Source organism: Musca vetustissima, unplaced genomic scaffold, assembly GCF_032173495.1.
Source record: "Musca vetustissima isolate MV318-11 ecotype Yass unplaced genomic scaffold, APGP_CSIRO_Mvet_v1 utg51308, whole genome shotgun sequence".
NCBI lineage: Eukaryota > Metazoa > Arthropoda > Insecta > Diptera > Muscidae > Musca > Musca vetustissima.
Genome location: NW_026884307.1, coordinates 6,312 through 78,400, shown reverse-complemented (window position 1 = coordinate 78,400; position 72,089 = coordinate 6,312). Strand labels below are relative to the sequence as shown.

Here is a 72,089-nt window from a genome sequence, read left to right as displayed (position 1 = left end):
AGGTCCTCAATTCAGCTGAAGGCAATTTTTTCTACAGAAAATATATCAATAGGGTAAATATGGGCATGCGATTAAAAAGTAATTAAATGTTTTTTTGTTTACATTTTAGTTTAGATAATTACCGAAAGGGGCTCTGTTGTGTGTTTGTATAGCGTAGACACAAACCATGGAATATGCCGACAGGGTGACAATTATCGATGTTCCATGATAAATAAAATATTGTTTTCCATAAAAAGTCAGTAACATCAAATAACTACGGATATTTCCTTTAGAAAAAAACTGGCTCCGACAATTTGTGTATTCTTTTCTGTAGGTCAAAATCGATTGTATTATTTTAAGGAAAACTACGACTTAGTATTGTTGAACTACGACTTAGTATTTTTTTTAAATAAAAAATAAATTCATTAGCTTTTTTTATAGAAAATACCGATAAAGGATTATGTTTTATAGAGAAGCCGGCTGAGCATTTTTTTCAATTGTAACAATCGAGGACTGTAATTCAGCTTATGTCGATTTTTTTCTACAGAAAATATATTAGTAGGATAAATAGGGGCACTTGATCAACAAGAAATTAAATGCGTCGTATTATATCGTAGACACAAACCGTGTAATATCGGCCACAGGATAACAATTGTATATGTTAAATGGTTTGTTTCTATGCTACACACAACTTTGGTAATATGCCTGAACTAAGATGTATTATGACTCTTTTTAATTGTTTTTTGGGAACGCGTGACCATATTAACCTACTTATATCACAAACCTCAGTACAGTGGTGATTCCTTATCTACTATAGGAAAAAATCACAGATCCCAGTTCAATTCAAGTCTAACTTTTCTATAGAAAAAAGTGTCATAATACAACACAAACCTCAGATGATCTGAGACACACTTCGTAATTCAAAATAATCACAGTCCTTAGTTCAGCTGAGGTCAAGTTAGTTTAAGTGAAAAATCACAGATCTCAGTACAGTTAATTTTTTCTCTAAAAAGCGGAAATTGAGCCTCGAAAACTGAGGCTTGATTTTTTTCTATGGAATAAATATGGGAACGCGACCAACAAGTAATTAAAGGTGTCGTATTAAATGAAAGTTAAGATAGTTGCCAACAGAGGTGCTGATGTTGATAGCGTAGACACAAACCATGAAATATCGACCACAGGATGACAATTGTATATGGTTTTTTGTTCTTGTCTTCGCTATATACATCTGCGGTAACATGTCTGAACTAAGACGTATTATAACACTTTTTTTATAATAACATAACAAACATCAGTACAGCGGTGGCCCATTTTCTAATATGGGAAAAAATCATAGATACCAGTTCAGTTAAAGTCGTTTTTTTCTACAGAAAAGAAAACTCAAATCTCAGTTTAGTAGTGACCCACTTGTTATATACAACAGACCACAGTTCTTACTTCGGCTGAGGTCAAGTTTTTTTTAAAGAAAAATGACAGACCTCAGTACATTATTTTTTTCCTAAAAACGAAAATAAAATCTACAAAACTGGGGATTATTTTCTATAGCAAAAACGGTCTTCTGCATTATATCATAGACATAAAATCTACAAAACTGGGGATATTTTCTATAGCAAAAAGGATACATATCATGTCATAAACCGTGTAATATCGATATTTTGTGTATGTTTAATGGTTCGTTTCTACGCTGCACACAACTGCGGTAATATGCCTGAAGTTTTTAATTGCGTTTTGCCCATATTTACCCTACTTATATCACAAACATCAGTGCAGCGATAGTTCATTTTCTACAATAAGGAAAACGTCGCAAATCCCAGTTCACTTAAAGTCAATTTTTTCTACAGAAAAGAAAACACAAACCTCGATTTTGTAGAGACTCATTTGTTATAGACAACAATCACAGTCCTTACTTCGGTTGAGGTCAAGTTTCTTTTTTAGAGAAAAATTACAGATCTCAGTATATTTTTTTTCCTAAAGAAAACGAAAATTGAGTCTCGAAAACTGGGGATTATTTTTGTAGCAAAAAACTATCTTTAGTAAAATATCGATCTTAAGAGTTTTGGACCTATAATTATGTATTCAAGATTTGATTTGGCCAGTTAAATTATCAATCAGTGGCTTGTCTACAAAATTTTACACCAGAAATTGACAATTCGAATAAATGGTCGGATCAAGTTACAACTTTAACGATACGACTGACATGTGACACTCTTCGTTTAGACATGCATAGAATTTAAAAAAATTTACCACAAAGTTGGTCATTGGCATTTCGGGTATTCGCCTAAAAATGAAAAAAAATATTGAAGATGGTTAGGGTACAGTTTTTAAAAATAAAATCGTTTGGGAAAATATTCGTATCTATCTTTAAGTACTCTTCCCTTATTGCAGTAGATTTACCCTCCCCCTATTTCAGTAGATTTTTTGCTAACCCAAATCACTCCAATTATTAAATGTTTTACCCGTGTTTATGTTCGAAGCATGATTGGGTACAAAACAATCAATTGCTTTGTGGTCGGTTTCAATGATGTTATTTGGAATAGCCATAGTGCGAACAAACTGTACAAACATACGTACATACATACATCAACAAAATACAATATGTTTGGATTGCGCTCAAAACAACAATGTGAAAACATGGATTCCCAACATTAATTAGACATGATTTTATTTGGTCGTACTGTGTTCGATTGGTTGGTTGGATGGTTTATTGGCTTGGTTTGGTGCGTTTGAAGACCATCGACGATTGTTGGTTGTAGTTGTCTTGTTGAATGATATTGATGTTATTGGATGATGTTATATTGATATTGCTGGTTTGTGTTGTTGTTGTTGCTGTTATTGTTTTAGATGTTCATGTTGCCAACACACATGTGTACAAACAAACACTCAACAATTGCTGCTGCTGATGATGATGACGGGTACACCAGCTAATATATGCGGTTGTTGTCGGTGGTCGGTGCACTTTGATACGACGACCTAACCATCCTCTTCGCCATCACGTTAATGGTGTTCAATGAAATGTTTAACAACAAAATTATGTGGAGTTTTGTGATTTTGTTGGTGATGGTGCTGTTGTTAGACATGTGTGTTTCTGATTTTCGGTACAACATAAATTTGCATTAGTTGTTAGACACTCGCTTCGCTCCTCTTGTATGACCCTTTTGTATTAACATCGAAATATTGTCAATTTAATTGTTGAATGTAAACAATGAAATTGCCAATTTGGAAGTGCGATTATTGTGGTAGTGTTTAGTCGACACAAATGTTCGCACTTCTGTGCCAGGGTACAGATAACATTTTAGGTGGAGTAGAATAGATGGATGGGAATTGGAAGTAATGTTAATATTTACATTTTGATAATGCAACACAATTTTATAGCCTCTGACATCGATATCATTGGATATGAAAGGACTTTGAAGGCCTAAACGACATTTTAGTTCTATAAATATTTCTACAGTTTTCTATACATAGAAGTCTTAAATATATATTAGATAAGAACCCATAATCTAAAGGTCTTCAGATGTTAATTTATGGGAAGAGGATTTTTAGTACACCAATGTTTGGAATATCTTTATAAGATGGCATAGAAAATCATTCGTAAGGTTTTCGACATAAAACCTCTCGTAATAGACCTGCAGGACATCGAACGGTCTTATAGACATGCAACACATTTAGCGAATCATCAGAGCATTTTCCTGGATATATTAATGCTTCTTCATACACCTTACAAATAGTCTGCTATGTATAGAAGACCTCCATACTATAACCGCCAATTCCGTAATCAGATCCTAAAAATAAATATTAATTTTTCATTTTTCAATACTTTTTATTTTTTTCAATTTTTTTCCCTAAGCATTTTTAATAATTTTCTAATTTTTTCTTTCTTTTTTCAGGTAAGTGCTAACTAGAAAGTCTTCTTCTGTAAATACACGAAATGTCATTGACCAAACTTCGTGGTAAGTCATTTAAATTCTAAGCATGTGGGAACGAGGAGTGTCACATGTCAGCCGTGTCGTTGGGCTTGTAACTTGATCTGATCATTTATTCAAATTGTCAATTTCTGTCAAAAGTGTAACAGAATGTAGACAAATCATTGATTGATAATCTAACAGGCCAAATCAAACCTTGAATACATAATTTCGGGACAAAAACTCAAATACTTAGGTTCGATATTTTAGTGAAGATGGACTTTTGCTATCGAAAAAATTCTCAGTTTTGAGGATCACCTTTCGTTTACTGACATATCTCAATTCTGGTAGAACAAAATAATAAACTGTTCTCTAAGGTCTGTATTTGTCTCTAAAAATAATTTGACCTCACCTGAACTGAGGACTTAGACTGTGCCTCAGCTATACTGAGGTTTGTGATTTCTTTTTCTCTAGAAAACAAGAGAACTAAGATCTGCAATTTTCTTCTTAAAAAAATTAACCTGAGCTGATGTTTGTGATTTTTTCTGTAAAAAGTGGGCCTCAGCCAAACTGAGGTATATAATTTTTTTATGGAAGAAAATCGGGCTCCAGATGAAGAGCGCTCTGTTATTTTTCTCTCTTGTTATAGAATGACAAGTCAAAAAGTCGGTCGGAGGTACCAGAAGAAGTGGACTGACTGATATTTTCCATCGAACTTAATCTAAGTTAGGATGAAACTTGTTACCCCTTTCGAGAATTGTCGTGCTCACTAGCCAGACAGCTAGATGAAGGAATGTCTAAAACGGATTAGGCCCAAAGACACTTGAAGTTTAAAATCTTTATTTTAATGAGCAAACCTCAGCTAAAAATTTGGCGAAAATGGACCTCAGCTGATGTCTTTGAATTTTTATAGACCAATATTGACGTCAGCTGAAGTGGTATATCGATATTGTTTTGTGCATATTGACTGCAGCTGAACTAAATTCTGCAATTTTTTTCAAAAGAAAAAAAAAAAATAGATCTCAGCTGTGCCAGAGGTCATCGATTTTTTTCTAAATAAATAAATAATGCACCTCTGCTGAAACAGAGTTCTTCGATTTGTTCTATGAAACAGATCCGACCTCAGCTGGAACTGAGGTCTGCGAATTTTTGTTTTATAATTTTGAGAAAAAATAGGAAAAAAATTTGTTCTATAGGAAAAATGGGGTTTTCGATTTTTTTTCTATACAAAAAAGTTGGACCTCATTTGGGACCTCTGGTTCATCTAAGGTGTTATTTTTTACATAAAAAAACTCCCAGACCTCAGGATCAAATCAAAAAAAAAAAAAAAAAAAAAATAAAATAAAATAAATAAATGTATATAAACAAATAGACAGTCTCTTTTTTCTACAGAAAAAGTAAGTATCCAGAGGTCTGGAAAAATTCTGACCTGAGCAGAATTAGGGCCTGGGAGTTTATTTTTTTCTGTAAAAAATGGATCTCAGCGGAACCAGAGGTCTTCGATTCTTTTTGTATAGAAAAAGTCGGACCAGGAGTCTTCGACATGTTTTCTATAGAATGAAATAGGACCTCATCTAGAACTGTGATCCGCCTCTGGTTCAGCTGAGGTGAACCAGAGGTCTTTTTTTCAGCGGAACCAGAGGTCTTCGATTCTGTTTTGTATAGAAAAAGTCGGACCAGGAGTCTTCGACATGTTTTCTATAGAATGAAATAGGACCTCATCCAGAACTGTGATCTGCCTCTGGTTCAGCTGAGGTGATTTTTTGTTCTACAAAAATTCCAGCTTAAGTCCGATTTTTTTCTATAGAGATCTGCGTACTTTTTCTACAGAAAAAAATCGGAATCCGAAAAAATGAACCTCAGTTGGAATTGAGGTCTGTAATTTTTTTTAATAATTTTCTATGTACAATTATTTTGGATTTCAAAAATTGCGCTCAGTTGTACCCTGAACCTAAGGTTAATGAATTCTAAACTCAGCTAAACTGGGGGCTGAGAAATAAGGTCTGTTTTGTTATGGTGATTTTTTCTGGGATTTATTTTTATAGGAAAAAAAACAACTCGGAAGAAACATTTCAGCCAAACTGATATCTGCAATTTTTAATAGAAAATGAAAAAATGGATGTCAGTTGACCTGAGGTTTTTGTTTTTATTGATAAAATATAACTATAAAGAAAAACAATCGGTGCCTAGGGGAGACTGCAACAAGTGCCGAAGGTACCCCGATGCCGAAGGTGCCCCAGTCTCCCCTACTGAGTAAGGGCTGTGATTTATTTCTGTAGAAAAATAAATAGATCTTTACTGAACTGTCTCTTCTGTCTTCTTAGGTCGAATAAGTTATATAGGTCTTTTATTGTTTGAATATCTTCTATAGAATTTATGTATATAACAAATCTAATGTTATATTTCTATATATGAATCTTCTATCTGCCTTTTATACATAGAAATTATTAAATACGTCTTATATAATTGCAAGATCTTTAGATGATTTCCAATAAAAGTAGAGCTTCAATATGTTTTCCATAGTAAATATACCTCCCGTTGTGAGTGTTATCAAATAACATGTCGAAAGCACCTGTTCCTCCCTTCTCACTCGCATTCAATTAACTATTTACGACACATATTCATATTTGTAAGCATACATCGATTGATTATTAATATGTTCCACAATTATGTTGTGCGCAGGCGCGACTAAACCACCAACCATGCAACTACAAAGACCCACCACGCAAAACAATTTTAGTAACACTAAATAAACAGTTAGCCATAATAATTGAATTTGTTTGGTATTTTAAATTTATTGTTAATACCTCTTCACTATTTTCTTTGTGCCTTGGTTTATTTGTTATTATTATTTTTTATTTCTTATAATAATTTCTTCAGTCCAAAATAATGGTAAATAAAATTCAATTTCACATTCATAAAACGTAGCGGTTACGACGACGACGATTCCGGTTAGTTTTTTAATATATAGTTTTTGGGGGTATTGAGGGAGATGGTAGTATGAAGTTAACGAAAAAAAGAAAATAGTAAATTGCGTTAACATTAAATTGTTTATTGGAATTCATTAGGTATTTATTTTGAATGTAATTGAAAAAGAGTGTGCCTATGTTTAGTTGGTTTAGTTAAAAAATAGTGTGTACAGTGGGCTATATATAAATACAATTTAAAAAAGACAGATTGGGAACTCAATTCTTAGATAATATCGACACCTCCGAACCATAGTATGCTAAGTCGACTTAGCATGTTTTAAAGTTATTCACGTTTTTAGATACTACGGTCCTTAATTTAAATTCACTGAAATTTCGGTAATCATCGGCCAATCCAAACCAAAGTTATAAGCAAAAATGTACAAGTGTGCAAGTGACGGCTAAAGGGCTTCTCAAACTTTAAACGCGTTTTTCTCAAAACGAATGGCGGGCACGATAACTCAAAAACTAGTAATCCAATCGGTTTCAAATTTTGACACGTTTCTCTGGGAGTGTGTAGCTCTCGTATGAACTAGGATAAAGCCAATCGGTGAAGATCTTCCTTATTTTTTAACTTAGTTTGTGGTAAAAAATAGGCGATTTTCCATAAAAAAATTTTCAAAGTTCCGCCATTTTGTTAATTGTTGTGCGAAGTCAATAATCCTAGTTCATACGAGAGCCAGACATGTCCTCTTTCTAACACAGTTGGAATTTTCGGATTCCTATGTTCCAGTGAGGAGTTATCATGCCCGCCATCGAAAATAAGGACTTTTCTTTGAACCCAAAAAACAACAGCAAAACAACAACAAAAAATTTTGGTAAATTATTTTTCTTCCTTTTTAAATCTTCAAATATATATGTGCCAAGTTACAAACCTTAACAAGCATTGGTATTCATTTACCAGCCCATTGAAAATCTTGAAAAATTGAAATCGAGAAAGGGGGGGGGGGGGTTCCCTTAAAGAAACTTCCATACTTTGAAAGTTTCTACTGAAAAACTCACTTTTCAGACTTTGCATACTATTTTTCGGAGCCGTCGATATAACGGATACCCTCTATGATTAAAATACGTTTCATTATGTTTCAAAGATTTAGAAGGTATTCTTATTAAAAACCCTAAATCCTAGGTACCTATAGAGGTCCTGAAAAAACCTATTGTGTGTGAAATAAAAAACACCAAGGCATTAAATCGGGTCTTTACTATGATCATATAATTCATTATTGGATATTTTCTTGTTATAGAGGATTCCTTCACTACAAGGTTTATAAATTATCCTATCATATCGTCTATCAATCTCGTCTATAATGACATATCGATTATAACGACGAAATCCAAGAGTTCCGAAAGAGGTTATGCACTTTTTTTACTACCGCATGACTATTGCTTATAGAATAGTATTTCAATTTGATCGTTTTTTACTTATCTGGACTCTACTGTACTGCACTACATATCGATAATATTCACTATGTGTGCCTATTTAAAATACATTTCGGGCAATATTGTATAATCGTAATTATGCTGCCGCCGAATATGAAATAATTTTTATTTTTTTTCTTCTTTTCGTTTAGTTCGACTGACTAACCTGTCATGCCGTCTGTTTGTCTTCGATTCACGTTTTACATTTTGTATGGATTTCTATGATTGCTAATATTGATAACCCGAAATTAGTTTTTCATGATTTATTTATTTTTTTTAACGAAAGCGATTAAAAACATTTTTGCACGTATCTGTCATAAATTCATTGCCAATCGTCGTCACAGCCATGGTAAAAAAGGCAACAACAAAATAAAACAAACTTAAGTCACACTTCAAAATCTAAACGTTGACGAAGTCATTTAATTGCAGTTTTAGTTAAAATTAGCGTTATGACGTTATAGTAAATTAATTTTTATAATTGATTATTAGAAATATTATTTAATCAAGCAAAGTGCAAACACTTGAATGGAAAATGTCATAAATTTAAAAGGGGTTTAATTAAGAGAAGACTTTCTATAGGTCGACTATTAGTATAATTCCTTCTTTAAATAAAATACATTTACTTCTATAGGTCTCCTGCTCCTCTTCTATAAAAAATTTCAAAAAATGAACCCCCTTATGCCTGTGTATTTTTTTCCAATCCTCTAAACACTTATCAAAAGTATTTTTTCTTATAACCAAAAGCCCCTTCTTTTATCACTTCAATCTTTAATTTGGAAAGTTAAAAAAGTAAGCGGGGCCAAGTCGGATGAATACGCTGACTGAGGGAAGAAAACGATTTTGTATTTAGCCAAAAACTCACAAAAAAAAAAAAAATATATATATATATATAAAGCCTTTGTTCAGAAAAAGTGTTTCTATACAAATTCGTAGACCTCAGTTTAGCAGAGGTCCAATTTTTTATAGAAACAAATTCATAGACTTACTCTCAGCTGAGGTACGAATCATCGACTTCATTTCAGATCTGATCCAATTTTTCCTATTTTTTGGTTTTTATGGAAAAAAAATCATTGGCCACATATCAGCTTAAGTCAATTTGCTAAGGATCGCTTATATACGGGTCCAATATTTTTATAGAAACAAATTCATAGGTTTCCTATCAGCTGAGGTGTGATTTTTTCTATACGAAAAATCATAGACTTCGGTTTAAATGGGGTCAAAAAAAAAAAAAAAAAAAAAAAAAAAAAAAAAAAAAAAAAAAGTTCGGCCGGGCCGAACTTAACGGCCCAGTCGATTGTTGCAAACCAAATAGAAATTTCAGCAATTTCAATTCGAGTTTCCCTAAAATCTCAAAACCCCAAAATGTTGACATATATTATTAACGCGTGGTATGGTGAAACATGTGTATAAAATACTGAAAAATACTCCAATTTAGAGGGAAAATTTATATGTGTCATACCAAACCGGGACCAATATTGACAACGTTCTGTAGGAATTAGCGAATACTTCGTCTTTTCATTATATAAGGGGTTATGCCTAATTAAGGGCCAACACACGCAACAAATCAGCTAACTATTTTCATATAAAAAGTGGTTTATATGGAGACTACCCCTAAATTACCCCTAAGTTACTATATACGACTACAAAATACCAAATTATAGCGAATTCGGTTGAAAAACGCTCTCAACAACCTCAAAATACCGAAAATTGGGGGTACCTTTATATGAGGGCTACCAGAAAAAAATGGACCTATATTTATAATTTTTAGTGGAGAGATTTGGTACTCAATAAGAACTCTAAGTATTAAATAACAGCCAATTCGGTGTAAAAATGCGATCAAAACCCCCAAAATACTGAAAATTGGGTGTACCGTTATATGGTGCCTGCCAGAAAAAGTGGACCGATATTTATAATTTTTAGTTATTCAGCGAATTTGGTTGATAAACGCGCTCAAGAACCCCAAAATACCGAAAATTGGGGGTTACCCTTAAATGGGGGTTATCCGGAAAAATTGACCTATATTTATAATTTTTAGTGGGGAGATTTGCTACCCAATAAGAACTCAAAATATCAGTGAATTCGGTTGAACAACGCACTCAAGAACTACAAAATAGTGAAAAATTGGGGGTACCCTTATATGGGAGCTATGCCTAAACGTGGACCGATATAATCCATCTTCGAACTTGACCTACCTGCAGACAAAAGACGACTCTATGCAAAATTTTGGCGCTCCATCTCAATTCGTTTAGACGCTAGAGTGATTACAACAGACGGACATGAATAAATCGTCATAGAATTTTACGCTGATTGACTTCAGTTCAGTTGAGTCTAATTTTTTCCCAAAAAATCGTGGAAATCTGATTCGGTTGAGGCCAATTTTTCTACGGAAATAATTCATTGGCCACAATTAATTTGTTTCTATAAAAAGCAAAAGCATTTGTATTCCGGTCCAATACTTTTTCTTATAGAAAAAAATTCTGCGAAGCTGGGGTACGATATTTTTTCTATAGAAAAAATCATAGACTTCAGTGCATGGGGTTTCCCCATAAAACAGTCTTGAAAAAATCCTCACTTAATAATTGTCCGAAAAATATTCAATAAACATCGTGGTCTTATTATTGTTCTAGAAAATGTTCATTAAACAGCAGCACCAAAAAAAATTGTTTCTTTATCCAAGCTTCAATAGTAAAATAATAATGAAAAATTGCGAGCATTTAAATCTACTAAAGGCCTTTGGCCCTTATAAGTCTTTTAGATTTTACGTTTACGTAGCTTTTGTGGCCCAGTATATATTTTTTTTTAACAAAAACACCAAGATCTATTAATATGGCTATCCAGCCAGCGAAAGTAAGCTGTTTGTACTTTGTTTACATTTTCATAATGGAAGTCAATTCGAAATAATGGATTTTGACAGCTGGTCTCCCTTGATAACCTTATTAATAGACCTTGTTGATCCACCCATAATGGTTGTCAAACATACAGCCAGACATACATGTAGGCTGTATGTTTGATGCATACTTTTAGGCGACCATATGTTATTCGCAATAAAACCGTATAATATCCGTTACACCTTTTTCTCATAAATATTTCGACAATTATTCATACATTTTTATCTAATCTAAAAACATTAGATTTCATCTTTAATTATTTTGCTGTTCAGTATAACATTTCAAAATTATTCCCATATGAGTCATTCCATATGATTTTAACATATTTATGGATTGTATCTCGTAATTAGCCCCACATATATGGATAGGTTTACAAAACCACACACACACATTCATGGAAATATGGCAACACAAAAAATGTCTAAAAATGCAAAATATTATTGTTGCTGTTTTTGTTGTTTTCTGTTTTTTGGCAATAATAAAATGCAAAATAATACTTTGAATGAATACCTTTTAACGGGGTAAATACGCATGTAAATGGATATGGTACGCGAAGAAGAAGAAACAAGAAGCAGAGAATGAAAAGAAAGAAAAAAATAAATATTTACTTAAAAAAAAAACCATCATCGACCATTGTTGTTTGGCCGATCGGTTGGCAGTTCGTTCGGTTGAGTGTCGGGTAGTAGTATTTTATGCTGACATAACAGCCAAGAAAAAAGGGAAAGTAGTTCGTTCGCCGTTTGAAACTCTTCTTTTTGTTTGGCTCACAATCGCTACTAGCCGATTACACTCTCTGACATCTATGCATACATACTACATACACACATTCACACGTATGTATATTGAATGAAGTTGGAAAAAAATATATATAAATAAAATAAATACATACTTTTTTTGAGTAAACCTCCATCGTTAAAACCGTTCGTTATCCATTCATACAACAATGTTCGGTCTTGGTCTTAAATTCCCATTTCGTTTCATTTTTTTTCTTTTTACCAACAAACCATTATTATGGAGGTGATGATGAGACGGCAATGATGAATTGATGAACTATAAATATTCAAAAAAAAATCCAAAAAAGAAATTGAAAACAAGTGGTTAGAAAACCCACGGCACTTGAAAATAATACCTCCAACTCAAACGTGGAAAACAAATAAATCTAATAACAATATATATTTGTTTATATTTGAGAGATAAGTACTGTGTAATAATGTCGGTGGCCAAGTTTTTATTTGGGGCACAGTTAATTAGTTCGAAATCTATTTGCATAGTTCATACAATTGAATAGAAGAAGTGGGTATGTGCCAATAGAGATCATACATTACATAAATCTGATAAGGAAATTAAATCTGATTTTTTCGGGCTACCGATTTTCAGAGGCCAACTATTAAGGATTTTTTAAAGAATATTTTTTGAGCATCTTTTAAAGCGTGGATTTTTTTAAAGCAGATTTTTGGGGGCAACCAATAGGGCGTCAATTTGTTAAAGCAGATTTTTAAGGCATCTTTTAAGACGTGGATTTTTTAAAGCAGATTCTTTTGGGGGCAACTTTTAAGGCGTGGATTTTTTAAAGAATATTTTTTTGGGCATATTTTAAGGCATGGATTTTTAAAAGCAGATTTTTGTGGCCATCTTTTAAGGCGTGGATTTTTAAAAACAGATTTTTGTGGCAATCTTTTAAGGCGTGGATTTTTAAAAACAGATTTTTGTGGCCATCTTTTAAGGCGTGGATTTTTTAAAGCAGATTTTTGTGGCCATCTTTTAAGGCGTGGATTTTTTAAAGCAGATTTTTGTGGGCATCTTTTAAGGCGTGGATTTTTTAAAGAATATTTTTTTTGGGGCATCTTTTAATGCGTGGATTTTTTAAAGAATATTTTTTGGGCATCTGTTTAGGCGTGGATTTTTAAAAGCAGATTTTTGTGGGCATCTTTTAAGACGTGGATTTTTTAAAGAATATTTTTTGGGCATCTGTTTAGGCGTGGATTTTTAAAAGCAGATTTTTGTGGGCATCTTTTAAGGCGTGGATTTTTTAAAGCAGATGTTTTTGGGCCATCTTTTAAGGCATGGATTTTTAAAAGCAGATTTTTGTGAGCATATTTTAAGGCGTGGATTTTTAAAAGCAGATTTTTGTGGGCATCTTTTAAGGCGTGGACTTTTAAAAGCAGATATTTTTGGGCATATTTTAAGGCGTGGACTTTTAAAAGCAGATATTTTTGGGCATATTTTAAGGCGTGGACTTTTAAAAGCAGATATTTGTGGGTATCATTTAAGACGTGGATTTTTAAAAGCTATATTTTTGGGCATCTTTTAAGGCGTGGATTTTTTAAAGCAGATTTTTTTGAGACATCTTTTAAGGCGTGGATTTTTTAAAGCAGATCTTTTTGGTCATCTTTTAAGGCGTGGATTTTTTAAAGCAGATCTTTTTGGATCTTTTAAGGCGGGGATTTTTTAAAGCAGATCTTTTTGGGCATCTTTTAAGGCGGGGATTTTTTAAAGAAGATTTTTTTTTGAGGCATCTTTTAAGGCGTGGATTTTTAAGAACATTTTTGGGGGATCTTTTAAGGGGCGGATTTTTTAAAGCTGATTTTCTTGGGGCATCTTTTAAGACGTGGATTTTTTAAAGAAGATTTTTTTGGGGCATCTTATAAGGCGAGGATTTTTAAGAACATTTTTGGGGCATCTTTTAAGGCGAGGATTTTTAAGAACATTTTTGGGGCATCTTTTAAGGCGTGAATTTTTATAAGCAGAGTTTTTTGGGGCATCTTTTAAGGCGTGGATTTTTTAAAGAATATTTTTGGGGCATCATTAAAGGTGTGGATTTTTAAAAGCAGATTTTTGTGGGCATCATTTAAGGCGTGGATTTTTAGAAGCAGATTTTTTGGGTTATACAATAAGGCGTACATTTTTAAGCAGATTTTTTGGGTTAAGGGAACCCCACCCATTCTCGATTTTAATTTTTCAAGATTTTCAATGGGCTGGTAAATCAATACCAATGCTTGTTAAGGTTTGTAACTTCACACATATATAATTGAAGATTTAAAATAGAAGAAAAATAATTTACAAAAAATTGTTGTTGATGTTTTGTTGTTGTTTTTTGTAATTAAAGAAAAGCCCTTATTTTTGATGGCGGGCATGATAACTCCTCACTGGAACATCGGAATCCAAAAATTCCAACGGTGTTAGAAAGAGTACATGTCTGGCTCTCGTATGAACTAGGATTATTGACTTCGCTCTAAAATTAACAAAATGGTGGACCATTGAAAAAATATTTTTGGAAAATCACCGATTTTTTACCAAAACCCAAGTTAAAAAATAAGGAAGATCTTCACCGATTGGCTTTATCCTAGTTCATACGATAGCTATACACTCACAGAGAAACGTGTAAAAATTTGGAATCGATTGGGTTATTAGTTTTTGAGTTATCGTGCCCGCCATTCGCAAAAAAATGTTTAGAGAAAAACGCGTTTAAAGTTTGAGAAGCCCTTCAGCCGTCACTTGATGCTGACATAATAAATCGGCTATATATTCAAGAGTTCTTGAGATTTTCATTTGAAAATTTGTAGGGACATTCTTTAATTAGTGTAGATTCGAATTATATCAACAACATTTTTGACCTCGAGAATGGGGGGGGGGGTCCCCTTAAACAATAAGGCGTACATTTTTTAAGCAGATTTTTTGGTGCAACCAATAAAGCGTGGATTTGTTAAAATACATTTTTAAAGAATATTAACTATCAAAGTTTTTATGTGAACCACACCAAAAAAAAAAGATCCACATAAAAATGTACTGCTATCAATTATCATCCAGCTTGCAATGGCCATCAATTGGTTTACACATGTCTATACCAAACCCTCAATTTGCTAAAAATACTTCATCTGCAGAAAATCAAAACATAAACTTGTAAACTTGACCAGAAGAATTCAAGCAAAAATTGCAAGATACCACCAACAAAAATACCGGTTTTTTTGTTAAACACCCAAATATAGTTATGCCCTTTTGGGAACTCTTTTTTTTTAGCCAAAAGTGATGATTGACTTGATAACTGCCGGTTTTACCTGCTGATACGCTTGTGTGCCAGCGCAGAAAAAAAATATACATGAAAGTTGTCCGCCAAATTAATGTTTTCTTGTCGGTTTTTATTTTTCTGATTTTGGCAGATGACCTTGTAACCAAAAGTAAAAGAAGAAGACAAAGTCCTGATTGCAATTTGTTACACGTGTAGAGGAGGCGCATGTAAGAATAAACCGGTATTCATTTTTTGGGTTCAAAAGAGAAACTTTTTTTCGGTTTGTGGGAAAAACTGAAATATTTTACACAAGGCAATATTTTTGTCAAAAAAAAATAAATCATAATTTTGCGAATTGAAATTCCTTAAAATTGCGAATGAAGATAATAATTGGGGAAAATATCATTATATTCACTTCAAACTCGAATCTATTTATTTCCAGTTTTTTTGCAATCAGTTATCAGATAATTGTTTTTGTAACCATAAGCATTCAATTAAATATCTTGATCTGAAAATCTAATTAGACTATTTCCCTTTTTTACATTAATTGCCCTCCATTGAAAGTCCATCACAATTCATCATTAATGATTAAACGCTTTTTGAAATTAAATTATTAATTTGGAATTGAAAACCCTTAGACCTTAATCTAATTACCGCTGATAATTTCAGAGATAATTATAAAAATATTAACTATATTTTTAGCTTGATGTAAACAGCATTTACAACAATCAGTTTTTTTTCTTAATTAGGTCTTACAACATCACACAAATTATGGTAATTATAAACTTGTGTGCGCTCAACCCAGCTAGAGCGTCAAAACAATTTTAAAATTTCACCCCATGAGTATTACTAACACATGCACGCACATGTGCGCCAAACAAAGCCTACATATATAATAGAAATGCGATAAGTAGAAAGATTAGCACTCTATTAAGTACGGCCTAAAATGAAAATGAAACCGTATGCCAATTTAGTATTTGAAATTTCGTATGAGTGAAGAAAAATTCGAAGGTGGGATGGTAATGTAAGAGAATAAAAATAGTTTGAAATTTTTAAAAAAAAAATCCACGCCTTATTGGTAGGCTCCAAAAAATATTCTTTAAAAAAATCCACGCCTTATTGGTGGGCTCCAAAAAATATTCTTTAAAAAAATCCACGCCTTATTGGTAGGCTCCAAAAAATATTCTTTAAAAAAATCCACGCCTTATTGGTGGGCTCCAAAAAATATTCTTTAAAAAAATCCACGCCTTATTGGTAGGCTCCAAAAAATATTCTTTAAAAAAATCCACGCCTTATTGGTAGGCTCCAAAAAATATTCTTTAAAAAAATTCACGCCTTATTGGTAGGCTCCAAAGAAACCACGCCTTATTGGTAGGCTCCAAAAAAACATTCTTCAAAAAAATCCACGCCTTATTGGTAGACTCCAAAAAACATTCTTCAAAAAAATCCACGCCTTATTTGTAGTCTCCAAAAAACATTCTTTAAAAAAATCCACGCCTTATTTGTAGTCTCCAAAAAACATTCTTTAAAAAAATCCACGCCTTATTGGTAGGCTCCAAAAAACATTCTTTAAAAAAATCCACGCCTTATTGGTAGGCTCTAAAAAACATTCTTCAAAAAAATCCACGCCTTATTGGTAGACTTCAAAAAACATTCTTTAAAAAAATACACGCCTTATTAGGATCCAAAGGATCCAAAAAATATTCCTAAAAAAATTCACGTCTTATTGGTAGGCTCTAAAAAAATATTCTTTAAAAAATCCAGCTGTCGTAACTATCAATCAACTACTTCTTAACCCCCTTTATGTCCACATATCATCCACCACGTATCATTCATTCCAATCCATGATACCTTCACGACAGTAGCTATCAAAATTTATTAAATAAACATGTGAACATCTTGTTATAACAAATATTCATTGAATTTACATATTTATCTCGGAGTGTTGTGATAGACACAAGATTTTGTGTAAACATAACTTCTGCTTCTTCTTCTCTATTTGCTAAACCAACCACCACCAGCAGGTTGGACAATGTCTTCTGACGCTTTAGAGAATTATGTAATTTTGACACGGTATTTGAATTGGGTTTATTGGTTTTTGTTGTCAACAGCAACAACTACGCTATGAAGAAGAAGAGGAACAACAACAACAAATACTGCGAACAAGCCTTTCAGTTCGACCAAAAACATGTTGCCGATCATCATCACCAACCACCATCATCATCATCAATATTCATAACGCCGCCTTCCTTCTCAGTGAACTATTAGATGGTCGTCTCGGCTACAGGCTATTTGTTCAACATTGTACCATTATTCAGTGAGACCTAGCACCGCAGCCCCTCCCCCCCTATTCATCATCACATCGCGTCAAAATGATCAATATTTGGTCTTTTATGGTGGTTTAGTATCTTGAGTAGCATTCGGAATTTGTTGACTTAACATATTTGCAACGCCATTCAGTCTCTATGCGGAATGTTGAAAAAAAAAAAACACGAAAATCCTACTACAGTTGTGAATTTTTAGACAATATTTATTTTTATAATCAATGATTATCTTTGGGATGGCATTCATAGCCTTAGAATGGGACCTCATTTCATAGCTAAATATATAATTGTGATAATACCACACCTTTTTAACATACATTCGATATTATGAAATGGAATTTAATTAATACCGATTATGAGAGGTTATTCGCTTTAATGACCTTGTAGATAGCTTGAAAGCAGGGTGGGGAAAAGAGGGATATACTAAAAAATTTAATAAAATTAGGAATATTTAAAGGCATACAAAGAAAAGCATTCTTTAAAAAATCCATGATTATTTATTGGTCCCTTAAAATATTCTTTAAAAAATCCACGATTATTTAGGGGCCCCTAAAAATATTCTTTAAATATGCACGATTAATAAGTGGCCCCAAAAAATATACTTTCAGAAATCAAGAATTAATTAGTGGGCCCTAAAATATTCCACATAAATGCACAATTTAATAGTGGCCCCTAACTATGATCTTTAAACATTCCACGATTAATTAGTGACCCCTAAAAATATTCTTTAAAAATCCACGATTAATTAGTGGCTCCAAAAAAGGTTTTTTTAAACTTTCACGATTAATTAGTGGCTCTAAAATATTCTCTAAAAGTGCATAATTAATTATTGGCCCCTAAAAGTATTCCATATAAAATGCACTATTGAATAGTGGCCCCTTACAATAATCTTTAAACATTCCACGATTAAGTAGTGACCCCTAAAAATATTCTTTAAAAATCCACGATTAATTAGTGGCTCCAAAACATGTTTTATAAACATTCACGATTAATTAGTGACCCTAAAATATTCTCTAAAAGTGCACAATTAATTATTGGCCCCTAAAAGTATTCCATATAAAATGCACTATTAAATAGTGGCCCCTAACAATAATATTTAAAAATTCAACGATTAAATAGTGAGCACAATATTCTTTCAAAAAATCCACGATAGATTAGTGGTCCCTAAAAATATTCTTTAAAAAATCAACGATTATTTAGCGGATATTTTGGGGCAGTCATTTAAGCGTGGATTTTTTGAAGAATACTTTTAGGAGTAGTTACTTAAGCGTGGGTTTTTTGAAGAATATTTTTAGGAGTAGTTACTTAAGCGTGGATTTTTTAAAGAACATTTTTAGGAGCAGCTACTTAGGCTTAGATTTTTTAAAGAATATTTTTAGGGGTCAAATATTAAGGCGTGGATTTTTAAGTCATATTTTTTAAGGGTCAAATATTAAAGCGTGGATTTTTAAAAAAATATTTTAAAGGGTCAAATATTAAGGTGTGGATTTTTAAAAGATATTTTAAGGTGTGGATTTTTTTAAATATATGTTTTTTTAGGTCAAATATTAAGGCGTAGATTTGTAAATCATATTTTTAGGGGTCAAATATTAAGGCGTGGATTTTTAAAGCATATTTTTTAAGGTCAAATATTAAGGCGTAGATTTGTAAAGCATATTTTTTAAGGTCAAATATTAAGGCGTAGATTTGTAAAGCATATTTTTTAAGGTCAAATATTAAGGCGTAGATTTGTAAAGCATATTTTTAGGCGTCAAATATTATGGCGTGGGTTTTTATAGCACATATTTCAAGGGTCAAATATTAAGGCGTGGATTTTTATACCGTACTATGTTGTTGGGGTATTATAGCTTTGTGCAGCCCCAAAAGTATGTAACGCCGCGAAATATTGGTCCTAGACCCACCTTTAAGTATACCGATCGTCATATTTCGACTAGCTGAGTCGATCTAGACATGTGTGTCCGTCCGTCTGTCCATTATAAATTGTAAACACGATACAGGCCACAGTTATGGACCAATCTTCACGAAAATTTGCATGTAGGATGGATTTGGCCCAATGAAGACCCCTATTGTTTTCGGTAGAGATCGGTTAATAATTAGGGGATGGAATGGACCAAATACTTAATGTTTGTCGGTTTTTCTGGTCGCTCCAGAGGCCGCAATTATGGCCAAAACATCTCGAATTTGTACATGGAGAAGGGGATCGGGCCAAAGTATAAGCATACCTGTTTTGATAAAGATTGGTCAATATTTAGCGGGTCAAATGAACCCTGACTTTTGTGTGAAAAATTACAAAATTTGTATTCTATGGGGTATATATTTGCACCTGAAGGTCCTAGACCCAAGAAGTATGTTCAAGAGGAGTGGTTGACCTTTAAATTGATACCAATTATATTGTCGTATGTATTCGGATGTGGGAGTTACACTTAAATATTTACAGGTACTTATGTACACAGATATTATTTAGTAACCCATAAACACTAGAGCGCGAAAATATAGCGCAGATCGCTTTGAAATTTTCCATGAAGATCAGGTTATGGTCAAGGACAACGCCTATAACTTTCGGTGATGATCAGATTATAATTATGTTTTTTCGAGTCGATGCCAATAATAAGCCGAACATCACAACACAACCACGGTACAACAACCGTTCCCTCGGCAATCGGATCTACGCTCCGGAACGACCCGAGTTCGACTCGGCCAGGGATTGTCAACTCAGCGACAGCTGTACAAAACGAAAGTTTTTTTTTCCACAGGAAAGAACTTTCGTCAACAGCCAACCTGTTACAACAACAACAACACAAACACGGTGAAGAGAATCTGGGCAATTAATTAGAAGGGCTGTACTGAATATGTCAGTGTAAGGAAGAGGTGCTGTTGACCTCTAATCAGGCTAGAGGGAGCAAATATCACGAAATATAGCCCAGACTCGAAATAAACATATGTAGAAAGTTAGAGTTCCGTGGTAGTTGTGTAGGGTATCGTATGGTCGGCCCCGTCCGACTATACTGCTCCGCTCACTGGTTTAAATAATAGATTTTGGATTTTTTAAGAAGATTTTTATAAGAATATTTTTAGGGGCAATTAATTAGGATTGGATTTTTAAAGCATATTTTTAGGGACAATTACTTAGGTTTGAATTTTTAAAGCACATTTTTAGGGGAAATAACTTAGAATCGGATTTTAAGCATATATTGAGGGGCAATTATTCAGCATTGGATTTTAAAGCATATTTTTAGGTGCAATTATTTAGAACTAAAAAAAAACAAAAACCATTTTAAATATATTTGAAAAATATAATTAAATTATGAATTTAAAAGATAAATAAATTTAATGGAATTACCATCCAACCTTCCCGTACAACCATTTGCCTCATTGTTAATTTACACATTTAAAGCCAAAACTATAATTTGGTAATTTGTGGCAATTGCTTGTGTTTAGTTTTATGTGTCTGCGACTCGATCGGTGTGTAACCACCTTTTAATGCCACCTGAATGTTGTCAGACCCGACACGCGTCAATGTTGTTTGAAGATTGTCGGCTAGACAGAGAATACGGTGTGTGCTCGTATGTGTGTTTCTGACAATTGGAAACATTATTCGAAAGATGGAAAAAAATAGTCATTTATAACCACACGATACCGACACATGCGACACGCAAAGGTGTTCCAAAACTGACAAAGATCCAAGACAATGATTGAAATGTTAACTACTCGAAAAAAACACAGAAACATTTGTAGAGTGTGTGTGGCCCCCATCTGACATCTCTCTACTCCACTCCACTCCTCTGTAACCAAAAAAAAGTCTACGACCCAACTAAGCCGCGATATAATTGCAACAATTGTAAAGTTGTTAAGTGGTATTTAAACGATAGAAAATTATTTTAAGTTTTAAGTCCCCATAGAGGAATATGTTTGGTATTTCTTGTTATTTGTTGGTTATTGTCTGCTTCTTCCTTCTCCTCTTCTTCGCCTTCTTATCCATAGATTACACAAAGAATAAATGATGTTGTAATTAGTTTCAGTTTAAATACGCTTTTTCAAGTTTCATTTCATGCCTCATTGTTATCTCCTTCAACAGATGGCGGTTGTCTACCTCTAAAAAATATATTTTTTAAAAAATATCATTAAATTTTTTTAAACATAAAAAATGTTGAAGTTATTAAAAACTAATTACAGAATATGTTATTTTGTACATTGTTGTTGTAATTATTGAAAATGTATGTTAATATTGTCTATTTTTTTGTTTCTTTTCATTGCAGTTGAATTCCAACAAAACATCGTCCAGTACAACAGCAACAACACACAGCAAGGCCAAATGCACAAATGGCAAAACAAATTGCCGTCGTTACAGCTCCGTCCATACCCAACAGCCGGCTGGACCCGTACGTGAAATCCAAATAGATCCTTATATTATTATGGACGATGAGCTGAAATATTTCTATGAAGATATTAGAGATGTAAGTAGAAAATTATATTTTTAAAAAAATGCACGCCTTATATAGTCCTCGCACGCCTTATATATTCTTTAAAAAATCCATGCCATGTAGTACTAATTACTTACTTAGCTGGCTTGTGACAGAACTTTCGTTCCATAAGCCAAGCTTAGAAAAGATTTATAGGCACGTGTGTCTTTGGCGCCGTTTTTCCAATTTGAAATACCATTTTCGGCAATGTTGTCTTCGACTTGATCTTTCCATCGTATTCGTGGCCTTCTCCTTCTGCGTGAACCATCAGCTGGTTCGCTTTTATATGCCTTCTGAGCTGGGGCATCTTCATCCATTCTCACAACATGACATGATTCTCACTAGCAGTGTCGATGTCCGAGAATAGCTGGTACAACTCATGGTTCATTCGACGGAGATATACACCGTCAACGCAGATCGGGCCATAGATCTTTCGGAGAATTTTTCTCTCAAGCACCCAAGAGCTGCCTCATCTGCTTGCGTAAATACCTATGCTTCAGATCCATATAACAGCACGGGTAGTATCAGCGTCTTGTAAAGTGTGAGTTTGGTCTGGCGGGAGGTGGCCTTGCTTTTGAGTTGTTTGCTCAGACCATAGAAGCATCGGTTGGCCATCACTATCCTTCTTCGAATTTCAAAACTGATATCATTCGTTTTAATTATGGCGGTACCAAGGTATATAAAATCTTTGACTACCTCGAAGCTATAGTTCTCAAGTTCCACAGTTGGTCCGAGTCTACTGGACGTCTTGCGCGTTGATACCATCAGCTTGGTCTTCTCGCCGTTTACTGTGGGTCTGGCAGACTCCTTCTCAATTTGTTCAAAGGTGGCTGTTACCGCTCGCAATGTTCGACCCATTATATCGATGTTATCGGCATAGGCGAGTAACATGTGTTGTTTGGTGTACCGAGTGCCATTGCATTCACTTTTGCCTCTCGTATGACCTTTTCCAGCAGGATGTTAAAAAGGTCACACGACAAACTGTTACCTTGTCTGAATCCTCGTTCGGTATTAAAGGGCTCCGATAGGTCCTTTTCGACTTTAACTGCTGATCTTGTGCCTGTTAAAGTTATCCTGCATAGCCGAATAAATTTTGCAGAAATGCAATACGCATCCATGGCTTTATACACCTCTGAACGGATAGGGCTGTCGAATGCGGCTTTATAGTCGACGAATAGGTGGAATGTGTCGATGTGTTTCCAGGATTTGGTGCAGAGTGATGATCTGGTCAATGGTTGCCAGGTTTGAAGCCACAAAAGTGTATTCAGTCGTGCACACAGTACGCTGGATAGCACTTTATATTCGATGGGAAGGAGACTTATTCCTCTATAGTTGGCACATATCGTGGCCTCGTGTATATCGAGATGCTTGAATGTGGCGCTGCTAACCAACATGGTTTTTGCTGCCGCGAAGTCAATCAACCTCATGCCGTTGTCCGATGTTTCTTCGTGGAGGCTGAATTTTCCGACGGCGGGACCAAAGATATTTTCTCTTCCGATTTTTGCATTTAAATCTCCTTTTAGCAGAATTTTAATGTCATGGCCAGGGCAACGATCATATGCTGTTTCTAGGCGCTCGTAAAATATGTCTTTGGTCTGTTCATCTTTATCTTCGGTCGGATCATGGGCGCAAATGAGACGTATGTAGAAGAACTTCGCTATTACACGGATTATAGCAATTCGTTCATCTACTGGAGTGAATTTGGAGACGAGGTCTTTTATTTTCCTGTTAACCATAAATCCGCAGCCAAATTCATGTCTCTTTTCATGGCAGCTATAATAGAGGGGGTAATCGTCTGATTTACTTATGCCAGTCCCTTTCCATCGCATTTCCTATAAGAAAATAAAATCGGCTTTGTACTTCTTGAGTAAATCCGCCAAAGCGACCACTGCGGCTGTTCTGTACAACGTGTGCTCATTCCAAATGCATATTCGCAGATCGTGGTCCTTTATACATTTGCGGGGGTCGTCAACATTAGGGGGGTTTGGTTTTCTTTTTCTTTGCTTTTTCATAGTAGGTTGGGTTTTCCGAGAGTGGGCAACTAACCCGACGCCTCAAGCAATTTTTTTTGTAGTAGTCCTTGAAAATATAATTTTTTAAAAAATCCACGCCTTGTAGTAGTCCTTGAAAAAATATTGTTTAAAAAATCCGAGGCTTGCAGTAGTCCTTGAAAACTATTCTTCGCTTGTTGTGGTCCTTGAAAAAAATATTCTTTAAAAAAATCCACGCCTTGTTGTGGTCCTTGAAAAAATATTCTTTAAAAGAATCCGCGCCTTGTTGTGGCCCTTGAAAAATATTCTTTAAAAAAATCCACGACTTGTTGTGGTCCTTGAAAAAATATTCTTTAAAAAAATCCACGCCTTGTTGTGGTCCTTGAAAAAATATTCTTTAAAAGAATCCACGCCTTGTTGTGGCCCTTGAAAAATATTCTTTAAAAAATCCACGCCTTGTTGTGGTCCTTGAAAAAAAGATTCTTTAAAAAATCCACGCCCTGTTGTGGTCCTTGAAAAAAATATTCTTTAAAAAATTCACGCCTTGTTGTGGTCCTTGAAAAAATCCACGCCTGGTTGTGGTCCTTGAAAAGGATCCTAAAAATATTTTTTTTTTTAATTTTGTTTTTTGTTTTCTTCTTCTTCCAGCTACTTTCCCAAGGCACAACTCAAATGGAACTGGACACCATTGCCAATTACTACATTGATGGTCAGGGTAAGGCCTTGCGACCAATGATTACAATGCTCATGTCCAAAGCCATAAATTATCATTTGAACAAAGAATCAAGGTAAGTTGTTGTAATTTTTTTTTCAATTTTTGAAAATTCATATTCAAAATTTCCTTGAATTTTTATTATTGCCACTTTTTTATGCGTTTTGATATTTGTTTCTGAATTGTGTAGTTTTTTTTTTGGCAAAAAGTAATTGAGAAATGAAAACGCATATACGTGATGCAGCTACCGTGGCTACCAATGCTGCTGCTGGTTTTACTGATTTTATGTTCACGATAATGACGTGACATTATCGTATTGAGTACACATATAGTTTTTTGCTTTACGATATTGATTTTGGAATATTCACAGACAGTGGGGTTGGTTTCGTTTGTGTGTGTGTGTGTGAGATATTTTATGAGGATAGGATTTTGGTTGGATGACGGAATTTCATCTGGCTGCAACTGCACACCATTTGAGATTATCTCAAAAAAATTTAATTTATGTTACCATTTATGCAACTTTTTAATAATTATTTTAATTGGCTCAAGAAATTGGCTAAAATAATTTTTATTAATTAAAAAATAACTAAATTTTATAATTATTTTTTTTTTTTTTTTGCCATTTAAAAATATCCCACTGTAACTGATGAACGGCAATCTGAATCTGCACGGCTGTCTCACTTAACTGAATTGCTTGTTATTTGGTGATTTTTAACATTTATTCGCATAAATCACTTGGAACAATTGCAGTTATTGTTTCACAATGAGACGGGGAAAAAATTCACCTCCTCCTCCTTCCAGCAAATCTGCCCGCCATTACCCATTTGTATTGATAATTAGTTGCTACAATTATTATTATTGGTACACACACAATCGGTCAGTCATACAAAAGATGTCCATATTAACCCAATTTTATTCCACTGAATTATTTCATTTCTTGTTGTTGCTTCATTGTGCTGCAAGTACATATTTGCAATGCTTTTACTGTTAATTTTATTTGCTGTTGCTTTTTGATTTATTTTTAATCGTTAAATTTTTATATGCCTTCTTCTCCGTATTTACAGGGAATTATTGGATAAACAACGACAAATTGCCATGTTCTCTGAAATGGTGCATTCAGCCAGTTTGGTACACGATGATGTTATCGATCAGTCTGATTTTCGTCGCGGCAAACCCAGTGTTAATGTTTTATGGAATCATAAAAAGGTGAGTAATATTAAAATGATTTTTGTTTAGAGGGTATGGAACTATAATAAGAAGGGTATATATTCATAATTAGAGTAAAATTGGACAAAACTTTGAAATTGTGCACAGACATTGTTATTATTCCTATTTATGTGTGGCTCTCATATGTATGTATGCTGAAGGTCATAACAGCATTTCATCAAAATATACTTTTCAAAATACAGTATTTTAAAATTATATTTGAACAAAATATTTTTAAAATTTGCGTTTTCAATCCTTAAAAAATTGCGCCTGTAATAGCCCTTAAAAACATATTATTTAGAATATCTATACATCAGTAAAGAAACAACCACGCAATGGTTTGCCTCCAATTTTTATTTTTTAATTAAGACTTCCAAAATTGTGTTAAAGCCTTCTAGAAATATGTTTTTAAATCCTCCCAAGTTTGCGACTTATTAAAAAATGCTTTTTTAATTTACTGTAAATCTTGCGAAACAGGTCTCATAAAAAGTTTCCGCTCTGTTTCAGAGATTTGGAATTTTAATTTCTAATCAAAATTTCTGTAATTGGGTTTCTCAGAAGGTAACAGAGTTGCTGGCCAATTGTATACATAGGCTCACGTTTGGGCATAATGAGATCTAATTATGGGAAATATTTTAGATGACTCCGACAGTTCTATGCAATCTAAAATATATTCGAAATTTATTAGTTTAAATTTATACAGTCGAACACGTTGGTTTGTTTTCAATAAATTACATATTTCACATATAAAATGTATAGAGGAATATATAGATCAAAGCCCGGATCAGTATAGTGGGACGGGCCGACCATATTATGCCCAACACAACTACCACTAAATTCTAATTTTCTGCGCGCTATTTTTCGAGCTTGGACAATATTTTTCGATATTTGTTCCCTAATGGTCGATTAGAGGTCAGGTTTCTTGCATTGACAACTGTTTTGGATTATATTTTTCCGAAGTGAACCTTTACGCCATATGACGCATTTTTTATTTTTCACACAGAAGTCTTGGTTCATTATACCCACCAATTACTGACTGATCATTACGAAAACACGCATTCCAATTAGTTTGTCGGATCGCTTTCCTTTGGAAAGTTTAAAATTGTAGCGTCTAGAGCCACTAGAAAACCAGAAAAAACACATTTTTTCAGAAAAAACGCATTTTTTCAGAAAAAACACATTTTTTCAGAAAAAACACATTTTTTCAGAAAAAAACACATTTTTTTTCTGGTTTTCTTTTCGGTATCATACCAGAAATATCGTCCTATCATCATAGAAAATTATAGGCGTCATCCTTGACCATAACCGGAACATCATGAAAAATTCCCTATCCATCAGCGCTGCGTTTCCGCCCTACAGTATGGTAATGGAATACTAAGTAATATTAGAATACGTAGACACCGGAGTACATACATATATAATTGCTATGCAATTAAAGATCAAACACTCCTCTTCGATATACTATCAACATCTCGGATCTATGTTCTACAGGAGTGATTATATACGCCATAGATTGAAAATGTTGCCATTTTTTACACAATACATTTTACACAATAAATATTGTTCGATCTTTATCAAAACAGTAAGGCTTATTTTTTGACTAAATCCCCTTACCCATGTAAAATTTCTTGTTGTTCGGATCATAATTTTTGCCTCTGTAGCGAACAAAAAACAGACAAAAATAATGTTTTTGGCCCATTTCATTCTCTAAATACACATACGGAAACACATTCTTAGATCGACTCAGTTAATCGAGATATGACGATCGGTTTACTAAAAGGTGGGTCGAGGACTAATATTTCGTGACGTTACAAACTTTTGGGGCCACTTACTAACTTACTTATCTGGCGATATGTCAGACTATGTCGATGTCCGAGAAAAGATGGTACAACTCATGCTTCATTCTACGGCGATATTCACCCTCGACGCAGATCGGCCCATATATCTTTCGGATGATTTTTCTCTCAAATACTCCAAGAGCTGCCCCATCTGCTTGCGCAATTACCCATGCTTCAGATTCATACAACAGCACGGGTAGTGTCAGGGTCTTACAGAGTGTGTGTTTGGTCTGGTGAGAGGTGGTCTTGTTCTTGAATTGCTTTCTCAGACCAAAGCTGATGTTTTTAGTTTTGTTTATGGCGGTACCAAGGTATATAAAATCATTCACTATCTCGAACCTGTAGTTTTCAAGTTCCACAGTTGATCCGAGTCTACTGAACGTCTTGCACCTTGATACCATCAGCTTGGTCTTCTTGCCATTTACTGCCTGACCCACTTTGGCTGACTCCTCAATTAGTTAAAAGGTGTCTGTTACCGCTCGCAATGTTCGACCCATTATGTCGATGTCATGCTGTTTGGTGTACAGAGTGTCATTTCTATTCACCTTTGCCTCTCGGCAAAGCAGGATGCAGAATGTTAAAAAGGTCATAAGACAAACCGTCACCTTGTCTGAATCCTCGTTCGAAGGGATCTGAAAGGTCCTTTTCGGCTTTAACTGATCTTGTGCCCGTTAAAGTTATCCTGCATAGCCCTACTAATTTTGCAGGAATGCCAAACGCAGACATGCCTTTAAACACATCTGAGCGGATTGGGCTGTCGAATGCGGCTTTCTAGTCGACGAATATGTGGAATGTGTCGATGTGGTTTTCGTGGGTTTTTCCCAGGATTTGGTGAAAATCTGTTGGCACATATTGTCTTGTCTCCTTTTTTGTGCATGCTGAGGTTCCAATCATTGGCCATGCATTTCTCTTGCCAAATTGTAGTAATCAGCTGGTGCATGCTCCTTACCAGCATCTTACCACCAGTCTTTAATAGTTCGGCTTGTAGCCCATTGGCACCTGCTGCTTTATTATCTTCAGCCGATTGGTTGCTATTCTGACCTCATCTTGGCTAGGTAGTATACACTCTATACCGTCATCTATTATTGGTTCTGGGGTATCCTCTTCACCGCCACTATTTAATACCAGAAGCTCCGCAAAATGCTTCTTCCAGATCCTCATACGCTATCGGTATCTGTCACCAGGTTTCCATCTTCATCTCTACAGGAGGATGTGCCTGCGCCAAAGCCTTCGGTTTGGTGTTTTAGTCGTTGGTCAAATTTTCGGACTTAATTCTGACTTCTGAACATCTCCATTTGCTCACGCTCATGTTTTTCTTGTTCTTTCTTTTGAAAATGCGTTTCTTCTCTCTCCTTTTGTCTCTATAATTCTCTCTTGCATTGTGCGTTGCTACTATGACAACCTGCAAGGGTTGTCATATATATATATATATATGTATATAATATATATAATAAGATGAGGGAGTAGGCCTAGGCTACATGTTGTGTTTGCAGCTTTTCGACGTCGAGTTTCCGTGTTGTGTTAGATCGCATCTTTGCTGCTGCATTAAGGCAAGTGCGAACCTTGGCTGCTACAAGGTAGTGGTCCGAACACGATGAATGCCTTCCGTCTATCACAACATGATCGATTTGATTTCTTGTGAGATGAAAGAAGGACCAAGATAAGCCTCAGCTTCGCCATGTTAAAGCCAATCAGAGTCGTTGCTTGGTATCTACCATCCCCTACGCCACCCAGTTGCCAAATCTGTTTTGGAAAAAACTTTAATTTCTCGCTTGTGATTTTATTTCCTTCGATATCCCAATTTATATCGTATTTCTTTTTGAGCGACTTTTTATGGCGTATAAGTATTGTCATTAATTACACGTAGTAGTTGACCGATATGTCGTATCCACTCAATGGAAAGAATTCTATAGTGCATATTATCCTTACACTTAAATTTATTACAGAATTGACTAAAATTAAAGCATTAAAAAATTTAAAAATCATAAAAAGTTTTTTATATTCTTCATATGCCACTGTGGCGTACTAATGTTGTCATTATTTATACGCAATAGTACTCCGCTGGGTCGTATACACTAGATAGAATGAATTCTCTAGTATGTATGATCTTAAAAATCGAATTTATTCAAAAATTGACCTTCATTACTGTGGATATGATCTTAAAAATTACGTTTATTATTGAATTTACATGCCGCTGTGACGTATACATTTCGTCATTAATTATATGCAATAATAAGCTCGAGTGTCGTTAATGTAGCGGATATCATCTTTAAGATTTATTTTATTTCAGATTTCACCTTCATGTATTTAACAAAATTTAAAAACCAATCAGATGTGGTTGTTAAAAATCTTAAATTATGCCATTACGTTTAAATTCTGTAATTTAACACAAGTTTTATGGCCCATACGAAAAATTATATCTCTGTATATTTTTTTTTACTTATGACAGATAATAATTAAAACAATATATATGCTGCACTATTTACCAGTTTAAATGGCATAGCGATATCAAAATTTGCATTGTTATCTCTCCAAAAAAGAACCTTCAACTTAAAACTAAAGCCTAAAGTAAAGTTTTTATTTTTTTTTTCATTTTTTTCATTTTTTTTACCTCAAAACTTTACCAGCGAACACTTACAAAATAATAAACACCTTTCTGTATTCATGTTTCATAGCTCACGTGTAATTTTCTTGTGTGTTTCTTTTTTTTAATTTTTAATATCAAGATAAAAGAATTGTATGAGAAAAAAAAACAATAAATGTTTATGGGCCACATTAATAGCTGTGATAAACTGCTGGTGATTAACATGAATGGCCTTTTTGTTGTTCGTGTTTTTTTCTGGCCGATGGAAGTGACGATAATTTAATTCTTTTTATTATTATTATTATCATTACAATTATTGTAGTTCAATTCGTTACAGTTATTTTATTGCAGTTGTAGTTGTATTTCAATTTCCGTCTAAATTAATTTCTGAATATTGTATTCTTCTTCTTGTTATTCTTGAACACCACCAGGTTACAATGGCCGGCGATTATATTCTGGCTGTGGCTTCAATTATGGTTGCTCGTCTAAAATCGGATGATGTCACAATAGTTATGAGTCAGGTAAGTTTGTATATATGTATATGTGTTAAAAGTTATAGTAAGTGTATAATTAAAATTAAATTTTATTATGAAGATGTGAAGTGGCAATGCGTGTCATTATATTGCGGAAAATGCAATATATCATTTATGTATACTGGTGATATGTGAAGTCGGAAGTAAAATGAAAGAACTTCCTATATAGAGAGAAATATATTCTATAAGAAGGTCTAGTTTAGTAAAAACGGTTATTTTAACCGGAAGTTAGGGTACGGGTACCCGGTTATAGCCGAAGATATTCTGGTCATCTGTACGAAGACTGAATAGGTCCTATCTAAAAATACATACATAATGATATATATCCTGTCTGCTATAAATCGATTAATTTGTCTTCTATAAGTAGGCCTATTTGGTCTCGAATCAAGTTTTTTAGGAATATTTTGTCATCTTTAAGAATACCTATTTGGCCGTCTATAAGAAGGCCTATTTGATCTTGCAGGAAGCCTTATTCGTCCTCCTATAGAACGACGTATTCGTACTCCTACAGAAAGCAGACCTATTCGGTCTTCTATAAGCAGACCTATTTGATGTCCTATAAAACGACGAGTTCGGCTTTTAATAAGAAGAGACCTCTTCGTCTTTTTATAAGCAGCCCTACACGGCTTTCTTTAAAATGTTCTATACGGGCTTTTATAAGAAGCTCTATTCGGCCTTTTATAAGAAATCGTATTCGGTTTTTTATCAGAAGACGAATTTAGTTCGCTATAAGAAGACGTATTCGGTCTTCTATTAGGCCTTCTTCGGTCTTCTATAGGAAGACCTATTCGGCCTTCTATAAGAATACTTATCCGAACTTCTTCAAGAAGACATATTCCGCCTTCTATAATAAATCTTGAACGACCATCTATAAAAAGTCCTACTGGACCTTCTATATGAAGTCCTATTTGGTCTTCTTTAGGAAGACCTATTCGGCCTTCTATATGAAGACCTATTCGATCTTCTATAGGAAGACCGCATTATATATGAAGACCTATTTCGTCTTTTATAGGAAGTCCTATACGGCCTTCTATAGGAGGTCCTATTCGGCCTTCTATGCAAGACATATTTGGCCTTCTATAAGAACTCTTGAACGACCTTCTGTAAAAAGTCCTATTAGACCTTCTATAGGAAGACCTATTCGGCCTTCTATAAAAAGACCTATTCGGACTTCTATAAAAAGACTTTTTCAGTATTTGGCCTATTCGGTCTTCTATAAGCAGACCAATTCGACCTTTTCGATCTTCCAAGGGAAAATATTTTATACGACCCATTTGGTCTTCTCTAAGAATATATATTCGATGGTATATAAGATATCCTCTATTGGATTCTGTTAAAAGAACTATTCGAAGGAGTTTGTTGTCCTATATAAGACGACCTTCTGGTCTTCTGTAATACGACCTTCTAGTCCTTTAAATACGACTTTCTGGTCTTCTGTAATACGTCCTTCTAGTCCTTTAAATACGACTTTCTGGTCTTCTATGAGACGACCTTATAATCTTCTTTAACTTCTAACCTTCTGACCCTCTATAAGGCGACCTTATGGTCATTTAAAGAAAACTTTCCATAAGACGACGTATTCTAAGCTATGACCTTCTGTCCTTCTATGTGGCGTCCTTCGGGTACTTTATAATGCAGTCTAATTCCCATAAGACAATCTTTAGCTCTTCTATGGCGAACAGGACCTTCAGTTCTTCTATGGCGAAGAAACCCTTCTGTTCTTCTATGGCGGAGAAGACCTTCAGCTTTTTTGTAGGCAAAATTACCCATCTGCTCTATGAAGAAGAACATCAGTTCTTCTATGAAGAAGAACACCAGTTCTTCTATGAGAAAAACCTTCAGCTCTTCTATGAGAAAGACCTTCACTTTGGAGAAAACACCTTTAGCTCCTCAGGGCGAAGAAGACCTTCAGCTCTATTATGGAAAAGAAGGTCTTTAGCTATGAAGATCTTATATGAAGAATTTCTTCTATGGGAAATAAGTCCTTCCGATTTTCTGAGCGAAAGAAGACTTTCTTCTCTTCTATGATATGGTCTTTTTTAATGGCGGAGAAAAACTGGAGATATTCTATTATGACGACCTATCTTCAGCACTTCTAAGGGGAAGAAGACCTTCAGTTCTTCTTTGGGCAAGAATATCTTCAGCTCTTCTACGGATAAATATATGGGAAACTACCTTCGGTTCTCTTTGGAGAAGAATTCCAAGGGAAGAAAACCTTCGGCTCATCTATGAGGAAGAACTTCAGCTCTTCAGTGGCGAAGAAGATCTTAAGTCCTTTTATGGAGAAGATAACCTTCCGATCTTCTTTGGTTAAAGAAGATCTTCTTCGATGCGAAAAAATAAGAACTTCAGCTCTTCTGTGATGGAAGAGGACCTTCTGCTTCAGGATTTCAATATGAAAGAATATATTGAACTCTACTATAGTGTGGAAGGTCAGCAGCCTTTCTATTGGGAAGAAAATCTTCAGTCCTGCAGGTGTAGGAAGTTCGCTCTTCTTTGGTGTAAGGAAATAGTCAGCCCTTCGCTGTAGAAAAAAAAGGTTTTCAGCTCTTCTGTGGTGGAAAAAGAGATTCGGCTTCAGGATTTTAATGTGAAAGAAGATATAAGATATTGAACTCTGCTATAGTGAGGAAGGTCAGCAGCCTTTCTATGGCGAAAAAATCTTCAGTCATGCAGGCGGAGGAAGTTTTTCGGATCTTCTATCTGGAAGGAGAAACTTCCTATAAGTAAGACTTTTAGGTCTTTTATGAAGCATAAGAGCTTCAGAGCTTCTATGCTCCTCAGCTCTTCAGCGACATCCCCTTTGTTATTTAATACAACTCCTTGATCCTACATGAAAGTTCAGTTTGTTCTTCTCGGAGTCTTTAAAGGATTTTGATTGTTGGCCTTCTCTGCCAACCTGAGTCTGAACATTAATTTATCACAAGGAACATCGCTGCAAAAGAAGAAGAACAAAAAACAAACAAAACGAAAATAACGTTGTAAAATCAGGAAGTTAAAAATCGTCTGCAAAATTCTGTTTTGTGCAAGGTCATGCTGCATACATTAAAGGCCTAAACTTGCGGAGAAGTTTTTTGTGTGTGGCTTTAATGCGTAGGTAGGCACACAATCTGATATGTAGGCTGGTAGGATTGTGTTCGGTTTGTTTACATCTTCATTGCTTGCGGAATCCATGCATGTCGTCATGTTGTGGTTTTTAGGCATAACCTTGAAAGTAGAACACAAACACAATAATTCTCTTACGATATATTAAGAAGTTATGTGGAGAATAAGGGGGATTTTTTCCAGATAAGAAATGGAAAAAGGGTGCAATGGAAGTGGAGTGACAGAGAAAAAATAAAAAAAAATTAATTAAAAAGGCAACCTCAAATTGCGGAATTTTTCAATGTCCTAGTACATTTTTGTCAAAGTCTTCTCTTGGATTGTTGTCACTCCATTTTATTGCCTGCCTTTCAGGAGGTTCCCCTTTTAGAAAAAATCCCCCAAGAATGTTATTCTGTTACACATTATCTCTGCTATTGATTGTCAGTTGAAATGAAACTCGAAGACATGTCGAATATATATTAAAAACAAAATTAATAAAAACAAGCAAGACACGTAAACAAAACAACCAACAATTCCGCTGTACCGTTTTAATGCCTGTTTTTTGGTTATGGTCAACATTTTTTTCATCTCTGCATTTGGTTAACCAAATGGGTGTGCCAAAAGTGCTATTTTAAAACTAAAATCTGTGAACAAATGTGGGGTCAGGTCCACAAAAATTGTCTTATAAAATTCGCAGCATCTTTTCAGCCAACAGTAACAGTTTATGTGGTTTGGTATGAAATTTGTCACCATCAGACCCACCCTAATAATCACTATCAATGCTATTTTAATGGCTGAGTTCGGGGTGTGAAATCCCCCAGCCAAAACACACAACAAAGTAAACAAATTATTGAAAAAGAAGAAGAGAAGAAGGCAAAAGAAGAAGAAGAAGCAGTCAGCCAATACGTTTTTAATATTTTACATTTAAATTTCAGAGAAGAAGGCTTACATAATCTAAGCCAAGTTATGGGCCAAACAGTCAGTCAGCCAACCAACGGCATTTTGGGTGTAAATTTCTTTTCATGGATGCCAAATAAAAAACTCAAATCGTATGCATGCGCCCTGGCATTAAAAGTATTTTTAACATTTTTATGGTTAGGGTATTGCCAAACTTGAGCTTGTCGCTGCCTCTGCTGCTATCATCGAAGTTAATGAATGAGTAAATTCGTCAGACAAACAGGCAAGCTGTTTGTCTGATTGGCGTAATGTCTACCTGTTATCTGACAAGAAAGTGTGGTGCGTGTGTGTTTACTAATCAGTTTCCGCATTTGTTGTTGTAAACATTCACATGTAAATTGTTGTTGTCAATATTGCTGGTTTTCAACAACATCGGGATGATAGGTCTGATTGTAATCTTAAATCTTCCATTTAGTCAATCTAACACGAACTGTGCGATGTTTGCATGACAAATTGTTAATTCTACGAAATTCCTCAACAACTTCACAATTGACAAATCTTCAAAAATTCAGGGTCAGTGGAATGTTTAGTTAAAATGAAATACTGAATATGGTGTGAGAGTGTCTTAAAATTTGGTATTTACTTTCAGATAAGAAAAAAATAGAACGGGAGGTGGAATTTTTTCCCATAGGTGAAGGCCTTCTTCTCCATAGAATACCCTGGCCCTCTTCATCACAGAAGAGCCTCATATACAGTCAGCTCTTCTTCTCTATTGGAATAGTTTTTAAAGTTTTCTCTATTCCCAAAGAAAATCTGAGGATTCCTACCCAATAGAAAAGCAGGACGCCTTTTTTTGACATAGAAAAGCTGAAGGTATTAATTTCCATCTTGTCCATAGACGAGCTGAACATTCAGCTTTTCTATGAGCCAAAATACCCACAGCTTTTCTATGGCAAAGAATACCTTCAGCCATTCGATGTGGAAGACCTTATTTTTCTACATCGAAGGGATGAAGACCTTCTGCTTCAGGATTTCTATATGAAAGAAGATATTTCAAGAAAAGACATCAGCATTTCTATGGGGAAGAAAATCTTCAATCCTACAGGCGTAGGAAATATTTAGGCTTTTTCATTTGGAAGAAGAAATTCCGTAGAAATTTCTTCATAAAAGACCTTCAGAACTTCAATGGGAAGAAAACCTGCAGCTTTTCTATGATATCTCCTTTTGTTATTTAATACAATTCTTTGCTCCTCCATGAAAATTCAGTTTGCTCTTCTCTGAGCCTTTAAAGGATTTCTTTTTTTTACATCTGACCTCCTCTGCCAGTCTGAGTCAGAAAATTAATGTATAGGTTCTACTGTTTAAAAAAGAGCTTAAGTTCATGTTGTCCATATTTGAGCTGAAGGTCCAACATAGAAGATCTGAAGGTCTAATTCGACATAGAAGAGTTGAAGGTCTTTCTTCATAGAAGAGCTGAAGATTTTCTTAATCTTCATTACAGAAGAGCTTCATATTTTCTTTGTCGTAGAAGAGCCTAAGGTTTTCTTCCTAGTAGCTGACCTGAAGGTCTTCTTTCACATCGAAGTGTTAAAAAACGTTTTCTTCTCCAATAGAGCTGAATGTCTTATTCCATTTGAAGACCTACCCAATCTGAAAATCTGAGGACTTCCGGCCCAAAGAAAAACTGAACGCATTTTTCGCCATACAAGTCTTTTTCTCCATAGAAGAGATCTTGTTGTTCAAAGATCTGAAGGTCATCTTATCCATATACGAGCTTAGGGTTCTCATAAAAGATTTGAAGATCTAACACCACATAGATTGCCTTTAGCTCATATATGATCGCAACATACCCACAGCTCTTCTATGGCAAAGAATACCTTCATCCATTCGATGTGGAAACAGGAGGTCTCCAGCTCTTCTGTGTTGGAAGAAGACCTTCTGCTTCAGGATTTCAATATGAAAGAACATATTGAGAGGAAGGACATCAGCCTTTCTATGGTAAAGAAAATCTTCAGTCCTGAAAGCGGAGGAAAATGTTGGGTTCTTTCATCTTGAATAAGAAATTCCGTAAAAATAAGTTCTTTTATGAAGAATAAACCTTCAGAACTTCTATGGAAAGAAAAACTTCAGCTTTTCTACGATATCTCCTTTTGCAATATAATAACTCTGCTCTTTCATGAAAATTCAGTTTGTTTTTCTCTGAGTCTTTAAAGGATTTTGTTTTTTTTGTTTTTACATACGGCACACTCAGCCAACTAAAGTCAGGATATTAATATATCGCAGGAACATCAGAAAATTCGAGAACTTCTGGCCCATAGAAAAACTGAACGCATTTTTCGCCATAGAAAAGATGATGGAAGATCTTGTTGTTCAAAGAAAAACTGAAGGTCATATTGTCTATAGACGATTTTAAGGTCCTCTTTCTCAGAGAAGAGCTAAAGGGTTTATTTCTCATAGAAGTACTGAAGGTCTTTTTTCCGATAGAGGAGATAAAAGTTTGGAGATGTCATTGAATGAGAAGTCTGAGAAGTCAGAAGGGGGAGGAAGAGAAAGGGAAAATATTACTTATAAATAATTTTTCAAAGGCTCATCCACGGCGTAGATGGGAAGAGTTAAAGTCATTAATAAAAATAACTCTGAGCTTCCGTAAGGAAATTTTTTTGTTTTATATATAGCGCACTCTTAGTGTTCTATATAAAGGTTTGATCCTCTATTAGAGGAGAAGCTGGTCTTCTTCTTCTCCATAGTAGTTCTGAAGGTCTTCTTCTGCAATGAAGAGCTGAAGATCTTCTTCCCCATAGAAGTGCCAAAAGTCACCTTTGCGTAGAAGAGTCATGAAGAATGAAGAAGAACAAGTGAAGGCTGACTACCTCTTCTTCAAATAAGAGCAGCAAATCAGTTTTTCTCATAAAATAGCTGAAGATCTTTCACATATAAGGGTTGAAGGTGTTATTCCTAATAGGCGAGCTGAAGGTCTACAAAGGAGCTAAGGAATATACCGCAAACTTTTATCATAGAAGACCAAATAGGTTTCCGGTAGCATACTAAATGATTGCCCTCAGCTGAGGAAAGACCGGACGACATTTTATTGGAGGACTAAAAATGATCATAAAAAGGTACCATTTATGGAAGGATAAACCCTTTCTAAAGAAGGAATGCGGTCTCCTTACAGAATACGAAAAATTATTTACATAGAAAACCAAAAAGTCTTCCGATAGAAGACCAAACGATCTTCTTAAAGTATACCAGAAGGTATTTTTTCGAAGACCACATGTCTTCTATTTTTATATATGTTATAAAGTCCTAGTATATATTTTTGCAAGAAATCAATAGGACTACGTTCCCAATGGTCTTACCATAGAGAATCAATCTAATTATAGCTTTTAATATTATAGAATACCAAAATATACTCTTATTGAGGACCAAAAGGTATTCATATAGAATAGGGTAGGTCTTCCTCAAAAATCCATCTTATAGAAGGCGAAGATGTCTTCCTATAAAGCACGAGTGGTGCCTTCTTATAGAACATTAAGTTTATTTCTAGCAGAGAAACCAATTTTTTTAGAAGTACCAGAAAGTTTTCTTATAGAATTTTAATCCGATTTCCTTCAGAAGGTCAGGTCAACAAGAGGCATTCTTGTAGAAATCAAAACTTCGTATTAAAGAATACCAACGGTCTACTACTAAAGACCCCTGAGGTTTTGTTTTAGAGGACCAATAGGTCTACGTATAATGGTTTAATAGGTCTTCTCCCAGAGGAACTTTTGGTCTTCGTTTCATATATCAGAGGTTATGTTTTCGATAAAAGGGCTAAAGGACCTCTCAAACTTAACTAAATTATTCTATTCAAATGATGGAAGAAATGGAATTATTCCTTACATTATATAATTTTATTTGTGTGCTGGTAGAATTCAATAAAAAATAATATTTTTAAATTATTTCCATTTTAAAATATAAATTTAAAAAATCAATTCATAAACACATTTGAACTTCATGCTCAATTACCCTCTTGAACTTCCTTCGCAAAATTCAAGCATATATATGTTTAAAGATTCCAAATCTTTTTTGCACAAAAAATTTTTAAAGATGTTTACCTAAACTATTATCTATCCAAAACGACGACAACAGGTTCAGAGATAAACACATACACACACACACATTCTGAACGGCATGCATGCAAATGGGGCTTGGATGTGTGCTCAGTATCTATGTCGTTGCCATTGTTTGTCTATTTTTTTTTTTTTTTTGCAAAAACATTGACTAAAAGTGTCAATGCCAATTAACAGTCATTATTTTCATTTGGAACAACAATTCAAACACTCTGACACACACAAACACTTCCCCAATTCAATATACATACATATCGTATGCAAAAAATATATCCGGTCTCCATTACTAAACTGAAACAGAAATTGCCTTTTTTGTGATGATTTGAAAATTGAATTTCCAAATAAAATTTCTTGAATATGACCTCTCACTGTGCACTTGTTTTACTTCTAATTAATTTGTCCTTGTAATGGCCAGAGAAGAAGAAGGGAGAGAGGGAAACAACGTCTTGTTGGAAATTTTTATATTGTCTATGGTCAATATGGATGAGGGTAGAAAGTTCGATGATAGTACGTTTTGGGAATAGGGTTGAAGTAAGTTTTGTGATTTTGTCCTTCGTCGTAGAATATTCTAGAATCGTCTATTGTAAAATTTAAACACAACTTATGTGAAATATTGATATTGACAATTGAATATATTGGTGTGTGTGTGTTCTTGATTGTCATGTGAAAATGAATAGTGACACATTTGAATTTTATCTTGAATGGGAAGAAAATTTTGGATGAGTTTTTAAACAATTTTTAATTGAAATTTTTTTGTGAATTGGCCATAAGTTTTATTGGTTATACATAGACCACAAGGTTCAATATTCAATCTCATAATCCTTTAAAAATAAAAATTTCAGTACGTTGTGTCAGTCGGCCTAGCTATGGGTCTTTAGTACACCATTTACTTAAAATCGGACGAAAGTATATAGGAGCTATATGTAAATCTGAACCAATTTCAAGACAACTTGACACACGAAAAGTTATAATAGGTTCAGTACATTGTACAAAATTGTGTGCCGATCGGCCAAACTCGGGTCGGCCAAATATATATAGGGTCTTCGGTGCACCATTTACATAAAATCGGACAAAACTATATATGGGAGCTATATCTAAATATGCACCGATTTCTTTAAATTTAACACACATCATTCTGGACCTCTTTCAGTGCCATATGTCAAACTTTGTGCAAATCGAAGGATATATAGGGACATTGGTGCCCCATTTACCTTAAATCGGACGAAAATATATATTTGGGAGCTATATCTAAATCTGAACCGATTTTCTCGAAACTTGACACACGACATTCTAGACTCAATTCAGTACTCTATGCAAAATTTCCCGCAAAGCGAAAGATATATAGGGACTTTCGCGCACCAATTACATTTAATCGGACAAAACAATATAATTTTCAGGAAACTTAACACTCATCATTCTAGACCTAATTCATTATGCTGTGCTAAATTTCGTGCAAATCGAAAGATATATAGGGACTTTGGTGCACCATTTACATCTAATCGGACAAAGCTATATATGAAAGCTATATCTAAATCTGAACCGATTTCCTCGAAATTCAACACACGTTATTCTGGACCTAATTCAGTACTCTGTAAAAAATTTCGTTCAAATCGAAAGATATATAGAGACTTTGGTGTCCCATTTACCTTAAATCGGGCGAAAATATATATGGGAGCTATATCTAAATCTGAACCGATTTTCTTCAATTTCAATAGGTTTCGTTCTTGCGACCTGTACTTTGTTTACAATTTAACATCTACAGACGGATGGACGGACGGATCGACTCAGAAAGTGATTCTATGCATATTCTCAAAAGGAACCATGTATGTATATCGTTTCCTTTTGCCTGTTACAAACATATGCACAAAGACATAACACCCTGTACCACAGTGTGGTGAAGGGTATAAAAATCCACTCTTTGTATATCTTTTGAAAAAAAAAATATTTTGTTAAAAATCCCCGGCTTTTATAGTCATTGAAAAAATATTTTTTTTTTAATCCACGCCTTGTATTGTCCTTGACAAATTCTTCTTTCAAAAGATTAGAAGGTCTTACAATGCAATAAGGAAAAACCCCGAAGTTATTTTTACAAACAGCCCTTAGCTATAATTCTATGTTGCGTTTTTTTGTTTACCAAACTCTAACAGGCAAATTAAATTTCAAGGTTTATTTTCTTCTTCTTGGCCTATGGAATTCATTCAATGTTACTTCGCCCAGTAGTAATAAAAAACAAGTTAACACAAACACTTACACTCGAACACACAAATCATATGCATGTTAAATGAATTCTTATTGCCAAACAATAGAATTGTTTGCAGTTCCGAACTTCTACTTCGTTTAACCAAACAATGCAGAAAAAAATGTTTAACTACTTTAAACAAAATCATGGTAATGTTGTTAATTAAACAATTAATGACACGCCACAACAACTACATGCATTGTGTTGTTGTTAAACGAATTACAGAAAAATAAATCGCAACAACAACAATAGGAAAAAAAATAATTAAAACCAAAAAAAGGTTAAAAACGCAACTCAAACGTTTAGTCAGTCATCCGCCAAAATTTTTATGTGTGTGGTTCGTACCAAGGTGGTGGTAATGTTTGGGTATTTATGCACCTATTTACCTCTCATCCTCATATCCACACCATGGTTGGAGGGCAATAATAACAAAAATATATATTAAAAATGCTATTTCCGATGTTTTGGAGGTCCACATGTCTTTTCAGACCTCTCTTCCACATCTTCATATTAAAGAACGATTTATTTATTTTTTAGTACTTCGACTATTTTTTTTAATAACATTTTCCTCTTCTTCTTCTTGCAGATTTTAACGGATTTGGTACAAGGCGAATTCATGCAGTTGGGTTCAAGGGAAACCGAAAATGAACGCTTTGCCCACTATTTGACAAAGACATACAGGAAAACGGCTTCACTGATAGCCAACACATTGAAGGCGGTAAGTAAAATTGGAAATCGCAATACAATCGACTATATTTGCAATGAAGCATTATAAATTTGAAATCTATAAAAAAAACATTTGAAAACTTGTAAAAACAACAATACAATTTTGTTTCATTCTACCTTAACCTGATAACAATGCACGCATGCAATTTAGTTTGTAATTATTAACCGATTCAACGAGGTCCGTTTGTACAATATTTTTTTTTTCATTACAGACGGCTGTCATTGCCGATGCCGATGACAACCTCAAGGAATTGGCATTCCAATATGGTCGCAATATTGGTTTGGCTTTCCAACTTGTCGACGATATGTTGGACTTTGTCTCATCGACCGAGACAATGGGTAAACCTGCCGCTGCCGATTTAAAATTGGGTCTTGCAACGGCTCCCGTTTTATTTGCCTGCGAAAAGGTAAGTCCAAATGAATAAATGAAACTGCAATATTTCTCTACACTTGAGTTACTGTTTATTTGAAATTGTTGTATTTTAATCGAAGTTAGTTATTCAGAAATTTATGCACGTCCCATTGGCCTATTGTATTTATGGCAAAGTAATTGCTTGATAATGACGGTTATGGATGATGGTTAAGAGGAGGGGGATTTTTTGTTGTTTAATTTATTATAACGATTTTCAATGTGATGTGATGTATTTGAGCAGACTTCCTTATTTGTCTAAGGCACGAGACTGATTACAAAGGAGAAAAAACACAAGCACAGAAGTCGTTAAGATCGGCCGTAGCGATCTTATAATACCCTTCACCTTAATAGCATTTTATATGGACGTTCCAAGCCCCCTATAGTTCTTCCAAGTCTCCTATATTCCCTAAAAAATATTTTTTAAAAATCCACGTCTCATATAGAACACGAAAAACCTATATATCCACGCCCAGTGTTGACCATTGAAAAATATATTTTTTTTAATCCAAAATATGAAAAACCAGTGAGCGGAGCAGTATAGTCGGACGGGACCGACCATATGATGCTCTACAGTACTTCCACGAAAATCTAACTTTGTGTGGTTCTATATTCTGATCTTGGGCAATATTTGCACTCTCTTGACCTTCACCGTGGGTTGTGTGGTTATGTTCGGATTTCAATTGTGGCCTATAGATCGACTCAAAAAACCCAAAAAATTAAGTTTTCAGTCCACTTTATCCCAATATTATTATCTGATTATCACCGAAAATTACAGACGTTGTCCTTGACCATACCTGGATCCTCATGGAAAATTTTAAAGCTATCAGCGCTATATTTTCGCCCTCTAGGGTGGTAATGGGTTACTAAATAATATTTGAATACGTAAGCACCTGTAAATATTTAAGTGTAACTCCCACATCCGAGTACATACGACAATGTAATTGGTATCAATTTGAAGGCCAACCACTCCTCTTGGATATATTTCAACTTCTTCGGTCTATGTCATTCAGGGGTAAATATATGCGCTATAGAAGACACGTTTTGTAATTTTCACACAAAAGTCAGGGACCATTTCACCGATCTTTATAAAAACAGGCATGCTTATTCTTTGGCCCAATCCCCTTCTCCATGTACAAATTCGAGATGTGTGGGCCATAATTGCGGCCTCTGCAGCGACCAGAAAATCAGACAAAAATACAGTTTTTGGTCCATTTCACCCCCTAAATATTAAACAATAGGGATCTTCATTGGCCAGAACCCGTCCTACATGCAAAATTTCATGAAGATTGGTCCATAACTGTGGCCTGTATCGTGTTTACAAATCATAATGGACAGACGGACGGACACACATGTCTAGATCGACTCAGATAGTCGAGATATGACGATCGGTATACTTAGGACTAGGGCCAATATTTCGGGGCGTTACAAACTCTTGGGGCTGCACAAAGCTATAATACACTGACAACATAGTTGTGTAGGGTATAACAAAGTAGAGGTCACTTTTATGATCCGAATTGGATGAAAATTTGCATAGGTCACTTATTTGGTGGTAATGGGTTACTAAATAATATTTGAATACGTAAGCACCTGTAAATATTTAAGTGTAACTCCCACATCCGAGTACATACGACAATGTAATTGGTATCAATTTGAAGGCCAACCACTCCTCTTGGATATATTTCAACTTCTTCGGTCTATGTCATTCAGGGGTAAATATATGCGCTATAGAAGACACGTTTTGTAATTTTCACACAAAAGTCAGGGACCATTTCACCGATCTTTATAAAAACAGGCATGCTTATTCTTTGGCCCAATCCCCTTCTCCATGTACAAATTCGAGATGTGTGGGCCATAATTGCGGCCTCTGCAGCGACCAGAAAATCAGACAAAAATACAGTTTTTGGTCCATTTCACCCCCTAAATATTAAACAATAGGGATCTTCATTGGCCAGAACCCGTCCTACATGCAAAATTTCATGAAGATTGGTCCATAACTGTGGCCTGTATCGTGTTTACAAATCATAATGGACAGACGGACGGACACACATGTCTAGATCGACTCAGATAGTCGAGATATGACGATCGGTATACTTAGGACTAGGGCCAATATTTCGGGGCGTTACAAACTCTTGGGGCTGCACAAAGCTATAATACACTGACAACATAGTTGTGTAGGGTATAACAAAGTAGATGTCACTTTTATGATCCGAATTGGATGAAAATTTGCATAGGTCACTTATTTGGCCCAAGGACGAATCGTATTGAAATTAGGAAAAATCGATTCAGTTTTAGATATAGCTCCCACATATATTTTCGTCCGATTTTATGTTAATGGTGTACCAAAGTTCGATTTGCACGAAATTTGGCATAGTGTACCGAATTGAGCCTAATGTGATGTCTGCCAAGTTTCGTGAAAATCGGTTCAGATTTAGATATAGCTCACATATATAATTTCGTCAGATTTTATGTAAATGGTGTACCAAAGTCCTTATATATATTTCGATTCGCACGAAATTTGGCAAAGCGTACTGAATTTAATTTGGAGTGATGTCTGCCAAGTTTCGTGAAAATCGGTCCAGATTTAGATATAGCTCCCATATATAGTTTCGTTTGATTTTATGTAAGTGGTGCACCAAAGTCCCTATATATCTTTCGATTTGCACGAAATTTATCATTGTGTACTGAATTGAGCTTAATGTGATGTCTGTCAAGTTTCATGAAAATCGGCCCTGATTTAGATATAGCTCCCATATATGCACCAAAGTCCCTATATATATTTCGATTTGCACGAAATTTGGCATGACCTACTGAATTGAGCCTAGAGTGATGTCTGCCAAGTTTCGTGAAAATCGGTTCATATTTGGATATAGCTTCCACATATATTTTCGTCCGATTTTATGCAGATTTAGATGTAACTCCCATGTATATTTGCGTCCGATTTAATGTAAAAGGTGCATCAAAGTCCCTACATATCTTTCGATTTGCACAAAATTTGGCATAGCGTACTGAATTGAGTCTGCAATGATGTATGCTGAGTTCTTGAAAATCGTTTCAGATCTATATATATATATATATATTTGTCGCCCGATTTACTGTAAATAATCCTCTTTTTGTGTCAGATTGACATGAAATTTTGCACAACATCCAAATTGAGCATAGAATAACGTAGTTCTAGAAGTACATAGATAGCCCAACGGATGTCCTAGTGATATTTGTTTGAGGTCGATTTAAGGGGACCCCCATTCTCGGGGTCAAACATGTTGTTGATATAATTCGAATCTACACTAATTAAAGAATGTCCCTACAAATTTTCAAATGAAAATCTCAAGAACTCTTGAATATATAGCCGATTTATTATGTCAGCATCAAGTGACGGCTGAAGGGCTTCTCAAACTTTAAACGCGTTTTTCTCTAATCATTTGCGAATGGCGGGCACGATAACTCAAAAACTAATAACTCAATCGATTTCAAATTTTTACACGTTTTTCTGTGAGTGTATAGCTATCGTATGAACTAGGATAAAGCCAATCGGTGAAGATCTTCCATATTTTTTAACTTGGGTTTTGGTAAAAAATCAGTGATTTTCAAAAAATATTTTTTCAAAGGTCCACCATTTTGTTAATTTTAGAGCGAAGTCAATAATCCTAGTTCATACAAGAGCCAGACATGTACTCTTTCTAACACCGTTGGAATTTTCGGATTCCGATGTTCCAGTGAGGAGTTATCATGCCCGCCATCAAAAATAAGGACTTTTCTTTAATTACAAAAAACAACAACAAACATTTTTTGTAAATTATTTTTTTCTATTTTAAATCTTCAATTATATATGTGTGAAGTTACAAACCTTATCAAGCATTTGTATTGATTTACCAGCCCATTGAAAATCTTGAAAAATTAAAATCGAGAATGGGTGGGGTTCCCTTTAAATACTTTTGTCCCTTTGTAACAAACGAACGACATGTTTATGGATCGATCTAAGTCGATTCACATTTAGATAAATACCACATATTTATGTTCATCCAATTTCATGTTAATAGTCCTGTTTAATATACCCATAGTGGTAGTAAAGTCAGACGGGACCAACTTTACCTATACCTGTACCCTATAGTCGGCACCGTCCCACTTTACTACTTTCCTTACTGGTTTACATTTAAGGAGATTGAGTCTTCGGCTTTATGTTTTCAAATTAGAGTTTTACTAATATTCCTTTCGTTTGAATTTATATTCAAAATATTACACAGAAAGTATTACAAAACCGAAAATCTGGCGTATAACTATTGACATAAAGTATACGCTCTCAGGGTCATTAATATTTGCATTTATAGAATATTTTGTTTTTCGTAAAATCAGTTAAATACATCTCTCTACAAAAAATCAGTTTAATAACTAGTTAAATCCATGACACTAGTTAAATCCAATAATTTGGCTAAATTATTTAAAAATCCGATTACTTGATACACAATGTCGATAAATTATTCACATAAAGTATACGCCATGGGTTCACATGTATCGACAATCAACCCTATCCTTTTTATTTTAATATTTAATAGTTAAATTTTATTATTTCATAATATAATATTTTTTTTGTTCCGTGTGTCTTCCACAATCCATTCAAGAGGCAAAAAAACAACAACAAGTGCCTTCAAAAAATTCGTTTGAGACAATTTTGGCATAATTTATGAAATTTGCAATGCAAGTCATATCCGCAAAAAAACTCGACAACAAACCTAAATAATATAACAACTCTATTTACTTGTAGTTTACTGTGATTATTATTGTCATAGTTGTGTTTTTTGTTGTGTTGACAGATTGAAGATAGCAACTAAAATAACAGCAAAAAATAGGCAAATACTGGCAAATCATTTTCAAAATTTATTCAGTGGGAATACACACACATTTCGGCACATATTTTGTCAATTACGTAGCATTTGTTTGCCATATTTTTGTTTTATTTTAAATTTTGTATTGGGGTTTTATGTTTTCTTCCATTTTCTATACCCCCACAGCAAGCAATGACTTTTGCATACCAATTTTTTTCTCTGTTAGTTGGCTTAAATAAATTATTTAGTAATAGTTTGGAATTTAAAAAATAGTTTTATAATTTTGTTATTTTTTTGTTGAATGAAGTCTTAAATTGTCACAGACAACGGGTTATTTGTTTTCGATTGAATGGGGAATACCATGTGTACATGTTGTCTTCCTCTTCTTTTATTTTCAAAATATGTTTTTATTTATATTTATTGGTATAGTATTTCTTAGTTTTATGATAGAGAAAAACATATTTAATTATTCTAAATTTGTTTTCAAATAATTTTAGAAAAAAATATTCCATTGGTTTTTAATTGATACTCAGTGGCGTATAAGTGTTGACATAATGTATGCGTCTATTGGGCCATAAATATTGGAAATTTTTGATTTTTTTTTATTTTGGGTGGTTTATATTTTGTTTATAAAATAAAACTTATTAAAATTGTGTTTGTATGATTAGTGGGGGAAAATTAAATTGAATTTAATAACAGTGAGAAACATGTTATAGTATACTTAATTTGTTTTTAAATAATAATACTCGTATATAACGTATAAGTGTTGACTTAATGTATTCGCCAGGTGGATCATAAATATTGAAAAGCGTTTTAAATACATTATTTTTAATAGAAAACACTGTGTGTGGTTTAAAATAATCATATCTTCGTAAATTTGATTTGAAAACATTATTACCATTAAAAACATTCATAATAAATATAATTAAATTCTATCGATTAACAAACATATCGTTTTTATTTATTATAAAAACATGTTTACGATTTCATTTAATGAATTTAACACCTTGTCTGCGGTCTAACACGAATTTAATTTAATTTTTATTTATTGATTGCAGTATAAAGCATCACACAACGGCATACTGCATTTAAATTGCGAATTGTTTTATTATTAAATATGAAATTGTACATATCAATGTGAAGTTCTTGTCTTTATGGGCCTAGTCTGAAATCTCATAAGCGACATACTTGTGTAAAAAAAACTTTGGTATTTCGTTTACTGTTCAAGAAAATTTAGGACGAAAAAAGTGCACACAATAGAAGAGTGGGATATTTTTAACAAAATAATCCTCATTCGATTTGATTGACCAGCAAAAAAAAAATCGTAAAGCCCATAATTAAAAAACTTGATCTATGGCAAATTACTCCATCTGGACATCTTATATACTCTCGTTAATTCCCCAAAGAAATTCGAAATTATCCAGCAAAATGGACAGAAAATAGAAGAAAAACAAACCTTCTATTAGTATTTTACAAAATTCACCCTGGCGTATAACTGCTGTCATTGTGTATACGACAACGGGTAGTAGTGTTTGAATTTTATGAAATGTATTTCGTTTAATATGAAATCGAAATTATCACACTGAAAATTATTGTATTTTGACTGGGGATTGTCATACAGTTTTTTCGGTAAAATGTGATTTGTTTCCAAAAATAATAATAATTACTTTATTAGATTTTAATCGATAAACTATGGCGTATAACTATTGACATTAATTATACGCCATCAATTTCTTCTGCTATTTTTCAATACGTCCGATGAGGAATATATATTTATAGACTTTTCGATAAAAATGTTTACTTTTTGGGAAATATTAGAGGACCTCTTTTTATACCCTCAGCCTTATGAGCAGTTGTGCTCTGGCCAAAGTTTGCACAATCTAATATATTAAAAAGTCCAATATTTTGATAATTCGTAAATTTGATATGAATCGAACAGAATATCAAAATTTCATTCATTCAATCAAATGTTTATCTAGCCTACCTTCCCCACAAAGTGTCAACATTTTGAAAATTTGTTAATTCAATCCAATATCCAAAATAATTGAATGTCTCAAACTTTGCAAATAGTATTATTTTTTCAAATCTATATAAAATTCTAAGATTGAGTCTATAGGGCTCATCTGTAACCTCTCAAAAGCGGGCCAACTTTTTGATAAAGAAATTTGTACCCTTTTGGTACAAAAAAAAAAAAAAAAGCGAAAAGCGAAGTGTTAAGAAAGCACTTCACAAACTGTAACATACATCAGCAAAAAGTACGTTTGTACTCCGTCAAACTAATGGTACGATTTTTAGTACCCTTAGTTCAACTATAGTACATCTTTTCATTAAAGTACATTTTGCTTTACTTTAACTTTCGTACCAATTGAGGGAACAGATTATTTCATTTTCTAGTACCAGTCGGTCTAAGGCGAAAATGCAAACCAAGCGGCTAAATTTGTGAATCGTGTTTATGGTTCCGATACTATAACAGCCAATTATGTGGATTTTCTGTTTCGTAAATTCCGTTCAGGAATTTTTGATGTCAAAGAAAGAAAAAACAATCGACCATAAAAACGATTTAAACCATTGACCAGAATTGGCCAACGGTAGAGGGGTCGTGTTCCATCAGGACAACGCTAGGCCACATACATCTACATTGACTCGCCAGAAACATCGGGAGATTGGTTGGGAAGTTTAATGCATTTTTTTAATTATCATTTTTTTTTTTGATAAAAAATTGGTATCTAGGGAGGATTGTAAAAATCGACTACTAGAGTTGTTTGCAAGTAGAGAGCAGGACTTCTATGAGAGAGGCATTATGAATATTCGTTATTTTGAAGATTTCTAACACGCTTTTAACCCGAATTTTGACTCTAATGTGTTATTTTATGCAAATATTTCTAGCAAATTTTTGCTATGCGTTTGATCTTTCAGTGTGACCCCCGTACAAAGTTCTAGCCTATTTATAGGTTTTTAATGTTCATAGGTCATAGGCGCATTTCCCAAACTGAAGTGACTATATTTTTGCATAACAAAATGACTGTATTTCGGTATTCCGGGACCTTGACAGGGTAAACAACTTCTTCATAGAACAAGCAAAGTTCGCACGTAATTTTTTATGTGCAAGGCCCTAGATAAATGTTCTAACCTGAGTGTCTATAGTTTGGTATATAGTTTTCTCCAGGCAGCATTTTACCATGCAGTAGCTCTGTATATGGGAGCTATTGCATATAATTAATTGGATTTAAGTTATTTTGAAAGTCCGCCTCATTTGGAGGAAATAAAAAGTCATTCCGGCCGATTATGCCATTTTTACGTGAAAGTTTCTATATAAATTCTAAAGCTTCTATAGAAATTTCAAAGCCTTGAATTTGTTGGGTTTTTTCTATGGAATATAAACCTAACATCTTAAATTAATTCCACATAAGCTTGTTGACTTATCCCCATGCAAAAAAAAAAAAAAAAAAAAAAGAAAAAAATCTTAAGTCACACTTCAATCCCATATAACGGGCATTTACAAAGAAATTCCCAATTCCTTAAAACGTTAATATGTGTGTAAAAAGTATTTCAAATCAAATTTGGCAAGGGGACATGACTGTCGGTACAAAGAGACACGCCACATATCCATCTTATGCAGCCATTTAAATAGCAATCACATCCAACTACAAATCCATTCAACGAACCTACCAACCAATCTAGCCAATCAGCTATCCATCCATTTTTCTATAATTACGTGTCCAACATGCACAATTATTATTGAAAAGAAAACATTATTTAATGATTAAGTCATAGACAGTAGCAGCAACAGCAGCGCCAAGTGCCAACAGTAACAACAAAGTTGATAAACCATTCAGCCGTAAATGGTGGGTAGGGGGGAATATCCCTCTCCCTATTTTCGCATTTTTGTGCTGATATAAGTTTTCGATATTTTATCAATCAATAAATTGGAAACATTACAAAAATAAATAATTCGCAACTTTTTTTTGTGCAACAACTATTTTCAGTTTTTTTTCGCTTCGTATCGTTTTGTTTTATTTGCACAAAGTTAGGCTTGACACGTATCCGACAAATTGTAATTGAATTCGTAATGAAGAAAATAAGCCAATATTACACACACATATTGTATTTGAATGGGTGACTGTGTGTGTGTGCGTCTGTGTTTACTTGGCATACAAATGTTCTATGAAGTGACAAAAAAGCCGGAAAGTAGTTATGTCGACGTATATTTGTCAAATAGAAATGAAATGAATCCATCATCGTTGTCGTCGTCGTTATCCACGGATCATCCGCAGCAAATCCATGCCACAGAATGGCATCATCCAGGAATTTCATATATGCCAGTAACATGGAATGCCAGCCACAATTTACTTGATGTTGATGGAGGTGGATGAAGGTGGTTGTTGGTGCTGTTGCACGTGTTATGCATTCATATTCCAAGTCTTGCGGTATTGAATGCAAAATGCATAGCTCCTGCCATCATCGTGATCCATCCATCCATCCACCTCCAATCCAATCAAATGAAATGCGTCAATTGCTGTTGTTGTCTTGTGTCATTTTGCAAATAGCTCAGCCTTACACCTAAGTACCTGTTAATACTGTTGTCTGTAATCTGTAATCGTAATCGTTTGAGTCCCCCAATAAAGATGAGACATTGGCATTATACAAACGCCTATGATTGCCGTCGTCTAGCAAAGTGATAAATGTTTAAGGAAAAAAAACAAATTGCGGAGATTGTGTGATAGAATTTAAACAATGTTAGGGAGCTTTGATTTGATGTCCATCATTTTAAGACCTTGAAAGGAATGCATTCGGAATTAGAAGTATATAGTGATTAAATCTAACAGGGCGAAGGAAAAGTTTCCGGCACTGACACATCGTTAGCACTATTAGAATTAAATCTAAATTATTCGTAGGTAGCCCTAACCTTTGAAAACTGGAGTACAGCTGCCTTAGGCTATTTATGGAAAACGTAGAACTCGGTCGTGGTGGGGTAAAAATATTAATATGTACAAAGCTTGAATCAAATCGAATACTTCGGTTCACATTAGACTGAGAAATTCTCAAAATTAATAATTGTATAACGGTGGTCAAGTCAGATGCAACATATCAGTGTTAAGTTTTTTTCAATATTTATAACCTTTTGTTGATCTATGTTTGGAAAAATATTATTATGCGTAAAGTTTGGACCAATTCGAATACTGATTGAAGAATTCGAATTTTAATATTTAAAAAAGGATATATATTGGGGGGGCGATTCCCTTCGTGTCCATCAAACACATGGACAGACATTTTTAAATCGGCTCAGCATATTCTAAAACGGATAGGGTCTGAAGACATATGTGGTGTTAAACTGATGAGGTGTGGACCTATATTAAGAATTTTGTGCAGGGGGTGCTAGTTCAAAATATTGACCCTCTGAGAACCCGAAATACAACATTTCGTCCATTTCGTTTGGGAAATGCAGCTGGGATATCGAAATACTAAAAATGTCGATTGGTTCATATAGAGAAGATATGTGAAAAAGTTGGTCTATATTGGAGAGGAAAACATGTATCCTCTGGGAAGCGGAAATTACTTATTATAGACGCAAAAATACCTCAAATCAGGTTTGACAGTTATGTTGAGCCTATACCAAAACGTGAACCTGTGGTGCATATTTTCTGGTTGGAGCTCAATTACCCTTTGAGATTTGGAATTTTAAATTTAAATTCACTTCGATATGAACATGTGGTCTGCACCGTAAATGTAATATGGAAAATTCTACCCGAAATTCCAAATGACAGCCACTTTGGTTTCATATTTCTGCCAAGACCTTTAAAATCCTTAAAATCTGAGAAGACATGGTCCCTATGGGGTCTAGGAGAAGACATGGTCTTCTCATATCTATTAAAATATCAAGGTACTGTCCGGTGACTGGTTTCAAAATGCGTTCAGAATTCTACTACTACGGGAAAATTCTACGACGACGTTCTTTCCTCTCATAGAACCCTAAATTCCAGATTTCACCCACTTTGGTTCGCATTTTCGGCCAAGTCTTTTAAAATCCCTTTATGACCTCTTATAACCTGATTTTCAAATTTGCACTAAGTATGGAAAGCTTTTAACATACCAAAACTAGGGTGTGAATTGATATGGATTCTTAAATAATATTTTCTGTGAGTAGTTCCATCACCCTCTGAGAACCTGAATTTACACATTACAGCTTATGTTTCTGTTGAAAAAAGAGGTCGGACACTCAATGTACTTAAAATGAAGTGGGACATTTGTATGAGGACTATTTTAAAACATAGATCTCACTGTGAATAGAAAATTACATCCGCAACGGTCGCAAAATTGCGCCCAGGTCCTTCAAAATGTTTTTTTTTTAATCTGTGAACCCGGTCAGATCCTCTCTGGTCAGATCCTCCGGAAATACCAAACATAGTCCTTTATTTGGGAGCTTTGTTGAAATATGGGCCCATATTAGACATGATCAACGAGTAATATTTTCAGTCAGAAGCTCTAACACCCTCTGAGAACCCGAATTTCCGAATTACAGCCACATAGGTTAGAAAAAGCGCATACGACTCTCTATGTACCTGAACGCGAGGTATAACGTTTGTATGCGGTTCATGTAAAAAAATAGATCTGTCTGTGAATCTGAAATTGAAAATTACATCCACTTAGGTAGCATATGTTGCCAGGATCTTCAAAATTTCTAGACCGAGACGAAATATCAAAAGGTAGGTCTTGGCAACACTACATTATAACTTTTTGCGAGGATGGGTTTTGCACTCTGTGAACCGGAAAAAAATGGGCCAGACCCTTCGAAAATACCTAAAATAGGGCGGGTTCTTCATTCGATAATTTAAAATCGATTGGAAAATGTGACCAAGTCCTTAAAAATTTACTGTAAATGGACCTGTATTGGAAAATTTCTCAGAGACGACTTTGGAGCGGGTTATTATATGGAAGTTATCATAAATTCTGGACCTTCAAAATACCAACAATTTGAGCGGACTTCTACACTGTGAAAAGTTTCTGCAGGCAACCCTATTAATCTAAAAGGAACCCGAACTTACAGTCACTTCATTTTAAGATGCGACTTGGACGGGATGTCGAGGATGTGAAGCCATGTCGAAACATAAACCCATCCAATTTTTTAACTAAAACCTTCCAAGCACCTAAAATCTGTTGGGGAAGTTTTTTTGGGATTCATTTCAAAATATGATCCTCTATGCATTTCTTCCTTGCGAGTAGGTATATTATTCTTATGATAAACCGATAATATCTATTTGCTGCAGGTTTCGTTGATAAATATTGCGACCATGACCATAAAAATAATACAAGTAAGGTAGAACTATAATGTGAGCTTATATTGTTCCATTCGAAAATAATCTCAGTATTCTTCTTAAAATATGAAAAATTGGTCCAGTACTTCGTATGAAGTTTGTGTCAAAAAATATAAATTTTTGCTCGATATTTGAGAAAACATTGACCTAGATTTTTGAGAGGAGATTTTTTTCCCAATATATATTTTTTGGCTAGGAGCTTCAAAATGTCAAAAAATGGGACGGGGACTTTATATGGAAATCAAGATATCGAGCGGACTAATATATGAAGGTCATATCAAAAAAAGAACCGAAAACCTTCGAACCTATAATAGTATGACCTTGATACATGCAGGCCATGCCAAAATAGCTTTAAATGTACCTAAAACCTTCTAATTTATTTGCATTTTTGTCAGGACCTTGTGGGGCCCTTACACGTAAGAAATGGACATCAAAAAATATGGACTTAAAACTTTCTAACCTACAGAATTTGTTGTAGATTACCTTCTGCACCCTCTAATTTTCAAAAATTGGAGAGGATTATTATATGAAAATCATCTTAAATTATGGACCTTCAAAATACCAAAAATTGAGGCGGACTACTATATGCAGATCATCTCAAAATATGGCCTTAAAACCTATATATAAATGTTTTTGGAAATTTCGTTCAGCAATTTCTTGTGTAAAACATTGACCCATACATTTTTTTGGAGAGGAAATCTTTATTGGAAATTTCGACCAGGAACTTCAAAATACCTTTTTTGGGGGATATGACAAAACATGTATCTTTGAAATATTCAAATTTGATTTTTTTTAAATAATTATTTAATTTTTGTTTAATTTTTTTCTTTTCAGTACCCCGAATTGAATCCCATGATTATGCGTCGCTTCAGCGAACCTGGTGATGTGGAACGTGCCTTTGAATTGGTTCACAAATCACATGGTCTCGAGCAGACACGGTTTTTGGCCAAGAAACATTGTATTGAGGCGATACGATTGGCTCAGGAATTGACCGAATCACCCTATCAGAAGGGTTTGCAGGTTGTTGCGGATTTAGTTATTAATCGTATGAAATAATACTTAGGGCTAATTTAATGCAAAAAAAAAAACATACAATCAAAAAATCATGTTCATAACAAACAAACACACACAACATAACAATCCATAAAACAACAACAACACCCTTTTGTGGCATGTTTTAGAAAAAAAGAAGAAGAAACTTAAACATAAATAAAGGGAAGAAAGGGTAATTTAAAACAAAAATAAATTTATATAATAAAGAATTATAAATAAAAAATAATGGGAATGCAATAATTTATATAAAAAACGATCTTTTTATACATACAAATATATAGAAATTTAAATAAAAAAAATTTAATGTAAAATTTCAAAAAAATAATAATAAATTTTAATTGTAATTGTAAAAACCATAACATCTACATATTTAAAAAAATTAAATTTGCAAAAAATAAAGAAGCTATACACTATTTTATTGATATTTTTCAATGTCAGTAATTTATTGTATATTATTAAATATGTTTGTATGTATGTTATACATAATAACAATTTATTTTTTTAGATGATAAGTTTTCCTTTGTTGACATTATTTTTTTTTTAATTGTAAATAATTTATAAACAAATTACAAATAAAAGCGAAAAAAGTCCCCCCTAAGGAAATTAAATTGAAAAAGAAAAATGAGAACACTTTAAATAAAATGTATTTAAAAACAAATATTTTTTTGTTATATACATATATACCTAAATGTACATACATATAAGGCGAGTATGAATGGATGCCAAGTAACTATTACAAAAAATAAATATATATGTGTAAACATTTGTTATTTAAATACAACGAAACAAAAAATGAAAACTAATAATTCAACACCGACACACCTGTATAATAAACTTTGCAACAATATTTTTTTATTTAAAGAACAAAAAAAAAAGGATAAAAAAGAAATACGAGTAATAATAAATAAATGATAACGCAAATAAAATGTACATCTCCCCAATCACCACAATAACAACAACAAATTTATAGTCAATACATTTTAATGATATTATTTAATAAATTAAATAAAAAACGAATAAAATTTATATAAAAAATGCAAAACATATTATGTTAATTATTTTTATTATAAAAAACCACTCACATGCAAAAACAAATTTTCATAAAATAAACCAATTGTTGTTCATATGTACCTATTTTTCCTTAACTTTTCTTTTTTGTTATTGATTTTTTTTTATTATTTTTTTAATGCTGAAATGTTATATCATTGATAATGTTTATATAGGATAAATATATAAGAACAAAAAAAAAACACACACACACACAAATTTGTTAAATTATATTTAAATGTATTTTTTGTAGTCACTAGAGATTTTTTCCAATGCAGAAAAACTAAAACACAACAACAACAATGCATTCAGTACAAGCTCAATTTAGACCAAAACAATTTGAAATTTTTTAAATTTAATTATAATGGAGAATGTCTGTCCCATTTGATGTAGAGCCCAGAAAAAAAAAACTTATAAACAATTCAAGAATTTTTCCAAAAAAGTAGTTTCTGTTAAAAAATTGATAAATGTCTCTTCCCCTTGATTTAGAACCTAGAAAAAAATGTTTAAAAATATTTAAATAAATAAAAAATGTTGATAAAAAAATGTTGATTTGATTGGGTTACTATCAAACCAAATGAGCTCAACATTTTTCCATGTTTATATTCAAACAATTGTTTAAGGGTACCCCCCCCCATATTCTAGGTTTCAGGAAAACGATTTTTTACGGTCAGCCTTATGGCTAATTAGGGTGTATACACGTTGATACGGCAAAATGTGCCTCATCAAAATATTGGTTGTTTTGACTATTTTGGTGTCGATTTACAAATGCCCGTCCGTCTGGCGTGCTTGTTTGCATGATAACTCTCGAAGGGCGTAACCGATTTCATCCAAACGTTGCACATCGTAATATTTTTTTTTCCAAATTTAGTTCAAGCTCGAAGATGGTCAAATTTGCGCTAAATATTTATTTTATATCATACGAATGGACAATCCGATTTGAACCAAATTTTGCACAACCTATTATCTTTACCCAGAAATTCGTCTAAATTTCAAATTGAAAATGGGAAGTTTCCTTTAATTGAGTCAAAGCTATACCATGTTACCAGCAATTCTTCAAAACTAGTACTTCTTATATACTGAAAAATAATCTCTAGAAAAAATCCACCCTTCAAACATTGATGAACAAATTTTACCACTACAAAATCCCTTTCTTCTATTCCTTTTTCTATTAGAAGTAGGTATCCTTTTTTATCAGAAGGGAAACTTCATCTTCTTCTAACAGAGGAGTACCTCCTTCCTTTATAAGAATCGATTCTTTATAAGAATAAGATTCTTCTATCAGAAGTAGTTCGTCTTTTCTATCAGATAAAGGTATCCCTCCTATTCCATCAGAAGTAGGTCTTCTTTTCTATCAGAAGTTCGTCTTCTTTTCTATCAGAATTATGCCTCACTTTGTATCTGAAGTATTACTCATTTTCTATCAGAAGTAGGTCTCCTTTTGTCAAATGAAGCAGGTATACTTTTCTATCAGAAGAAGATTTGTTTTTCTATCAGAAGTATGTGACCTTTGCTATCAGCGTTTGTTCTCTTTTTCTATCAGAAGAGGGTCCAATTCTTCTATCAGAAGAAATTCTTCTTCTATCAGAATAGGTCTCCTTTTCTATCAGCAGTTGGTCATCTTCTTCTATTATTTTTCATATGTACCTATTTTTCCTTAACTTTTCTTTTTTGTTATTGATTTTTTTTTATTATTTTTTTAATGCTGAAATGTTATATCATTGATAATGTTTATATAGGATAAATATATAAGAACAAAAAAAAAACACACACACACACAAATTTGTTAAATTATATTTAAATGTATTTTTTGTAGTCACTAGAGATTTTTTCCAATGCAGAAAAACTAAAACACAACAACAACAATGCATTCAGTACAAGCTCAATTTAGACCAAAACAATTTGAAATTTTTTAAATTTAATTATAATGGAGAATGTCTGTCCCATTTGATGTAGAGCCCAGAAAAAAAAACTTATAAACAATTCAAGAATTTTTCCAAAAAAGTAGTTTCTGTTAAAAAATTGATAAATGTCTCTTCCCCTTGATTTAGAACCTAGAAAAAAATGTTTAAAAATATTTAAATAAATAAAAAATGTTGATAAAAAAATGTTGATTTGATTGGGTTACTATCAAACCAAATGAGCTCAACATTTTTCCATGTTTATATTCAAACAATTGTTTAAGGGTACCCCCCCCCATATTCTAGGTTTCAGGAAAACGATTTTTTACGGTCAGCCTTATGGCTAATTAGGGTGTATACACGTTGATACGGCAAAATGTGCCTCATCAAAATATTGGTTGTTTTGACTATTTTGGTGTCGATTTACAAATGCCCGTCCGTCTGGCGTGCTTGTTTGCATGATAACTCTCGAAGGGCGTAACCGATTTCATCCAAACGTTGCACATCGTAATATTTTTTTTTCCAAATTTAGTTCAAGCTCGAAGATGGTCAAATTTGCGCTAAATATTTATTTTATATCATACGAATGGACAATCCGATTTGAACCAAATTTTGCACAACCTATTATCTTTACCCAGAAATTCGTCTAAATTTCAAATTGAAAATGGGAAGTTTCCTTTAATTGAGTCAAAGCTATACCATGTTACCAGCAATTCTTCAAAACTAGTACTTCTTATATACTGAAAAATAATCTCTAGAAAAAATCCACCCTTCAAACATTGATGAACAAATTTTACCACTACAAAATCCCTTTCTTCTATTCCTTTTTCTATTAGAAGTAGGTATCCTTTTTTATCAGAAGGGAAACTTCATCTTCTTCTAACAGAGGAGTACCTCCTTCCTTTATAAGAATCGATTCTTTATAAGAATAAGATTCTTCTATCAGAAGTAGTTCGTCTTTTCTATCAGATAAAGGTATCCCTCCTATTCCATCAGAAGTAGGTCTTCTTTTCTATCAGAAGTTCGTCTTCTTTTCGAATTGAATTTTACAGAAACAGGTCATAAATACAAGCGGTGTAGTTGTAACGGAAGGACTACTCAGACCCTCCTTCTTATCGAAGATTGATAATGGTGTGCCATTTTATATTGAAATCCTTCCCTCTGAAAAGAAACAAGAATGTCGGAAATGTAGTTATGGTCTTGTTAATCCTTGAACCTATTGATATCGTGCATATCAGTTTTCATATCCAACTTCCTCCAAATAACTATATCTCCTCTGAAAACTTATTTCTTGGAAATGCCAATACTAAAAAATGTTATAGAAATAATAAATGAGCATGGTTTTTTGTCAAACCCGCCGTCAGCGCCATCTATGATTCATGATCGGGCAATAAGTTTTTCAAGCCCAACATTCTCCAAACAACTATGTCCCCTTGATAAGATTCATTTATAAATAAACAAAACATGATAAAATAGAAACTCACACTTATTAAGGATATACCTTGTTGTTGAGCTTGCATTGTTTTCTAATATTTTCTTCCTCTATTATATTTATTCTTGCGTATTAACACTTTTATTTTATCTATATTTTTTTTAAATTATCTTCTCTTATTTATTAAAATCGTTATTTTCCGTTTTTTTAATTTTTCGATATATTTTTAGAAAAGACATACATATTGTTTGTAATTTAGAATTGTTAAAAATTGCTTGTTTTTATTATTAAAATTTGGCAATAGAAAATTAATTTGCCATTGTTATTTATTAACATTTTTATTTTATTTTCGACAAAATGTTTTTTTTAACTATTTTATTTTATCTTATTTTATTTCTTGTCATCTATATTGTTTTCATAAAGTACCTTAACACAAAACAACAATAAGAAATCAGAACTAAATAAAACAACAAATTCTTTTTTGGATATCTATATATTTTTTAAGACAACAACAAAAAACAAAAACGATTTAGAATTTAGAAGTAATAAATAATAATTGCTGATGATTTGATATATTTAAATAAAGTGAAAAAAGTACAATTGAAATGTGTTTTCTTTTTATGGTTATTCAAAATAGGGAAAACAGGAAAAACTAGAGCATGAGCAAATCCAGATGTACAAGTGTTAAAACGAAGTCCGAAAATTTTACCAACGAGTAAAACAACAAACCGAAGGCTTTTTGGGGCAGGCATATCCTCATGTAGACAGCGTGTTGAGGATCTGGAAGGAGAAGGAGCGTGTTGAGGATCTGGAAGGAGAATTTTAAAAAGATTCTGGTATCAAATAGTGGCGGTGAAGAAGATACCCAGAACCAATAAGAGGAGACGGTATAGAGTGTATATCACCTAGCCAAGATGAGGTCATAATATCAATTAATCGGCTGAAGAGTAGTAAAGCAGCTGGTGCCGATGGGTTACCAGTCGAACAGATGCTGGTCAGGAGCATGCACCAGCTGATTAGTACAATTTGGCTTAATGATTGGAACCTCAGCACCCTGTATCCCGTGCACAAAAAAGGAGACAAGACGATATTTGTCAACTATTGAGGAATTAGACTTCTCATCGCATATAAAGTGCTATCCAGCATCCTGTGTGAACGCTTCAGACCTGGGAAATCCACCATTGACCAGATTTTCATTCTGCGTCTGATCCTGGAAAATGCCCACAAAAAACTCATCAACACATACCACATATTCGTCGACTATAAAGCCGCAATCGACAGCCCTGTGCGTTTAAATGTGTTTAAAGCCATGTATGCGTACGGCATTCCAGCAAAATTGAAACCGATATGCCGGATAACTTTAAGTGGCACAAGGTCAACTGTTGAAGTCCAAAAGGATCTATCGGAGCTCTTTAATACCGAACAAGGATTAAGACAAGGTAACAGTTTGTCGTGTGACCTGTTTAACATACTGCTGGAAAAGGTCATACTAGAGGCAAAGGTGAACAGAAATGACACTCTGTACACCAAACGGTACATGTTACTCGCCTACGCCGACGACATCGCGCAACAGGTGCAGTAGACTCGGACCAACTGTGGAGCTCGGGAACTACAGCTTTGAGGTAGTCAAAATATTTTATATACCTTGGTACCGCCATAAATAAAACGAATGACATCAGTTTTGAAATTCGGAGAAGGATTGTGATGGCCAACAGATGCTACTACGTTCTAAGTAAGCAGTTTAGAAACAAGGCCACCTCCCGCCAGACCAAACTCACACTTTACAAAAGGCTAATACTACCCTTCTGTTATATGGATCTGAAGCATGGATACTAGATGAGGTAGCTCTTGGGGTGTTTGAAGGAAAAATTCTACGAAAGATCTACGGGCCGATCTGCATCGACGGTGAATATTGGCGTCGAATTAAACATGAGTTGTGCCATCTATTCGCGGATATCGACGTATCGAGCTGCTGCAACTACGTTGGCTAGGTGATGTTGTGAGAATTGATGAGGATGCCCCAGGTCCAAAGGCATATAAAAGCGAGCCAACTGATAGTTCATGTAGAAGGCGAAGGCCACGAATTCGATGGAAAGATCATGTGGAAGACAGAATCTCGGAACATGGTATTTGAAATTGGAGTATGCGATGCGGCTGGAACAAATGTTCTCAAGCCAGCTAAGTACACTGCTTCTGGTAACCCCCACAAAAATAGTCAACATTTTGAATATTTTTAAATCCAATTTTAGGGGAATGGAATGTCCGATTTGAACCAAACTTTGAACGCCCTATTGTCTTTGTCAAGCCTTGATTAGGGCCGAATATGTATCCCATTGGGTATATATTTGTCACGCAACACTTTGTCATCCAATTTCATCGAAACTACCATGGTTATATGTTTACCATAACTGAGTTACTTCGATCTCACATCATTTCGGCTTAGGAGGAAGAGAGACTGCCTCCAATTTAGAAGAAAGGCATTGTTGTGAAGTTACCCAAAAATTGCGAGTTGAAAGATTCTAATAACTGGAGAGAAATAACCCTGCTAAACACCAGATACATACATTAAAAGTCAAGTAGAAACATTCTGAGAGATAAACGAGCTGCCTTCACACCAAATAGAAACTGTGTTGACCAGACCAGCACCCTACGAATCATAGAAGAACAATCTATAGAATGGCGGACCCCCACGATACCATGAGGGAGTACCCCAGAAATTAATCTGAATAATAAGAGCGATGTACGAAGATACAGAATTCTCAGTTCTTCACAGCGGGAACATAAGCGAACCGTTTCGAACCAAGCTAGGAGTAAAACATGGGTTGCACTGTTCACAATTGCGCTGGATGAAATAATGAATGAAGTCTGTTCACAGAGAGGAGGCATAACATGGAGTCACGTCAGCTCGAAGACATAGACGTATTATATCTGCCTTCTCTCTCACAAGATATTCAACAATTTAAGAAAACAAAGGTCATGAAAATTAACAACACCAGTACAGGAAAAACTCAAGTTATATGGTTAAACAATTGAATACGTCGATATTTTCTGCTATCTCGGAACCACTATAACAACAAGTGGTGGCGCAGAAATATATGTAATTAAAAGGCTACCAAAAGCGAGGGCAGCATTCGGCCGACTGTGACGTGTATGGAGAAGCTCACATATATCCAGGAAAACCAAGCTTAAATTATTCGAAACATGTATAAAATCGATTCTGCTATACGGCAGTGGAATCTGGGTTGTGTCAAATACCGTCACGCAAAAGCTTCAGGTATTCCTGAGGATCATTTGCAAAATATACTGGCAAAACACCATAAGTAACGTAGAGCTGTGGAACCTAACGAACAAGGAACGCATACAAAAACAGGTTTAACGTAGGAGATGGATTGGCAACACATTAAGAAGAAATGTCCATATCATAAGAAGAATAGCGCTTGAATGGAATCCCCAAGGATCAAGAAATCGAGGTCGACCAGGAAACACCTGGCGTTGAACAATAATTCAAGAACTAAGAGTAAAATCCTGACATGGAAAGATGCAAAAACAACGACAAGTAATCGAGTAAGATGTCAGTGTTTTGTGGAAGCCCTATGCCCCCAAGAAGAGTAACCGGAAAAGAACATAGACAAAGTTCGAAGGTTGAACCCGCTTGTTCACTCCTTCTTGAAACTGTCCTACAAAGATTCAACTTTTTAAAAATTTGTAAATTTAATTTCAGGCAAATTGAATAGCCGATTTGATCGATTGATTGCACCATGTAATGTTTTATAAATCCTACTTTATATCCTAAGATGTGGTCTATAGGGCAGCTTCTTCATGTACCTCTCCACTAATGGTCAACTCTTTCATAAAAATATACTTTTTATACAACGACTTATAAAACCTGTGTTTAATTCCGTAGAACTCCGCAAACCAACACTTTTTTATTTGTTTTATTCACAATTTCTCAATTAGGCTTCTGTGGCGCCCAATTGTATCAAATTATTTTACTTTTAATTTCTTCATCTCCTGATAATTATACCCTACACAACTATGTTGTCAGGGTATTATAGCTTTGTGCAGCCCCAAATGTTTGTAACGCCGCGAAATATTGGTCCTAGACCCACCTTTAAGTATACCGATCGTCATATCTCGACTAGCTGAGTCGATCTAGACATGTGTGTCCGTCCGTCCGTCCGTCTGTCCATTATAATTTGTAAACACGATACAGGCCACAGTTATGGACCAATCTTCACGAAATTTTGCATGTAGGATGGGTTCTGGCCAATGAAGACCCCTATTGTTTTTGGAAAAGATCGGTTAATATTTAGGGGATGAAATGGACCAAATACTAAATTTTTGTCGGTTTTTCTGGTCGCTCCAGAGGCCGCAATTATGGCCCAAACACCGCGAATTTTTGCATGGAGAAGGGGATCGGGCCAGAGAATAAGCGTGCATGTTTTGATAAAGATCGGTCAATATTTAGCGGGTCAAATGGACCCTGACTTTTGTGTGAAAAATGACCAAATTTGTATTCTATGGCATATATATTTACTCCTGGAGGATGTAGACCCCAGGAGTTGATAGCATATCCAAGAGGAGTGGTTGGCCTTTAAATTGATACCAAATATAGTGATGTATTTACTTAGATGTGGGAGTTACAGTCAAATATTTACAGGTGCTTACGTATTCAGATATTATTTAGTAACCCATTACCACATTAGAGGGAGAAATATCGCGCTGATGGCTTTGAAATTGTTCATGAGGTTCCAGTTATGGTCAAGAACAACGCCTATAATTTTCGGTGATGATCAGATTAAAATTTTGGGATGAAATGGACGGAGAATATTATTTTTTTGTGTGTTTTCGAGTAGAGTATAATCCAAAAATCACAACACAACCCACCGTGAAGGTAATCTGGACAAGTAATTAGAAGGACTGTACTGAATATTCGAAAATAGTAAGGAAGAGGTGTTGTTAACCTCTAATCGGACAAGAGGGGGCAAATATCACGAAATATTACTCAGACTCGGAATAAACATCCTCAGAAAGTTAGAGTTCGTGGTAGTTGTGTAGGGTATCGTATGGTCGGCCCCGTCCGACTATACTGCTCCGCTCACTGGTTTTTTATAAACATTTTATTAAAAATGAATATTTCTATACTGTAATGATTATCAAAAAAGGATATCGTCCCCTTTCGAATAATTTCTATCATTGTAATTTATATTCATAATAAATTTCGAATATACTATTTATCTCTACAGCCTATTATATTTGTTCGAGTATTCTAACAACAGAATCAACAAAATATTGAATACAATATTTGCCATGCTTATCGAAAAAATTTGAATTAACAATCGAAAACTCATTAAAATGTAATCCTCATCCCCATCCATTACAAAAATATCAACGTATATTCAATTGGAACTGGAACCACCGCACATTAACTTGGCTATTCGAGAATTATGTTATGTCAACTTGACAAAAGCAAAGCCTGTAGGATTATATTTTGACAAGGCCTACAAATGTTTATTGCAATGGCTGGCCCCCTCTGTGAGCACTGCTGTGGAAAATGTAAAGCCAAACATGTCATGACTACGACAATATTTATAATATTGAGGGGAATATACCTCACCTTTTCATAGTTAAGACAACAACAAAATACTCAACTGAAAATTTGTTGTATTGTCGAGGGGTGTATGTCTACAAAAAATAGGGTAGGTCCCGCACAACATTTTGCTGCTGTTATACAAAACTGTGTTGGCCCACATTTTGAAATATCAGAAAATAAAAAAAAAACAACGTGAAGGAACAACAAATCAACGAAAAACAAACAACAAAGTCAGTCATACCTGAGAACGCATTAAAAAACATGACTTAATTTTCATTTAGCGTAACTATGTTTGTGGGTTAGGGCGATGTTGATTGTTTCAAAACTCCTTCCCCTTTTTATTGTTGACTGTTGTTGTTGTTTTTATGTGCTTCTGGTTCTTTTATGTTCTTGTGAAGTAAAGTCATTTCAAGTGGAAATAGATTTGATTAATTTTTGAACTTTTTGAGGGTGTATGTTTTTTGTTTGTTTGAAGAGTAACTGTAATGACTTTTAAATTGTGTTTTGAGATTTTAAATTTGAAAACATTTTCAGTCTAGATCACTAAACTTGTCGAATCGACATCGTGATTGTATAAATATATGCCAATAGATGGCGCTGCATCGTTTTCATTAGTGTTGTAAAAGGAAATTTCAGTTTCACAATTTCATTTACGCCTAAAAGTATGCTTTGAATATTATTTAAGTTTGATCCATTGATAGTAACATGACAATGAAGAACATTACCATATCACGTTAAGATCAGTCGAATGCAGAAATAGCGCAGTTGTAAAATTGTTGGTCTCTACAGACATGACTGGTTCTACATTGGGATTGACACGAACCAGTTACATAGACATAAAAAGTAGTGGACTACAAAATTAAATTGTTTTAAAGCTATGGGACACCCACCCAGAGCAGTGGAGTGGGTGTCCCACCATGTCCGTCAAATTGTTAACAAAGTCATTTATGATCCAATTTGGACAAGCCCCATTGAAATTGGAGGGCTCCCATTTATATTTTCCGATTGTACGACTGGGACAAAATTTAGCTTAGCGTACTGATTTCAGTTTGACGTCTGTGAAGTTTTGTTGAAAAGGTACAGATTTAGATATAGCTCCCTTTTGTAGATTAAAATCTTAAAACTATGACATATCTAAATTAATTTTGAATTATAGGCAATTTGGGCGATTAGTGCTAAAACCATTAAAATATCGTGAGCTACCAGAAGAGGTTACTCTACAGACCCCATCTTTGAAGTTCATCTAAGCTTTCTTTCGTTTCAAATAAGATTTACCAGAAGTAGTGGACCGATATGTTCCTTCTCCCAACAATATACAGGAATTATTAATCTACTTCGATAGACCACAATTTTTTGAAGGATTATTAACCGCACAACACTAACTTGGCGCCCAATATTTTGTTTGGTTCTCAGAAGACGCTTTGATGTATTCGAACTCATGTTATAGAGGTGTTTAAATTGGAAAATTTGAAAGAAATGTTCGCACGGTTTTTGGCCGGATTGGTATTGAGACAGAACTTTGGCGCTCCATTTGTAATAGCCACATTCACCACTTATCAATGTTACTTGGATACAACTAAGGCAGTGTGTGGATGCATTTTCGGAATTGCGCTGTTTTGAACCGTGGCGAATACATCATAAGTCTTTAAATATATAATGAATATAATTTAAACCTGTGAGCGGAGCAGTATAGTCGGACGGGGCCGACCATACGATACCCTAAACAACTACCACGTGGCTTTAACTTTCTGCGGACTTTTATTCCGAGCCTGGGCAATATTTCGTGATAGTTGCACCCTCTTGCCCGATTAGAGGTCAACAGAACCTCTTTCTTACACTGACATATTTTCCGAATATTTCTAATATTCGGTACTTGTCCATATTCAATTCCCCGTGGGCTGTGTTTTGATGTTCGGCTTATAATTTTGGTCTATAGATCGACCCGAATACACAACAAATTTAGTTTTCGGTCCACTTCATTCCAAAATTATTATCTGATCATCACAGAATATATAGGCGTTGTCCTTGACCATAACTGGAACCTCATGGAAATTTCAAAGCGATCAGCCAGAGGGCGGACCCTCTGGTGTGGTAATGGGTTAATACATAATATCTGAATTAATGGACAGACGGACGGACACACATGTCTAGATCGACTCAGTTAGTCGAGATATGACGATCGGTATACTTAAAGGTGGGTCTAGGACCAATATTTCACGGCGTTACAAACACTTGGGCTGCACAAAGCTATAATACCCTGACAACATAGTTGTGTAGGGTATAAAAATGTAGGAAAGCCGGACTAAATGTATTTGCCACATATAAAAAGGTGTTATTAAATGTTAATCATTAATTATGGTATTCCGCTCTATGTAATGACCTGAGGAGGATAACATTGTCCGAGCAATTTGATATCACAAATTGCTAATTGGTAAATGCGACCTCATGTACTGAGCTGTCGTAAGAAATCTGCTGACATAAAAATAAAATATCTATGATAAGATCTAATCTATTTACTATACGGATTAGATTATTTACTATACTAAAAATATTCCCGGATGTCAGTGAATCCTATACCGATTTTCTCCAGTTGCTAAGACTCTTGTATAAATAAATTTGGACCCTCATAATAAATTTGGACCACTAATTCTATGTCAGTCCTATTTAGAGGAATTCAGATCTAAAAAGTCTAAGATCCGTAGAATGTAATAGGTATTTTTATCGGTTGATATCTCGGGAATTATTTAAGGTGGTAGTTACAAAATTAACATTCCTAAGTTTCTAACGTATTTGAGGGTAGTGGCTTCCACAGATGGGCATATAAGGAACGCAGACATAACCATGGCGCATGTGCCGAGAATTATTGACATTTGCAATATGAGGAATTAAAAAAGAAAAAAATAGCCTATAAGTCAACGACTACAACTGCTTGCCATCTGGACAGCTGGGATACGACTATTACAGTTCACACATCCTATAAGGAATTACCCAAGGTTTCACCAATGGCTCACATTCGATATTGATAAAGTCAGAAGTAAGATGAACGTCAACACTTGGGGATAAGATAAAGAAACCTTGTTAGCAATCTATGAAGGACTTGGCACGGCGGCGCCTGTAATGTGTTTCGGTAACACAAGTGCTATGATGCATTGATTTGCACTTGATTTCCTTTGAGGACGAGTGGACTGATAGATTCCATATGCGGATTCAACGTATGTTTGATATGACAATGTGCATAGTTGGGAAACAATCGATTATTTCATTCGCTTTGCATTAGAAATTTTCAAAATTGTTCTAAGAGAGATACCAAAATGATAGAAATAATGTCTTCCATCTTCGAATAGGATGAGGAGTTTGCTCTGCAATTTTGTCTGAAACAAATACAAAAAAATTATTTAATCAATCACTGAATTGGATAAAATACCCGTCGTTCCTGTCGCATCATACTGCTCCGCCCAATGATTTTAATTTAGCAATGCATTGGAATTTTAATATGGATCATCATAAAGAAGATCATATATTGATTTTGCCATTCCGATTGCAACACCTGGAAAAATCCAACTGAGACACCCAAACGTCAGTATTTTGGGGAGTGTGGAATTTTTTACTTAGCTGGGTTGCGACCGAACATTTATTCCATAGGCCGAACTTAAAAAAATATTCCACTCTTGTGCGCAGTTCTTCCAATTTGAACGTCCATGTTCCAAAAGGTCTTCCACTTGATATTTCCATCGAATTCGTGGCCTTCCTCTTTTACTTGATCCATTAGTTGGCTCGGTTTTATATGCCGTTTGATCTTGGACATTCTCATCCATTCTCACAACATGACCTAACCAACGTAGTCGCTGCAGCTCGATACATCTGACTATGTCGATGTCCGAGAATAGATGTTACAACTCATGATTCATTCGACGGCGATATTCATCGTCGACGCAAATCGGCCCATATATCTTTAGTAGAATTTTTCTCTCAAACACTCCAAGAGCTGCCTCATCTGTTTGCGCCGGTACCCATGCTTGAGATCCACACAACAACATGGGTAGTATCAGCGTCTTGTAGGGTGTGAGTTTGGTCTGGCGAGAGGTGACCTAGTTTTTGAACTGCTTACTTAGACCATAGGCATCCGTTGGCCAACACTATCCTTCTTCGAATTTAAAAACTGATGTCATTAGTTTTATTTATGGCGGTACCAAGGTATATAAAATCTTTTGACTACATCAAAGCTGTAGTTCTCAAGTTCCACACTTGTTCCGAGTCTACTGGACGTGTTGTTCGTTGATACCATCAGTTTGGTCTTCTCGCCATTTACTGCTAGACCCACTTTGGCAAACTCCTTCTCAATTTGTTTAAAGGTAACTGTTACAGCTCTCAAAGTTCGACCCATTATGTCGATGGCATCGGCGTAGGCGAGTAACACGTGTTGTTTGGTGTACAGAGTGCCATTTCTCTTCACCTTTGTATGACAGGATTTCCTCTCGTATGACAGGATTTCCAGCAGGATGTTAAAAATATCACACGATAAACTGTCACCTTGTCTGAATCCACGTTCGATATTAAAAGGACTCCGATAGGTTCTTTCCGATTTCAACTGTCACCTTGTTCCACTCGAAGTTATCCAATATAGCCGTATTAATTTTGCAGGAATGTCGAACGCAGACATGGCTTTAAGCACCTCTGAACGGAACGGGCTGTCAAATATGGCTTTATAGTCAACGAATAGGTGGAATGTGTCGATGTGTTTTTCGTGGGTCTTTTCCAGGATCTGGCGCAGGGTGAAGATCTGGTCAATGGCGGATATGCCAGGCCTGAAGCCGCATTGGTATGGTCTAATAATGTCATTGACCATTGGCCTCAGTCGTTCACATAGTACGCTGTATATCTCTTTATATGCGATGGGAAGGAGACTTATTTCTTTGTAGCTGGCACATATCGCCTTGCCTTCTTTATTGTGCACGGGACACAGGATGCTGAGATTCCAACAATTAGGCATGCATTCCTCCATCGGCGCCTGCTGCTTTGTTATTCTTCAGAAGATTGTTGTTATTCTGGCATCATATTGGCACTCTATACCGTCATCTCTTATTGGTACTGGAGCATCTTCTTCACCGCCACTATTTGACACCATAAGCTTTTCAAAATGCCCCTTCCAGATCCTCAACACGCCGTCTGTATCTGTCACCAGGTTTCCATCATCATCGGTTTGGTGTTTAGGTGACAAATCATTCTTACTATAAATTTCCAACATCGACCCATGATCAGATATAGTTCTCATATAACGGTATACCACAATTTTCGTAGGGACTTCAATTTCAATTCATGCTTCTAAAAGGATTTGCCTCTAATTTTATATTTTGATTATTGGGTTTGCCACCCTTTCTACCAATATTGGTCGAAATTTGGGTGTTTATAAAGTCCTTGGTTCTGGGCACATTTTCAACACATTTCAGCAGTATTCCGAGTAAGCAGCAGGTTGGTAAACAGCTTATTCACAGAACAGAATATTTTCTGTACAATAAGTCTATGTTTCTACATAGCTCCTATACAAAGGACTCGCATAATTTTCGGCATGTTTAAGGTCATAGTTCAATTTCCCCCTGTATGTAGTTGGGTGTTTCGTTTTCTACTGGCAGCTGTTTAGTACATATCCTCCATATAAAATGTCCGATCGATTTTAGATATTTTCAATGCCCATCTATGGTATAGGGTATAACAACTTCGATGTATATCTTTTTTGAATATCACATTAAATTCAATTTTCCATTTCGAGAACTTTTTAAACGAAAACAAAATTTGAAATATATTTAGTGAACGGGGTCATTTGGTCTATTCGTGTTTATTTTTCGCTGATACGATGATAGTGATGGTGATAGGTTTACTTTGCAAAACTGAGATGGGCAAATATTTTGTTAGACCAGTTACCCAGTTAGCCTGATAAACACTTCTGCAATAAAACAAACAAAATAATATGGAGAACATGAGATATTGACAATGTTGTTGTTGTAACAATATTTTAGCATAATTGACAAGGACATTGTCGATATATGCAACAATATGACAGAAGTCAATAGGAAAGGGTTAGGGGGAAGGAATAAATACCAATTGATTTGGAGTATGGGATTGTCTGCTCAACATTTATTGGAAATGGAAAATATAGTTTGTATTTTGTTATTTTCGTTTGGCATATTAAAATAGCTCACGTGCAGAAATGTGAAAGGCACCTAGGCAGGTAACACGCTGACTAGGTTTTATTATTTTTTTGTATTCTAGTAGGGAAATATTAAAAAGCGCGCGCATCAATTTCTGTTAGTCTAGCAGTCTGTCTGCCACGAGGTGTAGTTTTTTTTCGTTGCTTCGTTTCCACATAAATACGTCTTGGCAAGGCACATCCTGGTACGGGCATAATAGGTGCCTCAACTATGGCATGCACACTCGCTCATACACACACGCACACATACAAATAGGGAGTTTGTTAGTAGCTGTTTTAGTGGCTCTTTTCCGTATTGCCAATTTCTTGTTGGTAGGAGATTTTTGCATTGAAGTTCAGTTTCGAACAATAACTTGAACGCAACACTCACTCACTCTATACTTCCGGTTAAATTATCCTTGACAAGGCAAGCCAAAAGAAAAAAAATAAGGAAAACTACAATAAAATCAAATT

General features: G+C 34.5%; 1 protein-coding gene across 1 annotated transcript; it reads left to right on the top strand.

The window, feature by feature from the left end:
- The first annotated feature begins 21,770 nt into the window (after positions 1 to 21,770).
- On the top strand, positions 21,771 to 55,513 carry LOC133331291 (all trans-polyprenyl-diphosphate synthase PDSS1-like). The gene is made up of 7 exons (XM_061539690.1): positions 21,771 to 21,935; positions 24,581 to 24,720; positions 25,709 to 25,850; positions 30,704 to 30,793; positions 41,721 to 41,852; positions 42,073 to 42,267; positions 55,240 to 55,513. Exons 1-7 carry the CDS (start codon positions 21,894 to 21,896, stop codon positions 55,459 to 55,461), a joined length of 963 nt encoding a protein of 320 aa, XP_061395674.1. The 5' UTR covers positions 21,771 to 21,893; the 3' UTR covers positions 55,462 to 55,513.
- The last annotated feature ends 16,576 nt before the right edge of the window (positions 55,514 to 72,089 follow it).

What these genes read in the sequence shown, in the direction of transcription:
- LOC133331291 (XM_061539690.1), top strand. Translation starts at nt 21,894, where the DNA reads ATGGACGATGAGCTGAAATATTTCTATGAAGATATTAGAGAT. An exon ending in TCACAATAGTTATGAGTCAG is followed by an intron (nt 30,794 to 41,720) that starts GTAAGTTTGTAT and finishes TTCTTCTTGCAG; the next exon opens with ATTTTAACGGATTTGGTACA. An exon ending in TAGCCAACACATTGAAGGCG is followed by an intron (nt 41,853 to 42,072) that starts GTAAGTAAAATT and finishes TTTTCATTACAG; the next exon opens with ACGGCTGTCATTGCCGATGC.